The sequence below is a fragment of the Trachurus trachurus genome (genome assembly GCF_905171665.1).
Source record: "Trachurus trachurus genome assembly, chromosome: 9".
Taxonomy (NCBI): domain Eukaryota; kingdom Metazoa; phylum Chordata; class Actinopteri; order Carangiformes; family Carangidae; genus Trachurus; species Trachurus trachurus.
The window spans coordinates 3,475,902-3,547,990 of NC_139895.1; the positions used below are offsets into that span (position 1 = coordinate 3,475,902).

General features: G+C 41.4%; 4 protein-coding genes across 4 annotated transcripts; 1 reads left to right on the plus strand and 3 right to left on the minus strand.

Annotated features, from left to right (window-relative positions):
- Nucleotides 1-12,853: 12,853 nt before the first annotated feature.
- LOC310991823 (GTPase IMAP family member 8-like) lies at nt 12,854-16,569 on the minus strand (the record flags this gene model as incomplete). The annotated part of the gene is made up of 2 exons (XM_083979754.1): nt 12,854-14,841; nt 16,563-16,569. 2 exons carry the CDS (start codon nt 16,567-16,569, stop codon nt 12,854-12,856), a joined length of 1,995 nt encoding a protein of 664 aa, XP_083835880.1.
- Nucleotides 16,570-19,373: 2,804 nt separating this feature from the next.
- Nucleotides 19,374-23,169, minus strand: LOC310991824 (GTPase IMAP family member 8-like; the record flags this gene model as incomplete). The annotated part of the gene is made up of 3 exons (XM_083979755.1): nt 19,374-21,487; nt 21,709-21,762; nt 23,088-23,169. 3 exons carry the CDS (start codon nt 23,167-23,169, stop codon nt 19,374-19,376), a joined length of 2,250 nt encoding a protein of 749 aa, XP_083835881.1.
- Nucleotides 23,170-32,887: 9,718 nt separating this feature from the next.
- LOC310991826 (GTPase IMAP family member 8-like) lies at nt 32,888-35,177 on the minus strand (the record flags this gene model as incomplete). The annotated part of the gene is made up of 2 exons (XM_083979757.1): nt 32,888-34,374; nt 35,159-35,177. 2 exons carry the CDS (start codon nt 35,175-35,177, stop codon nt 32,888-32,890), a joined length of 1,506 nt encoding a protein of 501 aa, XP_083835883.1.
- Nucleotides 35,178-42,523: 7,346 nt separating this feature from the next.
- On the plus strand, nt 42,524-45,452 carry LOC310991827 (uncharacterized protein; the record flags this gene model as incomplete). Its single annotated transcript, XM_083979758.1, has 2 exons — nt 42,524-43,239; nt 45,200-45,452. The coding sequence occupies 2 exons, from the start codon at nt 42,524-42,526 to the stop codon at nt 45,450-45,452; spliced, it is 969 nt and encodes a 322-aa protein (XP_083835884.1).
- Between the last annotated feature and the right edge of the window lie 26,637 nt (nt 45,453-72,089).

Genomic DNA, 72,089 nt, shown 5'->3' on the forward strand with positions numbered 1-72,089 from the left:
TGACAGAGGATTCGTTTTGTAACCCAACAACGGTGATATTTTGACAAGAGAGAGAGAGAGAAAGAGAGAGAGAGAGAGAGAGCTGAGCGCTCTGTAAGTAAGGTTGAAAGTGCTGTTAGTGCAAAAAGTACGTTTGGTGGACACGGCCCCTGAATGATGTGATCGCATTATTGCATTTTTCTGGAGGGATTGATTATTTCATCATGTAATTAAATGTCACTGTACCTTTCATGACATACCAGCGTCTTGACAAAAAAACATTATTGCAGCAAAGTGATGGTATGGTAGTACTTATTACCTTGTTCCTTGCTTAGATGACTGCAGCTCACATAATTTCCTTTGTTCTTCTCTGCAATTTGGTGTATGCTTTCCAACAGCTGAGAATATTTCAGGTATTTCAGTCTCCGTGAGTTGAATCTACATCTTTTAATTATGTCTTGTAAATGTGGATAGCACATGTGGTGTATGGCCCCTAATACTTGCAGCTTCTTTCTTGGTGCTGCAACCAGAACCAGTGAATGATCAAATGATTCTTCACTAAAAAGTCTCAGGACTCTGCAGAGCCTCAGTTTGTGTTCCTCAGTGAAGTCTTCAGGCTGTAGAACCAGCAGGAACACATGAGGTCCAGGATCAGAGAGACTCACACATTTTTTCAAATGTTCTGTCAGGTTGTGTTCAGAAATGTTGGGATGCAGCAGATCTGGAGTGTTGATGACAACTATAGATTTCTCAACCCAATATCCTTTGATTCTCAAACAACAGTCTGGTTCTTCCTCAGTGTAGAACCTGGTCTTTCCCAGTATGAAGTTCCCCACTGAACTCCTCTCAGACCAGCTGTTCCCCAGCAGAACAACCCTCAGCTCAGACACTAAAAACAGGGAGGAAAAAGTAAACAACCAACTGTTCAAAAGGGCAAGTCAGTCCAAGGAGGAACACATGAACATATATTTCTTAAAATTAAGATTTATTCATAAATCATGACTTTAGTCACTGTCATTATTTGAAATAAATCATTAATCAATCTTTACCATTTTTCCCCTCTATATTAAGCTATGTCTTATGAAACTTACTGTGAGGTGGAAGGAATTCATAGCTGCTTCTGCGTGTTGTTACATCATCTGTGATTGTGAGGATTAAAACAAACAAAAATAATTAATGTCTTTTATCATTTGTGTGTTATTAGTTGTACAACAGGACATGTGACAGGCATCAAACACCCTTCTTCACATAAGTGAGGCTCATTAACAACTGCCGCCATGCTAATAGAGCTAATAATGAAGCATTTCTTCTATAGCTGGTACAGCAGCTAGCAATTAGTTAACATTATCTAAAAAATTATGAGGAAAATAATTTACTGGGAATGTCTGTGATGTAAAGGCTGAATGGACTCACCAGATGCAGATGCCATTCCGTAATCCTGCTGAAAACCCACAAAAGAAGCTCAACTGCAGGAACTGCTGCTGACTGTAAAACATAAAAAAAAACATGTTCTCTTAAATTCTTTTAGAGTAAAACTAAAATATGCTGATAAAAACACACCTGAATAGAAAAGATATAGGCAAGTTATTTGGGGGATAAATACATTTCATATAATGTCTCGTTAATTTTCATGTAATTTAATGTTGCTCTCCTAATTAAACTTAAAAACCCATATTGAGGGAACAACTGTCCTATTTGGATGTGTCTAGTAAATTGACATTATTGAATTTGCCTGGCGCGTGTTCATGCGCGTGAACGTCAGAGCACAACACAGGACTGTTTAGGCTGTAAAAATGACCTAAATTACGTTGTTTCAAGTAAACTCTGGACTTTTTGTCTCAGGCGCTATTGACTCTCATATAAAGATTTCGTTGGACTACGAAACCCCCTCCTGGGTCTCCAGATGCACTTTGAGGAATAAAAAACTATTGAATTTCATTTTTTGGTGAACTATTCCTTTAAGTGCAGCCACAGTGGGTGTTTTCACACGTACTGGTGTACACAGTAGGGATGGCTCGATACAACTTTTTCATGTCCGGTACCGCCGCTCAAGGGCCTTGAGAGCTCGGGCGCTGGAGCGCACTGTCGTCACTCGGCGGCATCAGAGCGCCTTGTAACTGCACGGATACTCAGACCCCCCCCCCCCCCCCCCCCCCCCCCACCCACACACACACACCGCTCGCACCTCGGGCTGACTGCGCACGTGTCTTCAGATGGAGCGATGACGTTGCGCGCTGCTTTTGGGCTATAATTGCACTGTTGCTGACAACCACCTCGTTCTGTGTTAAAAAATGTATCCACCAATATTTTATTGTTTATTTACTGTAGACTGAAATGTTAATGGTTCCTTTATTGAAGTGTGCGCTGCCGTTATAAGACATATGTTTAGCCTATTAACGGGACAATTTAATTCCGTGGCATTCCTTTTTTTTTTTTTGCTCTTTTAATTGCGAGTGATTTGAGGACGGATCTGTGAGGAAAAATATCACACATGGACAACTGTTTCAGCTGTCTTATTAAAATAAAAAGTGTGTTATTATGAAAAATTTGTGTTACTTCACTGTCCGATTGACGTGGCTCTCTTCGGCTGCCCCGCTCTCCTCCCACATGCTCCGTGCTCCGCTCTCCCTCCGCTGCTCTGCGCTGCTAGTGTATATTTTCTTTACCTTATTCCTCTCTATTCAAATTGTATGTCCGTGATGCCACTAGATGCTTAAACTTCCCTTGGGATCAATAAAGTCTAAGTCTAAGAGTATGTAATCCAATGACTGACACATTGAAACTGTGCTATATAAAAAAGTTATATGATGAGGAAAACATTTGGAGTTGTTGTGTATAAAGTCTGACTCAGCGGCAGCATTGAAAAATAACCACTTAGATTAGTTTGTATGCACAGCAGACTGAGTTTAGTGTTACTTATCAAACTGTAATTATTATACTTTACTTAGGCCTACGTATTTCCTCAATTCTACAGCGCTTAGAGACAAAGATTCTCTCTCTTAGATTTTCTTTAAATTTCTCTCTGAACCTTTGTCTTGGACTCTGTACTATGGAATAAAGAGTGTTTTATAAGCCAAACGATAAACGATAGAGGCATCTCTAGTCATAGAGACTATCACATTCATAAAAGATACAGCAATACTTGTGTGAATTGATTTTATTTCCACCTGGAAAGTATATTGAACAATAAACTGATAGGAGGCATGACTATATTTGATGTCCAATCACCAACAGACCTCAAACTCACTATTTTAGAATCACATTTCTTCACTGTATGATAAATTGATACCAAATACCAACACAAATAAAACTTTTATATTCTCTAAAACACCTGGATGTACCTACCTGACTTTGTTGCTGTTACCATGACTTATAGTTACTTTTATAACAGATTACTGTCAGTATAGAGTTGTCGTCTGTCTGACCTCACATCAAAGTGAACAGAATAGAAAGAGTAATCACTGTATGTAACATTTTATGCACACAATACTAATTACTTAATCAAATATATCACTAAATCAAAAGCACAAACATGTTATCTGAGGTAGAAAATATCATACATCCCTCTTCTTGTTAAACAAGCCAATAGAAATTTGGCACCACCTGGTGGATGATCTAGTAAACTAAGTTTGAGGTTTGAAATATTGTCAGATTTGCATTAAGCAGATGGAAAAACTTTGTGAAACCATAGTTTCTTTATGTAAAAATCTTGCTAATTACTGTTGAGTATGTGGTCACCTTTAGTCTGACAGAGTCATTGACATGAACAACACATAAAACATAGTTTTAAACAGTATGTTTGAACCGTTTTGGTACAATTGATGAGGAAAACAAAAAATAATAAACTGAACTTAAATAATTACATGTATATGCATCCTGAATCTTGTACATGTAGGTGAAACACAGGGAAAGAAGTGACTTCTTAAAATTTTCTAGGGGGGCGCTCTACAACTATTTTGTCACAACCAATCAGGAAGGTTTTATTACCTCAAGGTGCAAAGGTACTTAGATGAATGTTTTTTTATTTCTTTGTGCATCTTCGTCTTGGACTATGGAATGAGGAGTGTTTTATATACCGACCAATAAACTAATAGAGGCACCAAATCTTAGATCTCTGATCACCAAAGGCTATAAAACTAACCATTTTATAACCACATTTCTATCCTAGTGAACTGAATAAATCTCTGCACTTCATGCAAAACAAACAAAACATATATATATTCTTTTAGTATTATATTCTCTGTAACACCTGGATGTACCTACCTGACATTGTTGCTGTTGCTGTGACTTGTAGGTCAGTTACAGTTGTCGTCTGTGTCTCTGGTTCTTCTGACCACACACCATCACACAGACAGCACTAAAAATAAGAGACAGTTCTCAGTTAACATTTTTTACCCACAAAGTACCAGTTAATCTATCGTATAATATCATATCATTTTAAAAATGTACCAAGCTGTAGTTATCTCAACAGAACAGTGAGGTGCAGGACTTAAATATTGTTACTTCAGCTCCTTTTTTTTATCCTGTTACCAAATGTATATTGTTATTTGTTCTCATGTCTCTGGTTGAGGCCACTCACCTGGATTTGTTCCTGCGTCAGTTCACCTCCGAGCTCATGAAGTGAAGTACAGACTGCACATCGGAAACTGAACAGTTAGAGCTGAAAGCCGACAGGTGGAAGGTGTGTCAGGACAAAACCAGAAACCTGATTGGACAGAATTACAGACTTTGAACCTGAGACACATGCCACCTTTTGAAAATGGCCGTCACTAAAATGCTTCCTTCCAAAATGGCCGTCAATTTAAAAAAACAAATCTTCCTTTTAAAGTGTGTCATTGGTGTGACAAAGTGTGATACACTATACAGCTACTCGAGGCAGCAGTAAATTAGATTTAAATTATTTTGCAGGGACTGAACCCAAATGAAAAGAGACTGGAGCACTCGATAAAATGCAGTAATATTTAATAAAGGTGCACGTTTCGACGCCAGTGTGCGTCTTCATCAGAGTAAGCAGGATCACAGGTTGCTACTATTTAACCAGAAGATGACAGTTAAAGCAGAAGTAAGTGATATATTTGTGTTAATATAAGTCTTAAATAGTTCTATCTTCCGACAGCAATCACTTACATAGAGTGTTTGGACTGAAACACGGGTCTGTCAGTCACTCTGCTCTGCTCTGAGCCGAGGAGAAAACATTTATCGTATCCTACAGTTTTTATCCAATGAGGAGAGAGAACGGCATGCAGGGCTGTGTGTGCAGCCAAGGAACGCCGTGAATGTGGCGACGTAGGGACGAGGACTGTTATGGTGCGTTCAAGGAAACCCGTAACTCGTGTTTTTCCGACCTGTGAAGTTGTATCAGTTCGATCTGGTACGAGTTCACGGGTCGGAAGTTACGAGTGGCCGTTATAGTGACTTTCACAGGTAAAACAGGTCGGAAAAACACGAGTGGGTTGCCTGAAACGCTACAAAGTCGTAAGTTGTGACTTGAAGCTGTAATTTACGATTTCAAAAGCCTGCCTGGAATGCAGCATTAGCGAAAACGACCGGATCGCTTACTTCTGCTTTAAATATTAGCAAGGTTGCTACTATTTAACCAGCACTGTTATCTTCAGTCCTGCTTGCTCTGATGAAGAAGCACATTGGCGTCAAAACTTTAGTTGTTGTGCATCTTTATTAAATATTTCTGCATTTTATCAAGTGCTCCAGTCTCTTTTCATACGGGTTCAGTCCCTGCGAAGTGACCCACTGGACTCCCACACCTCAATAATCTGTCCTGGTCTGAGAGCACCGATTTACTGGTTTGGCTGAAGCAGAAGAGCACCCCTCCCTTTAGATTCAAATTATTATTTAAAAAAATATTTATATTCATTAAAAATAATTTCAATAACCAATGTGCTTCAATTAACAGCGGTGCTGCAGCAGCTGCAGCCTCCTACAGCTTTCAAAAAACATGATGATGTCAATCAATGTAAGTGTGGTGAACTTTGAGGGGGCAATAGTGAGATTCTGGAATGTGACTACAGTGATTCAGCAAGGAATATATCAGCCTGTCACGAGCACCAAACACGTTTGTTTCGCTAGGGACTGTGCAGCAAAGACTGATCATTTCCTGGGGACAGCTGCATGTAAACAGACTGTCGTGGCAACATGTGGGGTGGTGTGGGACAACAACATGGACATCTACAGAGGTGACTCGCCACACGTTGCACCTTTAAATCTCATAGACTCTGTGGCAACAGGATTGGGCTCACTCTACCAGCAGTAGCCTACAAGGCCTCAGAAATGTGGCTCTGCCAAAGGAGGTTTGTCACGTTGTGGGTACTGATTTATGTCACATTCCTGATGTGATGGGGAAACCAGAGTTGCAATCATTAGGTTGTTAGTTCTCGAACACACTCTTGTGTTCAGGCCAACCCCTCTCTACTGCTTCCTGATTAGACTGAGGGCATTTACTGTAAGTCACCTGTGACCTCTTGGCTGTCTCTTTGTCTCCCTCTGGCTGTCGTGTGGGCTTCCTCTGACTCTGAGGTAGGAAATAGAGCCACTAGTTTAAATATCTACTTTAAATCAACTATATGTAGTGACCAGGTTGCAATTGTTTGCCACAGCTCTAGCTCCTTTCCCTCTCTTCCCCGGTCTTACTGGTGTCTGCATCTACTAATGAATGAAGGTATGTTGTGAACTGTGGATGCCTGATCTGATGTGTAGTGGTACTAACAAACATGAAATTCTTGTCCTTTTTATAGTTCTCCAATGTTCTACTCATTAGCTGGTACCTGGGTTAGCCGGTGCACCTTTCTATTAAGGTATGTGATTTTTGATCTGTAAGATAAATTGAAATGCATGTTTGGTTTGTATCATCATAATAATAATTAACTGACCTTTCTTGAATTTATAGGTCATTGTCAGCTGCTGTTTTGCCTTGCTTTTAGTGTTTCCGGCTTATAGCGGAGGCTAGTCACGGTAGAGTGGTTCCCTTCACTGATTGTAGTGTTAAAGTTCACCAGGACACAGTTGCAGTGTGCACCATTTGCAGTGATTGCCATGAGCAAAGTTGTTGCACCCCTGGAACACATCCTTAGAGGATTTTAGATTTTAGAGCCCTTACAGGGCTGCCTCCCTGTAGTTGGCTTCTGTCCACTCCTTCTTGTTAATTTCAGAATAAGTGTTACCAAAAATAGTCATTTTAGTGTTAAAATATTATTATAGCTTTATTTCACAGACTCCAAGTCCATCAAGACACAAACAAGGAAACATAGACAAACAATATAGACAGTACACAGTCTGTCCACACACAAACTAAAAACAGTACAGTTGTTTAGACCAGCATTTCCAAAACATGGAGGTGTATTTCGTATCACTCTGAGTTGGATCAATTAGAGACATTATAATTCCATTTTTTGAACGATAAAGTGTGCAGGTAAATTTATAAATAAAATTTCTTAACAAAGCATTGAATGTGGGGACATTACTGGACACAAACAAATGGCTTGCACTTTCCCACCGTGGGTACTTCAGCAAGATACGAAGGGCGTCATTATACGCAACCTTGATCTTGTTCATCTTACCTTTACTATAACTGCACCAGAGGTGTGCTGTATACAACGGTGTACAGTAGGCTCTAAAGAGAGCAATTTTAACATCCTTTGAGCACATGTGAAACTTACGAGCGATCATATTTGCTTGCGCATACAGTTTACAGCATTGCCGTTGCACATCATCATCATCACAGAGATCATCTCGAATAATATGTCCCAGGTATTTAATCTTGGTGACAACATTGAGTGATTGCTCAGACAGACAAAAGGAGGGAAACTTTCGCTTTTGGTCCTCCTTAGTTCTAGCTATCATAACCACACTCTTTTTGGGATTAAATTTGATATCGTATTGCACACCATATTCAGTACACACTCTCAATAGTTTCTGTAAACCAGCACTATAGGGTGACAGAACGACTAAGTCGTCCGCATACATCAAATGATTCATGAGCCGATTCCCCACCATACATCCAGTCTTGCATTTTTGTAGTCTCTGTGACAGACCATCCATATACAGATTAAAAAGGAAAAAATAATAATCCCCTATTAATAAAATTTGTTATACTTTCATAATTTGATTCACCTTTCTTGTGTCACTAATCCCCTTCTTTACAGATATTTCCAGTTATTAATGAATTCAATTGAAATAAATAAATTTGGCTTTATTTTGAAACCACGTCTCTGTCTTAGTATACAAACTTGTGTTGTCTGTGAAAGTATTGAGGTCTTAGTCAGATATTTCCTGGGGTGAAACTCCCCAGGTGGCGTTGTTTGGTCAGGTTCTGGTGGCCTCCACCCACACATTCACCTCGCCACACTGACATAACTTATAACATTTGAATGACCTGTTGCATCTGGAGAAGAACCGTGATGCTGAGATGGGAGCAGGTTTTAGCTTATGGTCCTGGTTTTCTTTGAGCGGATGGCAAGCGTCGCTGATGCATCTGTTTAAGATAAGATAAACTTTATTCGTCCTTGACAGGAAACTTGTCTTGGGCACGGGTGCTGACACAGCTGCCTCCTAAAACCCTATCATACAACATACATATTCACATCATGCATTTAGGGTGCACATAGTATACACATACACATGGAATAAACATACACATCTACATACACACTAGTGCCCATGGTGGTGACTAGAAAAGCGCTATATATACACACCTAATTAGAATCATTACTGAATTCATGATACTGGTGTATGTATTTAAAAAAAATTTTTTAGTGTGTTCACAACTCTTTTTTGAGTGGTCTTCAATACTTTTTTGTTTTTGTCAAGGGCAAGGGGGTAATGTGCACATGAGCTGCAGACCATGGAAGGTCTTCACCACTACCTGGTCCACCTCACACTTGGTCACACTCACCAAGGACGTTTATAAAATCAGATTATCTCATGTAACAGATCTATCTCCATATGTTAAAGATTCAAAATATTTTCTTAGTGAAACAAAATTTATCTGTAGGTTATTGTTGATATGTTTTCAGATTAATTTGTTTCTGTGTAAACTGTGTAAAAGTAGACCAAGACTATTGACTCTTTGTTTCTGATGTGAACCATTAAATGTACTGAGATGTTTGTTAGACTTTTATCCTGAAAACATCTTAAAGAACTGATTTTCTAAGGCAGGTTGTGAACGGTGGTCCACTTCCTGTCCTGTGAGTCTCCGGATTACAACACTAGATGGCGCCAATTCTTTTTCTATTTTTTAACTGTCTGGACACAACCATAAACTCATCAATCAATCATAATTTTATTCATACTCACAATAAAATTATGAGTGAGCATGAGCTTGAGAAATCTGACTTCAGCGGGGAATACCAGGATACTTAATACCAGGTCACACTCAATGAGGAACAGTATCATCAGATGTGTAACAGCTATTATCTCATTTGAATAAAAGATCTTTCTCATCATCATGTTAAAGGCTCAGCCTCAGTTAGCGACGCTTCTCTGGTGGAAAATTGTCTATAAAACACATTTTAAAATACATGCACACACATTCTGTTCATGCCTCGGCAGCTCACTATTCACTCTCCAAAGATGACCAGTACAACAACAGGTTTAAGTCAATTATTTATTCATCAATCAGAAATCAAGACACAATACTCAGGTTGTGATTTTATGCAAATCAACTCCTCATGACGAGGCCCTGAATAACTCTGAAGCTGGTTCCACCATCAGGGAATCACAGACTAGACTAGGGATGGGAAATCGTCCCTATATTCAGATCATTCGATCGTGGACACTGTCGATCAAATCGCCGGGGGGGGTTTGCAATTAGCAAGCTTTAAAAAAAAAAAAACTTGCTATATAGTTCCGTTCATTCATCTCCGCATAGCGCTCACTCTCCGTTATTGTCGTCCACACACAGACAAGCGCGCATGCATGACGCGCGCATCTATATAGTATTTTGACCCGCCCCACACCACCGCATCTATTTTCACAACCATCCCCGCCGCTATTAAACGTCAGACAGCGGGCTTTTTTTTTTACTTTGAAAGGGCAGACAGAGGCGCTGTGTTGCCGGTAGCTTGTCAGTGTGGAGCTCGTGAGGAGTGGGAGAGTCACAGTGCAGCGCGTGCAGCACCCGCCGCCGCCGCCGCCGCCTCTCCCTCTCCCCGCTCTGCTCTCTGCTTCAACCCCGCTCTGATGATGCGCCCAGCCGCCGTCTCACCGGTTCCCTCACACCTCCGCCGGCTTTCTCGTCAACATCAGCGCGCCCCTGATAACACACTCTGGACTTCTTCATCAGTTTTTTTAATGACCCGCCCCACCCCGCACAGCCTGCGTCCGCGGCATGCACCTCCGAAAAAAAGTGAGAAGGAAAAAAAAAAGATCAGGAATTAAGAGTTTAATATTCACTCCTCTGTTGCACAGATCCAAGGGCTCTGTATGCAGACATGTTGCTCCACGCAGTGGCGTAGATGACATAGGGTTGGTGGGTTTTGTAAACCCATGGGCCCTCTTGTGGTGAAATCCTGAGGCCCCCCCCCCACACTGCCGAGGATTTTTTTTTTTTTTAAATCGGGGCGGGCTGGTCATAGGAAGGTTCGGGACGCGGTTGACCGCGGCTGCCTTCCGTCGCAGCGGCAGGTAGCACAGAGTAACGTCAGACTGGGTCACTGCATTATGTTGCATATTAAGGGGGGATACGAGCGGGCGCGGCCCCTCCCAATTTGAGCTGATCCATGCGTCTATTACAGTACATCAAATTAAACAACAGAAGCTGGTCTACAACGTGTAAAAAACATGTTTTTATGACCCAAACACAGCCCAAACACTACTCAAATAGACAACTAAACTAATCAAACTTCATGAAGTACCTCTGTGTGGACCCAGTCGCCACATTTCTGGCTCGTATACTACTGTGCATTATGCAAAACAGTAGGCTACACAGACAGCTACCGCTCATATGAAAGGGCTACAAAGATTGGAACGTTACATAGCAGCCGCGGCTGCACAGCAGCTACACAGCAGCAGGCAGAGAGAGAAGACAACAACCAGCAAAGTCCAGCACACACAGACACTGCTTGACCAAAACATGGTTGTAAATTTCCTCTTACCTTTGCTGTTTTGCCGTGAAAAGTTTGTTTTATGGGTAAATCCCATAGACTGTAAGGTAAATCCACAATATTTCCAGTTTGAACAGAACTTTGACCGGTGTTACATCTAAGTCGGTCCGGACGGGCTTTAGGAGCGGCCGAACCTTTGTTGTTTTTTTTGTTTTTTTTTTCAACTTTATTTAAAGTTGTAGCAACAACAACATTTCAGTCTTTCCAGCTCACATTCCTTAAAACAGTAACAGCACACTTTATCAGAATCAACCACTGCAGAGATAATGTTCATACATTGTACAATCATTTGATAGAGGTTTTGAGCTTTAGCAGCATCATTCTGAAGGACACTCATCTAAAATATGATTTTTTTTTTTTTTTTTTTTTTTGGGGGGGGGGGGCGAATATTATTATTTATTTTTCCCGTGTGCCATCTTCATTTACTCTTCACCAGTAGGCTAACATATACTGAAATTTATACATCTCAGCAATTTCAGATGTTTTTCTAATCACTGTCATGGTTCATTCTTGATGCACTTTTTTGGCTTTTTTTCTGTCCTCTATTTGTGTGTGCAATGTGGCCCGCTGCGCACGCGGGCCCCTTGGACCTCAAAACCCATGTGGAATACAGCCCAGCTACGCCACTGGCTCCACGAAACATTTTTCAAGTACACAGTAGAGCGCAGGTTCTAGAGATTATTTCTTTAACATCTTATGGCAGTAAATTAATTAAAGATCGCCTTAAAGATCGCCATTTGAAAAAAAAATCACGATCGTCCCCTTCGATCGCTGATAGACGATCCGATCGAAAATCACTCCATCCCTAGACTAGACTGAGACTTTGTGCAGGGACGGTGATGTCCAACAACCACACAGTGGTCAGGACAAGAACACAAGGCTGAAGAAAGCAGCATGACTGACTTAGAGTTGGAGAAACTGGTTTGCCCTGACTGGGATTTGAGGGTAGCAACATCAGCATCATGCAATACTGTATAACATATAAACAACTAATTTAACCATCAACAACAAAAGACCAAAATACAGGCAGGGGGAGGGGGCGCTGCAGACACAGCCACCACACAGGACTGCCCATAAGTGATGATTAAGACGATTTCATTCGTATAAGTCTACAGTTTATTTTTGGGCAAAACTTCAGACTCAACCTTTAAAATCCCCCAGGATGATTTTCACTGCGTCTGGTGCTTCTACCTCCGCCTGTGTCACAAGTTCATGAATTAGGGCAGCAGCAGCTTGTGTGTCGGTGGAGGGAGCGATATAGACAATAAAGAGTCTGATTTTATGTAGTATCTCCCGGGGCAGATAGTATGGCCTTAGACAAAGTTATAAAAGTTCAATATCTTTTGTGCAGACCTGATGCTTATTTGTGATGTGCGAGGAATAGCAGTATTTATTGTTTGTAAATGCACATACACCGCTGCCCTTACTTTTCCCGGAGTTCTGGTTGCAGTCCATTCTTATCAAGGTGACAGCTGCTGAGTTAGGATCTGTTACAATGAACCAGGTCTCGGCAGATGAGGCAGGAGTGTCGGCAGTCAGAGAGGTATTGAGTGCAAGCTCATCAACTTTATTCTTTATGCTGTGGACATTGCCGAGCATAATCAATGGTAGTGGTTGTCTGTATGGTTGTCTTTTAATCCTCTCCCGGTGCCCACCTATCCTGCCACGTTTCTGTTCCTTGGTTGTGTTGTCTCAAATTTTGGCACAGTCCTGTGACAGCAGCGCTGTGTCAACATTGCGGGCAAACTTGGCAAAAGTCTTCAGACTTCAGACTCCTGCACTTTAGGTTGTTGTTCTCTGTGTTGTTGGGCTCTCTGTTCCAATTCAAATATTTCTGCTTCTAATTTTGTAATTTCTGCGTCTTTTCCTTTGATGATCTTTTGAAACACCTCCAATCTGAACATCTCAGCTGTGTAGCAGGTTCCTCCATTTTTCTGCACTATGTTCTGGATCATGGTCAGAAGCTCATGAACTTGTTTGTGGTTTGTTTTATCTTTGTTATCAAAGACCTGATATCTTCCTCCACAGTCGTTTATGAGTTTACTGACAAATGGTGGACAATCTTTAATGTAGCTCTCAAACGGCCGATCATCCAGTGCATCTCCTCTGGTGAATATGATGATGGTGAAATCTTCTGACTTTGGTCCAAAAACCTTCTTGATCAGTTCCACAGAGTCTTTCTCCTCTGGTGCAAAGCCCCCAATCTGCAGAACCAGTAAGAACACATGAGGTCCAGGAGACAACATGCTGATGCATTTCTGAAGCTCTTGAATTATTTGATCCTCAGAGAGATTTTTATCAAACAGGCCAGGGGTGTTGACCACAACAACAGGTCGTCCATCAATCTCTCCTCTTGCTGATTCACAAGACTCAGTTGGTGGTTTTGGCGCAATTCTGGGTGTGAAACACTTCTTGCTCAGAATGGTGTTCGCTGTTGCACCCTTCCCACTGCCAGTCCGTCCAATCAGCACCATCCTGAGAGGCTCTCTGTTCTGATTTTCATCATCACCTCTGATCTGACTCTTCTGTCTGATGTCCTGAAGCTCAGCCATGAGTCTTGTAACCCTCTCCATCTGAGCCCTGGTGAACATGTCCTTTGTGAAGCATCTGGATCCTTCAACACTCATCTTGTTCACGGTGTCCAACAGCTCAGGGATCTGCTGTTTGTCCTTGATGTTCACAACAACAGATCTTCCTCCACAGCTCTGACAAAGCTGCTGGATGTCTTTGTTCTTTGTGACAGAGTGAACAACATCTGGAGCTGTAGGATCTGACTCCACAGTGAACAGGATCATGGTGAAGTCATTGACTCTACAGCTGAAAGTGTTCTGGATGGTTTCTAACTCTCTATTGTCTTCATCAGTGAGGGGACCCACAGGTAGGACCAGGATGAAGCCATGGACGCCCTCAGGATCACAGAGGGAGATACACCTGAGTGATTCCTCCATCACTTCCTCCTGAGGTTTTCCATACAAGGCAGGAAGCTCCACCAGGGAAACCTGACGTCCACACACCTCTCCCTGATGTTTAACACACTCTGATGAGTTGGAGGCTGAATGAAGCTCTGTCTGACCTAAAATGGCCTCAGCTGCTGAAGTCTTCACTGCTCCTCTCCTCCCACACAGAACCAGGTTTAAAGCTGCTTTCATGGGTTCAGACTTTGGTGTCTTTGTTAAACCTGAATCCTGATCATCAAAAACATCACAGCTCAGATGATCTCCATGGTTTTCTTTTACAATTTGACTGAAGCGTGTTAAGAGCTCTTCAAGTTCAAGGTTCTTTTGCTCCAAAAACCTGTATTTACATTTTTTGATCATGTCTCCAAATAAGGGATGATTATTATATTTTTCTATGAAGCCTTGCTGCTTCTGTCTGGGAGTTGATATCAGAACCAGTGAATGATCAAACGATTGGTCACTGAAGAGGCTCAGGACTCTGCAGAGCTTCTGTTTCTGTTCCTCAGTGAAGTCTTCAGGCTGTAGAACCAGCAGCAACACATGAGGTCCAGGTTCAGAGAGACTCACACATTTTTCTAAGTGTTCTGTCAGTTTGTGTTCAGAGATATTGTATCGAAGAAGATCTGGAGTGTTGATGAGAACTATTTCTTTCTCCTTCCATAGTCCACTTTCTCTCTGACAACAGTCTGGTTCTTCTGTGGTGCTAAACTTGGTCTTTCCCAGTATGAAGTTCCCCACTGAACTCCTCTCAGACCAGCTGTTCCCCAGCAGAACAACCCTCAGCTCAGATACTGAAAAGAAAAACAATGAATTACATAAGTACACGTACGCATAATCTAATAGCAGTCGTCAATAAAATCAATCGGAATGAGAATGAGAGAGTTTAATGATTTGGAAAAATAATGTCTGCAAATAGGTAGGGTTTTTATGTTATCTTGTGACACTGTCAGTTGTTCAAGACCAGACTATTTCTGACTCAGTTCAGTTTGACTTACATGAAGGTGGCACGATAAGAAAGTTTGTCCTATGCTTCTGATGTGGCTGAATGTCTAAAGTGAGCACAGAAATTTAAAACTGAGTTTATTTATCAGCTCCCTTGCATTCTGTAATACACCTGCTGATGTCTATCAGTGGGGGTGTTAATATAACAGCCCACTAGTGCTGTTTCCCTCTATCCTGCCGCTTTATCAATTATTTCTCAGTAAACACAGACTTCCCATCCAACTTAATTTAAACATTCATAGAACATTACAGTACACAATACCTCAATCTTCTTGTGAACAGTGTTGAGAAGGTTCCTTTAAAATGTATTTTATTTCAGTTTACAAAACAGATCTACTGTATTCAAATTCCTCTAAATGAGCAGGTTTGTGTTATTTAGAGCTGTTATTCGGATGAACATGTACTTTGACCTGCTCATTTCCTCACCTCTAAAGTGCTTAGAGAAAAAGAGTCTCACTCTTAGATTGTCTCCAATATGCCAGCATTACTTAAAGATGAATTTGTTGAATGGGTGAATTCATCATTGGCTACACTACAATATATTAGAAAACCACAGTTAAACCATCAGACTTTTTCTTACATAATGGTGCTACAATGCTTGTATGAATGTTTTTTATTTCTCTAAAAAACTTTGTCTTGAACTCAAGTCATTCTGATGAAGGGCTGAGGAGCCCTTCCCGATCATGATTATCATCATGATAATGACCTGATGAAGGGCTGAGGAGCCCGAAACATTGTCAGTAAAAATATTTGGAGCATAACGAGGTTGTGCGGGCTGTTTCTTTTTTCATATTCATACTGAACAATAACCTAATAGAGGCATGACAATCTCAGATGTTCACTCACCAAAAGACCACAAATTCACCATTTTAGAACCACATTTCTTCACTGCACCAAATACCAACACACAACTTTTACATTCTCCATAACACCTTGATGTACCTATCTGACATTGGTGCTGTTGCCATGGCTTGTAGGTTTCAAATGTCTATTCTCACAGATTATTGTCAGTCTCTAGAGTTGACATCCATCTGACATCATCACAAGTAAACCGACGGTAAAAATAAGAGACGGTTCTCAGTTAACAGTTTAAGTAATGTATGGAACATGGTTATCTCAGGGAGAAAGAAAATATCCCACATCGCCCTTCAAATCTAGCACCACCTCTTTTATCTTGTAGGTGAAACACAGGACAAGAGGTGACTTACTTTGCTATTTTGTCACAGTCAATTTTGCAAGGTTTTATTACCTGAAGGTGCAAAGGCAGTTGTGCACCTTTGTCTTGGACTCTGTACTATGGAATAAGGAGTGTTTGTGTTTTATATGACAACCAATAAACTAATAGAGGCATCAATATCTCAGATCTCTGATCACTAAAGGTTATAAAACTCAAAATGTTATAACCACATTTCTATCATACTGCAACAAATGAATCTCTCTACTTCATGCAAAAACATTACAAAAGTATTCTTTTACTTTTATATTCTCTCTAACACATGGATGTACCTACCTGACATTGTTGCTGTTGCTATGACATGTAGGTCACAGTTGTTGTCTGTCTCTGATTCTTCTGATCACACATCGCTACAAGTGAACAGATGGCACTAAAAATAAGAGACAGTTCTCAGTTAACAGTTTAAGTACTGTATGTAACATTTTATACACAAAATACTAGTTAATCCATCATATAATATTGTATAATTCCAAAAAATTACTAACATGTAGTTATCTCAACAGAACATTTTTTTTTGCATGACTCTTTTATCGTTACTGCAACTGCTTGTGTATTCTGTTACCAAATGTATGTTGTTGTTTGTTCTCATCTCTCTGGTTGAGGCCACTCACCTGGATTTGTTACTGCATCAGTTCACCTCCGTGCTCATGAAGTAAATTACATCGGAAACTGACTCACCAAGAGCTGAGCTACAGCAGCTGAGAGGCAGAAGGTGTGTCAGGACAAAATCAGAAACGTGATTCGACAGAATAACAGACTTTGAACCTGAGAAACATGCCACCTCTTTTTTTTTTTTTTTTTTAAATGGCAGTCACAAAAACGCCTCCTTTCAACATGGCCATCAATTTAAAAAAAGAAAGAAAAAGCCTTTTAAGGTGTGTCATTAAAAAGCATGTTGACACTTACATTATACATCTACCTGAAAGAGCAGTAAATTTGATTATTACAATTATCATAAATCATAGATTATTAAAAATAATTCCAAAGGCCAGTGTGCTTCAACTAACAACAAGCTTTTAAAAAACGTTATGTAAGCCCATGTAACATATTATACAATGATGATAATGTCATGGTAAATATAAAAAAAAACATGTAAAGATGCTGTGGTAATTAAAGGTCAGTTTACATTGTGACTGCTTTTTTTTTTTTTTATATAACACTATCATTTCAAATATTAAATTAACCCTGAACTACATTAGAGTATTTCACACAGTTTTGAATAACAGCAACACATGAGCTGAAGATCAACTGTCTTCACCTCTCTACTTGGTGTTAGAGCTCCACCTGCTGGACAAACTGTAGAACATCTTTAACCATGATGTGGTTTGAGTTCAGCGTCTCAATCTGGAAGCGACACAGAGAAATCTGACTTCTGCATCATGAGTGGGTGGAACAGAGATGAAACTTCTAAAGAGTCAATACACACAATAAATACAAATCTGGTGAGGAGAACCAGGATACTTATCACCAGGTCACACTTGGTCATAGTCACTGAGGACCTTTAGAGGAGATCAGTGTCATCTGTAACAGCTATTATCTAATTTGACATAACATATCCTTTGCTCGTCATCGCCTATTGAAGGCTGCCAGTTTGAAGTATACGAGTCTAACGTGCCAGCATATGCCTGGTGAGATAAGTAATTTGACAAACAGACATCACAGCCTGCAAATCTTTCATCTGGCTGTCTTGGGTGTTACACCTGTCACAACTTACTGTCAATTCCCAAAAGTTGGCTGTCAGGAAAAATAAATTCATCCGGACTAAAAATACTGATAATTTGATCTTGGCTGTTTTAAAAATTAATTTGCAAATTAATAACCAAAAAAAAAAAAATTCCTTTTTCCGCATCAGGTTGTTTATTAGAGAAATTAGATGAACTCCTTATGCTGCTGAGTAAAGCCTGATTTAAAGCAGGAGTCATTGAAAGCAACACAACAGATGTGATCAGCAGACAGCAAAGCCTCCCCTGCTGTTATTCCTCTCCCTGAATAAGATACAGGCTGAGCTAATACCAAGACACAAACACAGTATAGCCTATCACTATGCCCCAAATAAAGACACTATTCTGTGTGTACTTATGTATTTCTTACCCATGCACATTCACATACACACCAGCTGGGAGGTCAGACCTATAAACGAAATCACTGACATTTTGACACTTCTTTGGCAGCGTTGTGTAAGTGTCGCCCGCAAACAGGCTTCTGAATGAATGGATCTGAAATGATTTACTTACTAGGGCATCTGCCTAGTGAAAACTCCTCTCGTTGAAAAATGTCCTGTTTATTGGGTCACAATTCAGTCTGTCGACTGGTCCTGGTGAAGATCAATAGACTGATACAACACAAAGTGCTTTTCATAACAAAAAACTGTATCCCACCCACTCCAAACACCCCAACACAACATGAAAGTAAAGGTAAGGCAAGGCAATTTTATTTGTATAGCCCATTTTTACAGTTTGTCTCAGAGGGCTGAGGAAAAACTCCAGGAAAACCCTTTTGAAGAGCTGCACTGTGCCGTTTACTATTTTTTGTTTGTTAGAATATTTAAGTCCTTTACATTCCAATTACAATGATAAAAAATACTGATGAGTAATACAAGTTTATTGCATTTGAAAGGGTCTACTTGCATTATTATGAAATATTATTATTATTATATTGTTTATCGGCAATAATTTGTGGGAAAATATATCATTCAGCAAAATTTGTTATCGTCACAGGCCTACATAAAACACATACTACATACATACCAACTTAACCATCAACAACAAAAAGAAAACAATTTACAGGGATATGAAATATCAAAACTTTGTTTTGACTGCCAAGTCAAAATATATTACCAACAGAGCATTTACAACGAAATACAGAGATCACTCTGATGACACATACTGCTTACAAAACGGCACAGTCTGATTGGAGAATCAATAAATTGGAGATGTAGCGTCACAAACAGTTGGTGACACTTGAAAATAAGTCAATCCCATCCAGTCATTAGCTGCAAGGTAATGAGGGAGAGAAATACAAACACTTAAAGAGTCAGACAAGTGTGCCACTCCAAGAGTGCAAATGCAATAACTTCTCTGAGTCCAGTCATTGGATGTGACAGTGACCATGCTTCACACCTTTGAGTTCTTCTTTCAGGGTTTTTATTTCTTCCTCCAGATGAAGTTGTTTTTCTCCTACATGTTGTTTGGCTCTCTGTTCCAATTCAGATATTTGTGCTTCTAATTTTATTTTCATCTCTTGCATTTCCTGATCTTTCCCTTTGACGATCTTCTGTAACTCTTCCTTTTGAACTTCTTCCTTTGCCAATCTGAACATCTCAGCTGTGTAGCAAGTTCCTCCATTTTTCTGCACCATGTTCTGGATCATGGTCAGCAGCTCAGGGACTTGTGTGTGGTTTGTTTTATCTTTGTTATCAAAGACCTGATATCTCCCTCCACAGTCTTCTATGAGTTTACTGACAAATGGTGGACACTCTTTAATGTAACTGTCAAATGATTGATCATCCAGTGCATCTCCTCTGGTGAATATGATGATGGTGAAATCTTCTGACTTTGGTCCAAAAACCCTCTTGATCAGTTTCAAAGAGTCTTTCTCCTCTGCTGCAAAGCCCCCGATCTGTAGAACCAGTAAGAACACATGAGGTCCAGGAGACAACTTTCTGATGCATTTCTGAAGCTCTTTAATTATTTTATCCTCAGAGAGATTTTTATCAAACAAGCCGGGGGTGTTGACCACAACAACACGTCGTCCATCAATTTCCCCTTCTGCTGTCTCACAAGACTCAGTTGGTGGTTTTGGTGCAATTCTGGGTGTGAAACACTTCGTGCCCAGAATGGTGTTTGCTGTTGCACCCTTCCCAGTGCCAGTCCGTCCAATCAGCACCATCCTGAGAGGCTCTCTGTTCTGATTTTCATCATCACCTCTGATCTGACTCTTCTGTCTGACGTCCTGAAGCTCAGCCCTGAGTTTTGAAACCATCTCCATCTGAGCCCTGGTGTCAGCCCTGAGTTTTGAAACCATCTCCATCTGAGCCCTGGTGAACATGTCCTTTGTGAAGCATCTGGATCCTACAACGCTCATCTTGTTCACAGTGTCCAAAAGCTCAGGGATCTGCTGTTTGTCCTTGATGTTGACAACAACATATCTCCCTCCACAGCTTTGACAGAGTTCCTGGATGTCTTTGTTCTTCGTAACAAATTCAACAACAGCTGGAGCTTTAGGATCTGACTCCACAGTGAACATGATCACGGTGAAGACATTGACTCTGCAGCTGAATGTGTTCTGGATGGTTTCTAACTCTTTCTTGTCTTCATCAGTGAGGGGACCCACAGGTAGGACCAGGATGAAGCCATGGACACCCTCAGGATCACAGAGGGAGATACACCTGAGTGATTCCTCCATTACTTCCTCCTGAGGTTTTCCATACAAGGCAGGAAGCTCCAACAGGGAAACCTGACGTCCACACACCTCTCCCTGATGTTTAACACACTCTGATGAGCTGGAGACTGAATGAGGGTCTGTCTGACCTAAAATGGCCTCAGCTGCTGAAGTCTTCCCTGCTCCTCTCCTCTCACACAGAACCAGGTTTAAAGCTGGTTTCATGTGTTCAGACTTCGGTGTCTTAGTTAAACCTGAACACTGATCATCAAAATCATCACAGCTCAGATGATCTCCATTGTTTTCTTTTACAATTTGACTGAAGCGTGTTAAGAGCTCTTCAAGTTCAAGGTTATTTTGCTCCAAAAACCTGTATTTACATTTTTTGATCATGTCTCCAAATATCGGATGACTCTTGTAGTTTTCTCTGAAGCCTTGCTGCTTCTGTCTAGGGGTTGATATCAGAATCAGTGAATGATCAAATGACTGGTCACTGAAAAGTCTCAGCACTCTACAGAGCCTCAGTCTCTGTTCCTCAGTGAAGTTTTCAGGCTGTAGAACCAGCAGGAACACATGAGGTCCAGGATCAGAGAGACTCACACAGTTCTTTAAATGTTCTGTCAGTTTGTAATCAACATTGTATTGAAGAAGATCTGGAGTGTTGATGAGAACTATATCTTTCTCCTTCGATTGTCCACTTTCTTTCTGACAACAGTCTGGTTCTTCTTTAGTGTTGAACACTTTCTCTCCCAGTATGAAGTTCCCCACTGAACTCCTCTCAGACCAGCTGTTCCCCAGCAGAACAACCCTCAGTGCAGATACTGAAAAGAAAAACAATGAATTACACAAGTACATGTATACATACGTATTGCACATCTTAATCTAATAGCAGTTGTCAAAGACATCAACCGGAATGAGAATCAGGGAGATTAAATATCTGGAAAGATAATGTCTGAAAATAGGGAAGCATTTTTCTGTTATCTTGTGACACTGCCAGTTATCCAACATCACAATATTTCTGACTGAGTTCAGTTTGACTTACGTGAGGGTCGTGCGTAAGGAAAGCTGTTCCTACGCTTCTGATGCAGGTCGAAGCCTGAAGTGAGCACAAAAATTCAAAAGTTTATTAGTTCCTTTGCATTCTGTAATACACCTGCTTATGTCTATCAATGGGGTGTTAATGCAATAGCCCATTATTGCTGTTTCCCTCTGTCCTGCTGCTTTATCAATTATTTTCCCATTTCTAACAGTTAACGCAGACTCTCCATCCAACTTTCCATCAAACTCAATTTAAAGATTCATATAACATTACAGTAAACAAAACCTCCATCTTCTTGTGTACAGTGTTCAGAAGGTCACTTTTAAAAATGTATTCCACTTCAGTTTACACAGATGGATTCAAATTTCTCAAAATGAGCAATGCACTTTTCCAGTGTTAACCTCTCTATATATACATAAGAATTAAAGCTGCAGTGTTTACAAAAGTCTTGATGATTTTAATATGATTTGATTATTTCCTAGAAGAACTTTGTGATAGGCAACATTGCAGAGTATATTGCTTGCAATATACCCACGCTTTACATAATCTTTTTACTTTAAAGGGACTTCTCCTTCGTACTCACAAACGAAACGGCAGGAAAACTTTTGAGGAACACGTTGGAAAGTCACTCATCAACCACGTGAAAACCTTTCGTTTCTCGGTAATGTACAGAGTTTGCTTCAACGTGAGAAAAAAGGTAAACAAATAGCCAAAAACATGCGGTCCGGAGGGAGATGTGATGAGCAATTAGTGAGTTTGTGAAAGAATTAACAAGAGTGGGTAATGTAGATGACGTTTAATGTAATGTTTGTGCTATGAACATGTGGTGTGCTAGCTGCCAATTGGAATTGCCCTTTAAGGGATTAAAGTTGTCTTGAGTCGTGTTAGACGAGAGGAAAACGTAGTTGCTGGACTACACTGTGCTGGCTATGCTGACCTCTCCCTTGTCCTCTGCTTGTTCTCTCTCTCCCTCTTCCGCTCCCCATTACATTCACATCTTCAGGTGATCTCTGACTCTGTAGATGCAGAAACCGATCTCAGTTGTTGTGCTACATTGTTTGTTTAGTTTGAGGTTCTTCATAGTGACATGTTATGTTACTGTTCACATGCAGCATCTAATGTAATGGCGGTGCTGTTGTCATAAAGAGGTTGTGCGACTGTCACATCTTCTGTTACTAAGCAACCAAACCGACCATCACATGTCACTCAGTAATACAGCAGAGGACTCAGCTGTGTGGAGAGTAGGGAGGCAGGAGTTGCTACATTATGTGTGATAAAAAATAAAAATACGGAAAAACGTAGTGCAAATGTAATTATGTCCGGCCATCCTGAGGGTCGAGTCGAGAACCGGGTCTGGAATGGGTGATTAAATGGCTGCTTGCCGACAGAGAGCTTCTGCAAGTTGGCCAGCACCAGCACTGGCAGCCGGGCAGCATGTTGCTTTACGTTGTAGCGCAGCTGCATTTAAGGTTATGGATAAGTTCACAGCATTTCTAATTATTGTTCTATTCAGACCTCATCATTCGAGGGAACACTATTCAAGTTGTGTGGGATGTCGTAATATAATAAAAGGAGTGGTTCATATTCATACTGAGCAATAAACCAAGAGGCAGGAATATCTCACATATCTAATCACCAAAGACTATCAAATTCATAAAAGATGCAGCAATACTTGTGTGGATGGATTTTGTTTCTTTGTCCAGTTGGTCTTGGTTTTATGGGAAAAGGTGGTTCATATTCATTCTGAGCAATAAACTAATAGAGGCTTGAATTTCTCAGATGTTCAATCACCAATAGACTATAAACTCACCATTTTATAACCATATTTCCACCATTTAATAGATACATTGACTTGGATAAATCTTTGCACCTGAATGTACCTACCTGACATTGTTGTTGTTTCCATGACTTGTAGGTCAGTTAGAGTGACTTTTACAACAGATTATTGTTAGTCACTGGAGTTGTTGTCTGAGTCTGTGGTTCCTCTGACTTCACATCGTCACAAACGCACTGATGATATACTAAAAATATAAAGACAGTTCTTAGTAAGTAATGCATGTAACATTTCATACACAAAATGCTGTATTATATTATATGTGTAATTGAATCAAAGCAGAAACAAGCTGTTATCTCAGTTAAAAAACCTATTACCTCCTCCTTTTTGTGAACCAAGCCAATACAAATTCAGTTGACATTGAAATATTGAACAATGAAGGTGTGCACGCAACAGATTCAATTCCAAATCTGTGTTTTATGAAAAAAAAATCTCGCACACAGTCATGCATTTATGTGAATGCATTATCTTTGCATTGACAGAGTAAGTAATGACATCACATGAACAAAACTAAATTGGAGGGGACGGATTAACATTCCTGACTTTATTGGCAAGCGATGAGATGAAAACTACAGTCTCTGATATCACTCAAATCGTTACAATTATTTTCCAAGCAATGATGTTCCTCACATTTGTTTAAATCATCCCACTTTGCATAAAGATTAAGCATGGCAGATGTAGTATAACCTGAAAAAAGACTGTGAGATTATGAATCTGCATCAAGTCTTGAATCTCCTCATTGATTATCAAGAAAAGGAGTAAAGGTTGTCTGGGAGGCAGGGGTACGTTTAAAGTTTACCTTGGTGCAATTTCTAAATATCACTGTATATTTTAAATAAACAACAAACAGCTATATCAATAGAATACAATCAATATCAGTAATATAGTCATGACATTGAGGACTCAAACATAGTTAAGAGTTCCATGGTTTGGATGTTTTTCTTTTGTGTTCAATTGACAAAGGGAGGAGCAAAAAAGAGTAAATTGAACATACATAATTACCTGTTGGATTTGGGGTATGAGTACATGCATGTGCAAACACACACGTAATCTGTATGTACTGCCTAGAGCTAAACTTCAGCTCTGTATACTACCTACTGCTAACATGTTATGTCAAAATGTCATAAGTAAAAGAATGTTATATCAAAATGTAAAAAAGCAAAAAGAAAAGATTATGATATGATCTGTATACTACCTACTACTGTAACATGTGATGTCAAAATGTCATAAGTAAAAGAATGTTATATCAAAATGTAAAAAAAAAAGCAAAAAGAAAAGATTATGATAAAGATTTTTTATTCTGTGGGTAATGGGGGCGGGACTAGATAAGCTTTTGCTTCTCCCGCTTTCCCTTTCGGCCATGTGTATGTATTATTTGAACTAAGATGAAGTGTGATGATGATGATTTAAATTGACATGCCCGAAATAAACAAATTGATTGATTGATTGATTGATTGATTGATTGATTGATTGAAGTGCATCCTGAATCTCGTAGGTGAAACACAGGGCAATAAGTGACATGAGATTTTCTAGGGGGCGCTCACAACTATTTTGTCACACCCAATCAGAATGGTTTTATTACCTGATGGTGCAAAGGTACTTAGATTAATATTTCTTATGTATTTGTGCACCTTTGTCTTGGACTCTGTACTATGGTATAAGGATTGTTTTATATACCGACCAATAAACAAATAGAAGCACCAATATCTCAGATCCCTAATCACCAAAGGCTATAAAACTCTCCATTTTATAACCACATTTCTATCATACTAAACAAAATGAATTACAAAAGTATATTATTTTACTTTTATATTCTGTCTAACACCTGGATGTACCTACCTGACTTTGTTGTTGGTGCTATGACATGTAGGTCATAGTTGTCGTCTGTGTCTCTGGTTCTTCTGACCACACATCGCCACAAGTGAACAGAGGGCACTAAAAATAAGAGACAGTTCTCAGTTAACAGATTATGTACTGTATGTAACATTTTATACACAAAATACTAGCTAATCTATCATATAATATTATACAATTTTAAAAATGTACCAACATGTAGTTACAATAGAGCAGTGAGGTGCAGGACTTTTATATTGTTACTGCAGCTGCTTCCTGTTACCAAATGTATATTGTTATTTGTTCTCATGTCTATGGTTGCGGCCACTCACCTGGATTTGTAACTGCACCAGTTCACCTCCGAGCTCATGAAGAAAATTACATTAGAAAATGACTCGCGTAGAGCTGAGCTACAGCAGCCGAGAGGCAGAAGGTGCGTCAGGACAAAACCAGAAACCTGATTGGACAGAATTAGAGACTTTGAACCTGAGACACATGCCACCTTAGCCGTCACTAAGACGCCTCCTTCAAAAATTCTGTTTTAATGATCATCTTCACCTGAGAAAGCAGTTGGTTTAATATCTACTTCATCAGAAAGGCTGGTCTGTGACATACAGATGTACATCAGGCTAGTGAAATTCTAGAATTCTCAACAGGTTTTATTATGTACAGTTTTTTGCTTGTATGTAAGTTTAATTCATAAAATAGTCCTAGATCATATAGGACAAAGAGTGGACAGATTAGGTATTCTGGTTTTGATATTACAAATTGTGGTTTTCATCCTGTCTCTTTTGAATTGGAGAGGTTAATATATCTCTAAATATGTTGGCAGCAAGATAAAAATAAAAAAAGTCGCTCTCTAAGAGCACCAAATAAACAATACACAGCTTTAATACAAAATAAATACAACACAACAAATATCAATAATACATGTATGATATTGATGACTCAAACACAATTTAGAAATCCATAGTTCTGAATCTAGTACATTTTACCTGGTTACCTTTTTGGTTAAAATGACAAAGGCAGCAAAAGAGAGTAAATTATAGATGTCTCATTGGGTTTTGGCTATTCGTACATGCACATTTATCTACACAGTAAATTTGCCAGTGTCAAAGTATTTTAATTCTTTCAGAGTTATTCCAACAATGGACAGAGTAAAATTGAACAAGAAAACCTCCAGTGTTGGTGAAAATAACTGGAGTACACAAAGCGTTTACACTGTCAGTGTCACATATTGAGTGAGAGTTAAAGCAGAAGTAAGTGATATATTTGTGTTAATATAAGTCTTAAATAGTTATATCTTCCGACAGCAATCACTTCTATAGAGTGTTTGGACCGAAACACGGGTCTGTCAGTCACTCTGCTCTGCTCTGAGCCGAGGAGAAAACATTTATCGTATCCTACAGTTTTTATCCAATGAGGAGAGAGAACGGCATGCAGGGCTGTGTGTGCAGCCAAGGGACGCCGTGAATGTGGTGACGTAGGGACGAGGATTGTTATGGTGCGTTCAAGGAAACTCGTAACTCGTGTTTTTCCGACCTGTGAAGTCATACCAGTTCAATCTGGTACGAGTTCACGGGTCGGAAGTTACGAGTGGCCGTTATAGTGACTTTCACAGGTAAAACAGGTCGGAGAAACACGAGTGGGTTGCCTGGAACGCTACAAAGTCGTAAGTTGTGACTTGAAGCTGTAATTTACGGTTTCAAAAGCCTACCTGGAACGCAGCATTAGCCAAAACGACCGGATCGCTTACTTCTGCTTTAATTTTACCTTCCAGTGTAAAAAAAAAAAAAGACTCTGAAAAGCCCCGCCCACCAACCTCCCCGGTCAAACTGAGAACGTTGACTCTGGCACCGCCATCTTCCTCGCATCGCAAGACTGTGGTAAGTTTTTACAAATAACGTTAAACTATTAGTTGTTGTTTACGTATCTGTCCGTATGTGTCTTCAAATATCGCATTTCAAATGGCTAACGTGATATCGGGTCGACAGCTAGCTTAAATGTAGCAGCCACATGGAGAAAATTAAGGCTGACCACGTAACTTAACGCCAAACTGAACATGAACGGGACGAGGTAACATGTCAGCGAGGACGGGCTGTTTTGTTTGGTTATGCGTCATGCTTGGACATTTATTCCAGTAAGACAGCCGACACTGCAGTGCCTTGAGTCGGACTCGGTGTCTGTGTGGTTACCGTGGCAACGCCGCGGGGCTGGGCGGGGGGGTAATTTGTTACGGTGACTGTCGGTGCAGTCGGTGCGAGTAGGGTGAAGCTGCAGTACCGGAGTAACCGCAGTTCTAGACCGCAGATTCAGGACCGCAGTTCTAGGACCGTTCGATTTACGTCACAGCGCTTCCTACCAAGTGGAGACTGCCGTTACCTGCTGATAATTTTTTATCTCGTCTGAAGTTACTGCCGTCAGATTTATCGACTACAAATCACCTGAAACGTGCTCCTAACTACTTTCTGGACATTGGACTCTCTCTATTCTACACTCTACTGGTCTTTTTACTAAAATTAAAGCTTGAATAATGTAGAATATTTATTAAAAGCTATATTTTTTCAAAAATAATATATTACACCCACGGGGCGTTTAGTGGGGTACAGAATGGAAGTATTGCCTTGTGGCTCAATTCTCCGCTGTTTTTTATTATCATATACATATTAGGATGGGTATATTTGTGTAGTCTTATCTGTCATAAACACGTTTACTGTCGCGGACTGACACCGAGCTCCTTTTTTTTTTTTTCACCGAGACAAGCAGTGACACCAGAGGCTCTGAGCGCAGGTTTGGTTTTCAGCAGCGGTGTGGAAGGCAGAGAGCCTCCACTCTCCGCTGCAGCTAAAATTTCACACGCCGATCAATATAAGTGATTTTTATAATGTTTTACTTACTAAGTTACAGGATGTCTGTCGTCAACTGTGGGGGCTGGAGAGGTGTTGGTGCGTGCTGAGTGTGTGTGTGTGTGTGTGTGTGTGTGTGTGTGTGTGTGTGTGTGTGTGTGTGTGTGTGTGCCTGTGTGTGTGTGTGTGTTGGACTTTGAACATTTTTAATATGCATATTTTCTTTTCTTTTTTCTTTCAGATTGTTTTGTAATGTACCGTGGTCCTCTGGTTAGTAATAACTTGATATTTGAATTGTGTCTGATTTTTAAAGCTGAAATAGTCTATTTCAGTTTGCCTATTGTGCCAGCAGGGTCTTTTACTGCTGTGTTGTGGATCATAATGTTAATTTCAGTTTGCTGTCTTTGCAGGTGCCATCATGTTGATCAAAACCAGAATCTACAACACACAGAAATATGTCAAGATAAACGAGCCAAGCTTTGAGGAATTCTTAAATTTTGGTAAGCCACAGTCAGTATGACACTGTCAGTTACACACCATTTGTTAAAATTGTAGAAAGTGAGAGTGCTGGGGCTCTTTTAAATTGAAAATAAATGTTGTGTCTATTTTTCTGAAAACTTCACTGTGGGCATGTAGTATATGGGTTAGCAATTAGGGTCTGAATTTTGTGGTTGCTTTAGTTGAGTTGTATTTACAGTTGACCATTGATTCAATGCCAGCATCAGTGCATTAATAGCATGTTCGCACCTCAGACCATGCTACTAATGCACTGATTCTTTATTTTGGAGAATGGCCTTGGTTAATCATTTTTATTAAGCATTTTGTGTGGATTGAAATATTGTTGTTTTTTGTTGTTGTTTTTGGTTATAGCTTTCTTGAAGTTCTCAGTTCCATCAGTCAGTGAATGTTTTTGATGAAACAGGAACTGAAGTGGATGCAGAAGTCTTCTCCTTCATAGTGCAGCAGCCCAACACCGGCATACTTACCATCAAATTTGATGACGGTAAATAATTGCTCTTAATTGATTCTATTTATTTCACCATAGTCCATGGAATGTAGTGATGAATTGCACTTTTTTATTGTTAATAAAACAAATTGGTAATATTTTCTGCTCTCTCTCTCTCTCTCCCTCTCTACACTTAGGTTTCAAGGAAACTTCATCCAGCAGTTCCCACAAAACAACTTCCAGTGCACTGTCTGCTGGTAGGAGAGATGACACAGTCATCCTTGACTTCGTATCCTGCAACTCAGATGACGCAATCATACTGGAGAGTGACAGCCCATCCAGAAAGCGACAGAGGGCAGATGAAGAGGCCAAACATCTTGTGTTCAAGGTTTGTTTTATTGCTTATGAAAGTGCTGTGTGCAAAACTGTTTTACTGCAAACATTTTTTTTGATTGTTACATAGATTAATTCTTATAAACAAAAGCCGCTACCTTTGCGATTAACAATAAGAGACTGTTTTTAATCTGTGATTTTCAACTTTTAACTTTGACCTATTCTTTATCCTCAGGGTGGACAAGGACATGTTGATGCCACCAAATGCACCACTCCATTCAACGCATCTTCTTGCTGTTGGGATGAAGAGGAGCACCAACTCCATGAGTTCTTCATTATTCTGGATAAACAGGTCGTACTGTGCAAGTTGAACATTTGACGAACTCTTTAAGACACACTTTGTATTTGGTACCATCTACAACCAGATGCTCCAGGCTGCTGCACTAGTTTATTTGTCACTTTCCTCTCAAAGTTGGTGCATCTGTGTGATTTTCCCATGTCAGTCATGGGCCTGATTTGTTTTCCACTATCATTTTGTGAGAACCAATTAACTTGTGAGGCGTATACGGTTGATTCATGGTTTATATGCAGATATTAATCACTTTGCCTAAAATGTGCTCAGGCAGGATATTGTCCTGTTCTAGTTCATTGTTTCCTGATGATGGCAAAGTTTGTTCTAGGTTGAAAGTTGCTGAAATTAATCGGTGTAGCTTTTTAAATGCACTTTAAACACATTTTCATGAGAAATGTCAAGATTATGCAATTTAACATGTACCAAGAGATTTTCTTGATCATTCAAACTGAAAATATAATTTTCTAACAGAGACTTTGATAATGTACATGCTGTTTTATGTTTACATTTAATGCTGATATTTTAATTTGAATAAATATTGGTATTGAGGTATGGATATAATTGTGTTCTCGTCAGTTAAAAATCAACACTCTTTGGAGTTTATCAACATGTAGTGTTAAGTAGGTTTAACACTGGGAAATTATTATTAACACTTAACTCTTCAGTGTTGAATGTGAATAACACTATTTGTGTTACTTCTTACATAGTGTAAAACTTGATTAACACTTCTCAGTGTAGTGTAGTGTAAAATATGAACTCTTACCAGAGTAAAATTAACTCTGGAAATTTAACTCTATGTTCAGTGTACATTTAACACTCTGTAGATAGGGACCATATGTTCACTGAGGTAGTGTTAAAATTAAGTCTTTAAGTGTTATATTGACACTGGTGATTTCACTGTGTATGTCTTCTGTGCTTCCTGAATTTTGTACATGGTTGAAAACCTGGCAAAAGGTGACTTGTTGAAATTGTCTAGGGAACGCTACAATGCTATTTTGCCACAAAATTTAACTGTTGTGGTGAATAATCAGCAGAGGCAACTATTGTGGAGAAAATATGTTCTCTAGTTTCTCAGTGTACTTAGCCACTAGCATAATCAAAATATGGCTGGATTAAAGCACCTGCCAGAGTTAGCATGATTTTTTCATCCAGGAATACTAATACTCTGGCCAAAAAACAGGCTCTTTGATTTACTTTCATAAGAACCTTTTGAGCCTGACCAACCCCTGACAAATGGTGGTCTAACACACAGCCCAAATAACTGGGCCGTTGGCACTGATTTCAGTGTCTCCAACTAAGACCTTAAAACTAGATGTCTTTTTTAATTCCATCTTTGATCCAAACAAAATTGTTTCAGTTTTCCCTAAATGAAGTCATAACCTCTTGTTAGACGCCTGCTAACATTTGTGAGTTCAGCACTAAGTGTGCTTTCGACTATGTTTTTATCTTTGTGAGAAACTGCTAGTGCTGAATCATCTTCATTATTCATTATATTTGTATATATGTCCTCCTTTAATATATACAATAATATCTGTAAATTGTATATTAAGTCAAATAAACCCAACACAAGATTAAAGATTTAATCTAACTTTTAATGGTGATTCTTTTTAGTAAGATTTTTTTTCAAGTACATATTTTACAGCTGCAATGCATTATATTATATACAGTACAGTTACAAATGTAAAAGTTATTAGTTAAACACAACAGATGTTATTGTACAGTGTACAGAGTTATCGGTGTATTATAACCATCATTACAAAATATCAAATTCATCCAAACTACCATTAGTATTTTACACAAGGTTTCAAATGATATCAGCATTAAAGCAGATATCAGCTTCACGGCCGTTTCGGCTAATGCTGCGTTCAAGGCAGGCTTTTGAAACCGTAAGTTACAGCTTCAAGTCACAACTACGACTTGGTAGCGTTCCAGGCAACCCGTAGCTCGTGTTTTTACCATCCTGTTGTCTGTGAAAGTTCCCTATAACGGCCACTCGTAACTTCCGACCCGTGAACTCGTACCAGATCGAACTGGTATGACTTCACAGGAAGGAAAAACACAAAGTACGAGTTTCTTTGAACGCACCATGAGTTAGCAGCCCCCGCCCTTGTCAGGCATCAATTGGTCCTCGTGCTACGTCACCACATTCACGCGCATCCCTTGGCTGCACACACAGCCCTTCATGCCGTTCTCTCTCCTCATTGGATAACACTTGTATCCCACAAGGAAAATTTTCCCCTCTGGTTACAGCAGAGCAGAGTGACGGAGAGACTCGTGTTTAGGCTGAAATACTTCATGTAAGTGATTGCTGACGGAAAATAGGACTATTTAGGACTTATATTAACAAAAACATTCCACTGATATCTGCTTTAACATGAGAGAAAATGTCTGTAGAAACTCAACAGACTCCATTTCACCAGCTTGTGTTAGAGCTCCACCTACTGGTGATACTAGGCATGAACACAAAAGAAAGGTTAAGATTGAAATATTAAGAGCACTTGTAAAATATGACAGACCAACAATTTGCAACATGTTTTGGAGATTTGTGAAAGAATACATAAGTATTTATTGAAGTTAATGTGTGATACTGCTGAAGGTTATGCATCAAGCTGGAGACTGGCATTTGTAGTCTAAAATTTGTCAGTGTCGGTTAGCACCTGCTGTGATCTTTGATGATGATTTCCTGTGTTTGGACACGTGACTGAGGCTCTTCCACTGCAATGTTTTGTGGAATAAGTTGTGCATCACCCCCTGGTGCCTTTAAGAATGATAAATGTTGAAAAAAAAAACACTCACTTCATAATCTAGACAGAAAAGTACTTTTCATAAGAGTTATCATTTGGAGTTTTACAAGTTTGTCCATCCCTAATTAAGTCCAAGAGTCTTTTCTGATATGGCAGTCTGGCAGTTAATTTCAAATGCCATTTATACAGCAAAAATGCTTACACTCACCGAGTCACGTAAGAGTACAGCACCGACAGTGCAAATACAAGACCTTTTTGTTTGAGTGAATTTCTTGTATATGTTCTGTCTTCTAGTCATAAGATGCTACATTTCTTTCTTCTAATGTTGTTCAGTTCTGCTCTCAGATTTCTTATTTCTTCCTCCAGTTTAGGTTGGTGTTGTTCTCCATGTTGTTGTTTGGCTCTCTGTTCCAATTCAGATATTTGTGCTTCTAATTTTGTTTTCATCTCTTGCATTTCCTGTTCCTTCTCTTTTATGATCTTCTGTAATTCTTCCTTTTGAAATTCTTCTTTCTCTAATTTGAACATCTCAGTTGTGTAGCTTCCTCCATTTTTCTCCACCATGTTCTGGATCATGGTCAGCAGCTCAGGGACTTGTGTGGTGTTTGTTTCATCTTTGTTTTGAAAGACCTGATATCTTCCTCCACAGTCTTCTATGAGTTGTCTGACAAATGGATCACAGCCTTCTGTGTACCTCTCAAATGGTTGATCTTCGAGTTCCTCTCCTCTGGTGAATATGATGATGGTGAAATCTTCTGACTTTGGTCCAAAAACCCTCTTGATCAGTTTCAAAGAGTCTTTCTCCTCTCGTCTGAAGTTCCCGATCTGCAGAACCAGTAGGAACACATGAGGTCCAGGAGACAACATGCTGATGCAGCTTTGAAGCTCCCGTTTCATTTGATCATCAGAGAGAGTTGTATCAAACAAGCCGGGGGTGTTGACCACGACAACAGGTCGTCCATCAATCTCTCCTCTCACTGTCTCACAAGTCTTTGTCGGTGGTTTTGGAGCAATTCTGGGAGTGAAACACTTTTTGCCCAGAATAGTGTTTGCTGTTGCACCCTTCCCACTGCCAGTCCGTCCAATCAGCACCATCCTGAGAGGCTCTCTACTCTGACTTTCATCATCACTTCTGATCTGACTTTTCTGTCTGACATCATGAAGTTCAGTATTGAGTTTTGAAACCCTCTCAACCTGAGCCCTGGTGAACATGTCCTTTGTGAAGCATTTGGATCCTTCAACACTCATCTTGTTCACAGCATCCAACAGCTCAGGGATCTGCTGTTTGTCCTTGATGTTGACAACAACAGATCTTCCTCCACAGCTCTGACAGAGCTCTTGGATGTCTCTGTTATCTCTGACAAAGTTAACAACACCTGGAGCTGTAGGATCTGACTCCACAGTGAACATGATCATGGTGAAGTCATTGACTCTACAGCTGAATGTCTTCTGAATGGTCTCTAACTCTTTCTTGTCTTCATCAGTGAGGGGACCCACAGGTAGGACCAGGATGAAGCCATGGACGCCCTCAGGATCACAGAGGGAGATACACCTGAGTGATTCCTCCATCACTTCCTCCTGAGGTTTTCCATACAAGGCAGGAAGCTCCACCAGGGAAACCTGACGTCCACACACCTCTCCCTGATGTTTAACACACTCTGATGAGTTGGGGACTGAATGAAGCTCTGTCTGACCTAAAATGGCCTCAGCTGCTGAAGTCTTCACCGCTCCTCTCCTCCCACACAGAACCAGGTTTAAATCTGGTTTGGTGTTTTCAGACACTAGAACATATTACAATGAATTAGAAAAGGCCATAAACACCCCAAATCCAAACAGCATTACAAAAAAAATGCTTTTAGTATCACAATTTCACATTAGTTCTTGCAAATAAATAAATAAAATTTGAGTTTATCCTGCGACATTAATTCCCAACCGTTTCATACAATTGCATTAATTCACTACATAGAGGCTACTGTAGACTATACTGTATGTTCCTTCTAAAAGGTACTAGTACAAGATATTAGTTAAAGCAGAAGTGAGTGATATATTTGTGTTAATATAAGTCTTAAATAGTTATCTTCCGACAGCAATCACTTACATAGAGTGTTTGGACTGAAACACGGGTCTGTCAGTCACTCTGCTCTGCTCTGAGCCGAGGAGAAAACATTTATCGTATCCTACAGTTTTTATCCAATGAGGAGAGAGAACGGCATGCAGGGCTGTGTGTGCAGCCAAGGAACGCCGTGAATGTGGTGACGTAGGGACGAGGACTGTTATGGTGCGTTCAAGGAAACTCGTATTTTTCCGACCGTGAAGTGGTACCAGTTCGATCTGGTACGAGTTCACCGGTCGGACGTTACGAGTGGCCGTTATAGTGACTTTCACCGGTAAAACAGGTCGGAAAAACACGAGTGGGTTGCCTGAAACGCTACAAAGTCGTAAGTTGTGACTTGAAGCTGTAATTTACGATTTCAAAAGCCTGCCTGGAACGCAGCATTAGCGAAAACGACCGGACCACTCACTTCTGCTTTAAAGCATTAGAATAGTGCAATTTAATGTACTTACTTTCAGGAGGTAATTCCATACTCTCCTTGAACACAGTGTTGTTCACACCTTTATCTGTAAGAGTGAAGATGCAATTTTTCTCAATACTCCCAAATTTACATTGTTATTGAATTACATATATAATATTACTTTTTTTTAAAATGCAGTTTCACATGAATTGAGCTAGCTACATTTTGATTTAGACGGTTTTAATTCAAATATGGTACACCTTTATTCATATGGTAAATGGTAGCTCCTAAAATGTAATAACATAACATGATTGTGTAACCAGTCAACAAAGCATTACAACAGCAGCACAAAAATGTAATTCCCATTTCACGGTAATGGATTTCACAAGTTATCGGATTCACCACAATCACCACAATTAAAAATTCTTACTACAAAAATTATTAGTAGGCCTACATTCTAAATGATGGTGGTGATAACAGGAATTTGCAAATTGTTACAGTTTTATTTTTAATATGATCATTTAACTTCCTTGATTACTTATGTCTCAACTCCATATTCTAGTCAAGTCTTTGATCCTTAAAAGACAGACAAAAGATATTGTGAAGGTGTGCTCCAAGATTATTGGCATCCGCCAGAGAGACCTGAGTTCCCTGTGGGAGAGGCAGGTGATCAAAAGAGCGCGGGGAATAATTTCCCAGCCCGACCATGTTTTGTCTTCTGACTTTGTTTTAATGCCATCTGGCCGTCGTTTTGTTGCACCTCTTGTCAAGACAAACCGTCGGGCAAAATCCTTTCTTCCCTCTGCCATCAGGTTGTTAAACCTGGAGGGCATGTGACAGCACTTCATATTGTTGTATTTACTGTTGCTATTTATTTATGGTGCCATGTATGTATTATTTTTTATCTTTATTATTACCAACGTGCGGTGAGAGTCTGTGCCACATACTGTTTACCTGATATGAACTTGTTTTTGTCTCCCTTCTCTTTCTTTTATTTGTCTTTTAATGAAACTGAGTCTGCTAAACCGAATTGCCCCTTGGGGATAAATAAAGTTGTCTGAACTGAAAAAGACATCAATTCACCGTATACGGCAGCAAACTATCAGGTTTGAGTGAAAAATTTATTTATTCAAATTACTTAATACCCTGTCATTAGATACATTAAATTGCTACTCTTAATTGTCTATGTATGCCGGAGGATTTGTAACAAATACTTTTTGTTTATTAATCAGAGATCTTTGTATTGCCTACAATCATAATTATTTCTTCATTTCATTCTATATTCTAGTTTCATCTACTCACCAGGTGAGAACAGCTTCGTTGCCTTTGTTGAAATTACAAGCTCTGTGCTAATGCCAAGCTCACTCAAGATAACATTTTCTTCAGCAGAGTGGGGAGGGCACTGGACACTACAGATATGACATCAGTTAATATTTAACAATTAACAACGACAGATTGTCAGACACCAAAGCAGAACACTTTTAACTTAGAGGACCTGGATTAAAATACACAAAATTCATTGAAGAAGCCATAACAAGTGAGTTTAGACCTGAACAGCAATAATTTAATCTGAAAAACTAGCCACTGAAGCTAAGGGCCTGGCTGTCACAGAGAGGGGTGAAAACTGATAATGATCTACATCGTCACACTCAATAACTCATCATGTTAAGGGAAAGGGAAAATATGTTTTTGGAATTAGCTTTAAAATGTACAACAGAATCAAAATATATAGCATTCTAAATTGTGACATATGGCCTAATGCAGCAAAATACGGACGTCTTATCCAGAGATTTTGATTGCAATGACCTTGCAATCACAATGACCCAGAGCAATAAGTGATGATAGAGTGGCTTTGTGACAAGTCTCTGTCCTAAAATGACCCAGCCAAAGTCTACACTGCACAATTTTCATTCAGTGTGACAGACATTGCAGATCTAATCAATAAATAGGCTAAATGAGACAAATTGTATAAATATCGGTATGCAATATGGAGGAGAGCACTCGAAACTGTAACTGCTGCCAAAGAGGCTTCTTCAAAATACTGATAATACTAATAATGAATTAAAGCAGAAGTAAGTGATACATTTGTGTTAATATAAGTCTTAAATAGTTATATCTTCCGACGGCAATCACTTACATAGAGTGTTTGGTCTGAAACACGGGTCTCTCAGTCACTCTGCTCTGCTCTGAGCCCAGGAGAAAACATTTATCGTATCCTACAGTTTTTATCCAATGAGGAGAGAGAACGGCATGCAGGGCTGTGTGTGCAGCCAAGGGATGCGCCTGAATGTGGTGACGTAGGGACGAGGACTGTTATGGTGCGTTCAAGGAAACTCGTACCAGTTCGATCTGGTACGAGTTCACCGGTCAGAAGTTACGAGTGGCCGTTATAGTGACTTTCACCGGTAAAACAGGTAAAAAAACACGAGTGGGTTGCCTGGAACGCTACAAAGTCGTAAGTTGTGACTTGAAGCTGTAATTTACGATTTCAAAAGCCTGCCTGGAACGCAGCATTAGCGAAAACGACCGGACCACTTACTTTGCTTTAAAGCACAAAACATTTTTAAGAGATTTCAGTTTTGATTTTTAATAAATGTAAGTTTTAATTTAATAAAAAGGTCAGCGATAGTGCATTTTGAAGAACTTGAAAAACTGAAACAACATGAGATCAATAAACTGGAACTTACCCTTATCCTCATGCAATCACATGCTGGGTTCTTCAGTCAGATTTTTGATGTTAATCCCATGTTGAAGCTTTGTCTCTTTTCAGCATCACACATATGGTTCAATTGTGCTCCATAGCAATTTAAAGGTTCTCTCATAGCAGTGGTACTCACATCACATAAAGGATGACACAGTTACGGACTCATGTTTCAAAAGAGCAACACACAAAGGCTCCCAAAGGCAAATGAATGACATTGTTTCGTTGCTGTTTTTGTTTTGTTTGTTACGGGGTGTTCCCACCAAACGCGATGAACGCGATTGAATCGCGCGTCAAGTCAAATCGCGTCGCGCTAGACGCTCCAGTTTTGACGCTGGTCCAATATGCAAAAAACGCCTCGTCGCGGCATCGCGTCGCGCGACGAGCCCGCCCAAACAACAACATTTCTCCCACTATTTCATTCTCTGGCTGAGATAACCACCGTCGCTGCACTGTTCCTGTCCCTGTAGATGGGAGAGGAACAGCGGTGCGAGTCACTGGCTGCAGGAGGAGGAGGAGACAGCTCCGTGACATTACTGTGTGACTGACCGCCTGTTGAGTGCTTTGGGACGGGGCGGCCGGCTCGCAGCGCCCGCTGGTTGAAAACAGCAGTGATAACGGGCTTTCAGGTCCGAATCTCCAAACCATAAACGTTTGTAACAGCACCGGGAAAGCAACAGTGAAGAGCTGTGGCTTTGCTGCAGCTAATGGGGATCTGAATAATAAACTAAACTAAACCAGAAAACTTCTAATATTGTCAATAGACTCGCTCTGACTAAACTGCCAAGGGAACACCAGTACGTCCGTACGTCAGCACGTCGGTGACGATCTCAAAGCTGATTGGCTGTCGCGGCGCGTCTTCACGCGAATTCGCCGCAAAAGTTCAATTATTTCAACTCGAGCGATGAAGCGTCATCGCGCCGGGCGACGCGATGGAGGCGATTTTTCGCGGCCAACGCGTCCATCGCGCCGCGCTATCGCGTCCATCGCATCGCCCGGCGCGATGACGCGACTAATCGCGTGTTTGCATTGACTTTACATGTAATCTCGACGCGCGATGAAGCGTCATCGCGTTTGGTGGGAACACCCCGTTATGGTTAAATATCCGCTATAGAAAGGTTGCCAAGATATACAGCTGATCTGTAACATTTAACTTTGACTTCAATTCTGTAAAATATCGTTCATTTCTAACATGATGCCTTTTTGCCTAATTGCTAGCTCTCAGCCACAAAGTGTTTAGCTAACAATAGGCTATTGTTAGCTTCACACACTGTCCAGAATGAATTATTTCTGTGCTAATTCTAATGTAGGACTGATAGCTGAATGCCCCTGCTAGACAACATTTAGCCTAGGTTTATTAGGCCTCACCGCTATTCAGCTAACTGAGGTAGATATACTAGCTTACTGTCGAGACCTAAATTAGCATAACCTTTATTTCTGGACATGTATTGGCCTTCAAATGTGGTTGGAAAAAACGAGTACTTAGCATAATACAAAAAAACATGTTAAATTGAAATACTGTAAACGGAATCAACGGAACTATCAAGCTAATTAGCATGTGAAGGCCTTGGACTAGCCAGTCTCTCAAGGGGGGTAAAATGGAGGCCGTCCCCCTCCGTACTAATCAGCATCACTTACCTCAGGTGTGTTCATCCTCACACAGCCAGGGCAGCAGGAGGCCAGCAGGTGATTTGACTAACCCGTTTCCTCGTTTTTACTCTGCAGCTATTCAAATACCGAGCGGCTGCGGCAGAGCTCAGCCAAACCAGAGGAGCCGAGCCGAGCCGAGCTGAGCTGCGGAGACAACGGTGAAACTCTGGCCGTTAGATGTGAACTCTCTCCGGGTCAACACCGTCTGGAAGCGACCTGACGATGCTGGAGGGTGGAGACAGAGGAGGTCAGTCGGCGGTTCTAGATGGTAGGAGCAGTGTTTTCTGTTTCAGCGCCAAACTTCAGTCATAAACCGAACAATTTCACATTTCCCGCTTAAATGTAGAAGTCGCTCGTTACGTAACTTTTTTACGTGTGACGTTTTTCCAAATAAGAGGGAATTACTGTAGGTCAAATCCATCCAGCGTTGATAATTTCTCTTAAAGTGGGAGGCAACAGCTGAAAAGGCCATTTTATTGTAGCAATGCAGTGCACCTGGTTCAGCTTGTTTGACCAAAAATAACTTGTGTACAGTTTGACTATTATGAAAGCAGACCCCACGAGGAGTTTAGAAATGTCAAATTTCCATATTTTTACATGGAGTTTTGTTTGGTGGCTCTCAGTGCTTTTCATGGTTCACCAGTTGAATACAGGCAGGGTGGTAGGAGGAGGAACTGACTGCAGATCAGCTGTTCTGTCAGCGATGGCTTAGCTACTCAATTGTTAAATTTGACAGTAAGTTATAATTTACATGAGGATGCAGGACTTGTATTCTTAATCTAGTGTTTCAGGTGTTATCTGACTGTCCAACTAAGTGTGCTGCTTCAGTGTTTTTAGAAACCTACACAGCTCCTCTGGTCTCACCTCAGGGTGTAGGAAACCCTGAAGCAAATAAGAGCCATTGTTCTCTACTGTGGTACAATGGACTTAATTAGTCTTTTTTTAAATATCTACGGCACAATGGATCAATTCCAGGTAGTTCAAGCTGTTGAATTAAATAGACTTACCGGTACTATGTGTCTTTATTTACTGGGATATTTGCATGTCTAAGTAAATAATGTTGGTGTGGAACCAGCATTCAGTTTTTTGACGGTGTCTGCACGGCCATCACATCAACAGCAGATGACATGGCTTTTGTGCACAGTTGTACATTTTCTTACCAAAACCTTGGACATTTATTGGTGTGAAATCTTAAAACAATGAAATGTCCCATGTTAAAACTATATAGCCTAACCTGTAATGTAAGATGAGTAAACGGCACAGTTGTACCCTAGCTTTGTCCATAAATTAAGACATTTGTCCTTCTGTTGTTGTTGCTGAATGGTTGTTGCTGCTGTTTCACTCTTTAAATCAGAGATGGCACCAGTGACGAGGTGAACAGTGCAAACAAAACGTCTCTCATCCGATGAGGAAATGTCACAGTCTGACGGTCAAACACGTAAACGGACTCTGGTAAAGGTTTCGGTGTAGACGGTCCAAGTCTTTGGTTTATAGGTTGATTCCTGCTCAGCGTGTCCTAATATCAAAACAGGTGGCCATCTTGTTTTGCATGTTATTTCCCTTTGTAAATAAGACGACAATGCAAATGTCTGTCCTGTTGACAGCCGCTAAACTGGAATATGAATCCGGCAGCGTGGCACAGTGTTGCTCATTCAGACACAGGCCTGCTCACAGTTTTTTAAACTTATGCAAACTAGAGGAAAAGTGATCTGGAGCAGTTTAGTATCTGTTGTGTTAGAAGTGACGGAGCATCTCCATGACTGCAGAGGTAGAGGTAGGACCTGTCTGTTTCTTCAGTGTTGATTTCTGTTGTGTTTTGGGCAGCTAAATGTCTTAAATGTCTCAGCTGGCTTAGTTTGGTGCGTTCAGGAGCTGTGGGTTTTCTGAAGTTAAAGGTCTGAAGTTGTAAAAGGTTTATGTATGTGGAACTTATGTGAGATAATACACATTGACTTCAGTGTTTCTTGTTGTGAGAGGATCTGAGCTGCTGGAATATGGCAAGAGAATTTACCCTTTTGAGTTTATTTGTCATATTACCGGTAGTTTATTTTTCTAATTTTGCATAATAATAGAAAGATGCAGGCCTTTTTATGCACTGCCCGTCCCCCCAAAAAAAGGCACCACCTTGATTTAACTAAGCTACTGTAATAGGTAAGAGCCTTTCATTGGATAATTACTGCATGGATGATTATGTTACAGCTGGCAACAACTTATTTAACCCTGATGCAGTCTCATTTCTTAAACACCATGTCAGAAGACACATCCTGTGGTTGTGGAAAAGATGAGGGGTCCAATTATTGCCATGCATTAAGCAAATAAAACATCTAAGGAGATTGCTAAAATTGGGTTAAGAACTGTCCAATGCAATATCAAAAAGTGGAAGGATAGTGGACTTTGTACAGAGGTCTGACTCTCTCATCATCAATATCAGAGCTTGGCGAAAAATTAATGCAACTCTGATCGAAAATAAATGTTGTGACGTTGCAGAAGCTTATCGAAATGATGCCACAGCGAATGCGTGCCGTAATCAAAGCTAGAGGAGGTCCAATGGAATATTAGAGTGTGTGTGACTTTTTTTTTTGGATGGGCAGTGTATAGGCCTAAACACCACACACAGTGTACCATGGCTGTAATGGTGAAAGGTGCGTATGATAAATGTTGTTCAGATTTCCAATGGACATTAAAATGTGCTGTTTGACAAACTGTTGTATATTCAACTTTATTGGCACAAAGTAAAGAGTGTGATGCTGCAGCAGCACCAGGACAGAGTTTCATTAAACACTGTGACTGGGTTTGGCCACACTCATTTTACTAGTAAATGTTGGTTTAGTTTTTATAAACATGGAAGTAGATGGATCCTGTTGGTTTGCAGTGAGTTTACAATGTCTTTCCTTTTCCAGAGTGAGTTTTGATGAGTGTGTCTGAAGCATCTTCATCACGTCCTCCTCACCCACCGAGTGTCTGTGACCTCATCGCTGAAGCTCATTGTCCCTGCTGAAGGTCCAACATCCATCCTCCATCCTTTTGAGCTTCACTCCTCCCTCCATCCCTCCATCTCCCACCATCATGAATCCGTATGGAGATCCAAACCTGAACTCTGGCTTCCTGAGTCCTCCTCCATCCTTGGCCTTTGGCCCCAGCGATGGTTCCCATAATCCACCTGCACTCATCCAGACTGGCCAGAGCTCTCTGATGGTTTTCAGCTCTAACCCTCCTCAGATCTCATCAGACCACATTGGAGGAGGGCAAAACCTGGTCCAGTCACCCAACCCGGATCCCTCCGCCCCGCCGTTCCTGGCCTCGGACCTCAGTCTGTCCGGCCTGGCTCCGTTCTCACCTCAGACACAGACTCTGTCACTGGGGTCCAATCCCACGCCGAACCCGTACCTCCCCCCCGTCACGCCCCCGTCCGGCCAGGTCTCCGTCATCATCCCGTCCCCGGACCTGCGCCCGTCTCCGCTGCAGTCCCAGTGCTCCGAGGAAAGCTCCCCAGACCTGGAGTGCTCCATCTGCTTCAGCCAGTTCAACAACGTCTTCCGCTGTCCCAAGATGCTTCACTGCAAGCACACCTTCTGCCTGGAGTGCCTGGCCCGCATGAACGTCAAGGCGGCCGAGCCCAGCGCTATCCAGTGCCCGCTGTGCCGCAGCCTCACGCCGCTGCCCGCCCTCGGCCTGCCTAAGCTCACCACCGACTCGGACGTGCTGTCCTACCTGCCGGCCGCCATGCAGAGGGTCTACAGCATCCGCTTCCAGCGCAACAAAGGGAAGCTGGAGGTCAAAAGGTCAGGCATGATTTCAAAAGTTTATGTCTGTTATCATCTACTTCATCAATTGTGTTACAGGGATAGTTCAACATTTTGGCAAATTGTCCCATTGCCATAATCCCTATAGTCAAAGCAGTAGGTTCGTTACCTTTAATTGTCGGTGCAAGCTATTTTTAGAACGGCGGAGCAGAGCGGCGAGCTGCTCAGAGCTACGCTACAGAGGCTCATGGGATTTCTTGGTTTCCCTCATGAAACTCATCAAATACACAATCCAACAACTCCACAACGCTCTAGTGGACAAATTGTGAGCTGCACATTCACCACGCTATGAGATAATAACAGAACGTTACCAGACAGAGTTGTTTTAGAGGGAAATTCATGCAAAACTGCTGATGCACGTTGCCTTCAGGAACAGTTTTTCAGTAAGCAGTCTCTGAATTTGCCTCTAAAACAACTCTGTCTGGTATCTCTGAGCCGCTCGTGGCTGAGCTCCGCCGCAGACTATAGGGATTATGGCAATGGGCCAATTTACCAAAATGTTGAACTATCCCTTTAACAAGTATTATCCTCTTACCCAACTTGACATATATTAGCTATAGCAACAAAATGTAGATGCCATGAATCATTGATTTATTCTCCCTGGTTCTGGTGTTGAGTTTTATTTCTTGTCTTTCACACTCAAGGGAAAATATCACCATAAAACAACATCATGAGTAATACTGGTGTTGACTTGTAAAGACTTGACATCAATAACAGCAATAAACAATCATCTGGAAGGAGAAAGAAATAAAAGATGTATCTGATTTATAGTTTCATGCTTGTCAGCAGGTGAAAGTCCAGTTTTTATTGAGTGTTATTGTTGTGCCAAATTTGATATCATTGATGATGATTTAATGATGATCGAGGTCCGTAGGTGTATCATCAGCACTCATTAACCTGAATTAACTGGAAAGCATCAATGTTTTTCATGATGTTTGTTTCTCTGGCAGTGAAGGAGTTGTTTTCTCAGATTCTGCAGTGGCCCAGAGAATTCAACTCAACACAACTTTAAGGGATATTTCAACATTTTGGCAAATTGGCCCATTGCCATAATCCCTATAGTCATAGCAGTAGGTTCGTTACCTTTAATTGTCAGTGCAAGCTATTGTTAGAACGGCGGAGCAGAGCCGTGAGCTGCTCAGAGCTACGCTACGAGGCTATTGGGATTTCTTGGTTTCCCTCATCGAACTCATCAAATACAAAACGCTCTGGTGGACAAGTTGTGACCTGCACATTCACCACGCTATGAGATAATAACAGAACGTTACCAGACAGAGTTGTTTTAGAGGGAAATTCATGCAAAACCGCTGATGCGCGTTGCCTTCAGGGACAGTTTTTCATCAAGCAGTCTCTGTATTTCCCTCTACAACAACTCTGTCTGGTAACGTTGTGTTATTATCTCATAGTGTGGTGAATGTGCAGGTCACAACTTGTCCACCAGAGCGTTGTGGAGTTGTTGGATTGTGTATTTGATGAGTTTGATGAGGGAAACCAAGAAATCCCATGAGCCTCCGTAGCGTAGCTCTGAGCAGCTCACGGCTCTGCTCCGCCGTTCTAAAAGTAGCTTGCACCGACAAATAAAGCTAACGACCCTACTGCTATGACTATAGGGATTATGGCAAACAAGAAAACGCACAAAAAAATATTTTTGTTTGACGACACATGAGCAACGGATTCTCACAACAGAAGAAAGCCCACAAATAGCACTGATGACAGGAGGTGTTTCTAGGGGACACAAAACAGTGATGCAACAGCCTCAGGTGTTGTGCAGTGATTTGTGACTGTTCTGTGTCCACTTTGTCCTCTGTGCTGCTTGCTGAATGTGTTGTCTGTATTGCAGTGCCTTGACCTCTCTGGGCCACCGTACCATTCACACAGATTGAAGAGAATTTTTTAAAAACAGACAAAATGAGTGAACGCTTCCCGTCTCTCCCTCCAGCTCATCCAACAACCACCGGCGCTGGGGTCAGAGGTCGCTGACGTCGCTGCGGTCCATGAACCGCTCTCTGGATGTGGGGCTCCCCAGCCCGCCGGTGGGGGGCCGCGGGGAGCCGGGCAGCATGGGAGACACTCTGTTCAGACTGACGGGCCGGCCGCTGTGCCGAGCCTTCCTCCTCACGTCGGTGGTGATGATGATGATGCTGTTGACCGGCATCATCATCTACCTCCTCACCTTCAGTAAGGACGCGTAGTAACTGTTAGTGACATCACGTGACATCATCTGTTTTTTTTATTTTTTTATTATTATCATGATTATTTTCCCATCAAACGGTAAAATTCCAGTTCCTAAATGAACTCATCCAGATGTGCAGGAACTGGATCTGCTGTGGGAACCTGAGGGGATGTGGACCAGAACCGTTCTGGACTTTTAATCTGCGTCACAACTGTGAACTTGTCTGAACATGCAGATGTCCCCTCCGTTTTTGTCCCTCAGTCCCACTCCGTCACCGTGAGCAGGAAACAAGACTTTTATCTGCTTTATCATGACTCTCGTGCCAAAACCCTGTAAATAATCACAGCGATAGTGAAAAGGAGATGGAGGTCAGCTCAGGTAATCCATGCGTGGTGGTGTGAAGGTCTCTCGATAAGTTTATGAGAGGATAAAATAACTGCTAGCAGCTTTATTATATTAACAACAGGTCAAAGTCTCTGGCTGTTTATTAAGAGTCAAACATTAAACTTTAGATAACCGTTAATGTCTCTGTGGGACGTGAAGCTTCACAGAAACTCTGTGTGTCAGCAGGTGGCGCCTCCTCCACCGTTTCAACTCGTCCCTGCAGCTTCAAAGAGGCTGAATGTTACATTAGTGTGTGTGTGTGTGTGTGTGTGTGTGTGTTTGAACCTGTTTACATTAGATCCTGTTTCCTGTTGTCGTTGTTGTAGCCGCAGCTCCAACTCGCTCTGAGACTAAAGCTGGAAACGGGGACTCATCATGCAAATGATCAGAGCCACAGAGCAGAGTCCAAAACAGTTGAACACACGGCAACACTTTTAAAGATCATGACGATGTACGAACAGTTTCATGTGTTTCTCACATTTGTGCAGGATTTTCAAAACGGTGGATGTGAGTGGATGTGAATAGAAAACATCAGAGTGTCTCTAAGACCATGAGCTCAAATCTGACAGATGTGTAACTATACTATGCATGCAATGAGGTGACTTGACCTTTGTGTTTTTAAAACTGACAAAATTTGGTTTGTGAATGAACTTGTGAGAAGCTCTGGGTCGGTACGAGTCAGTTTTACATGATTTAAAACGCCACACACACACGTTGACCTGCATCAAATATAACCTCAAACCTTCTTCAGACTTGATCCGTCAGCTTTTATCAGATTCTTACCCTGATGTTACAAACGCCAAATATTTTATTTCCTGTTATTTGTTTTATGTTTGTGTGTTTTAAGGCCCAGACCTGTTTTAAAGTGCAATGTAAAATAAATTATTTTATATATTTTTATGTAACTGTTTTAGCAAAACTCTGTCAACATGTTAAAGTTAAATAAATTCCTCTTTTTGAGTTAAGCAGTTTGTCTTTTTATTTGAGACTTTTTTTGATCATCTTTTCAGTTTTGAAGCAGTTGGACAAATATAACACTGGATATTAAAGTATATAGTTTGAAAACATAAACGCTAACTGTTGGCTTTGTACTTAGTGTCTTCAGCCCCTTATGCACTGTCCTGTTAGACAAACAAACATATTTTTCATAAACCTACAGACTCTAAAATTCAATGATCTTGTGGACTATAAAACTGCTCAGATTATGTATAAAGTAAGTAATAATCTGCTTCCAGACGGTGTCCAGAGGATGTTTCAGCCTCGAACCAGTAGATATGGACTAAGAGGGACTCATGTTTACAAAGGCAAAGGTCCGAACAAATGTGAAACAAAGATGTATTTATCAATTAAAGGAGTCGATTAATGAAATAATCTAGAATTAGAAATCAAACTAACACACTTAGATTCAAAAACCTATTTAAAAATAATATTAATATACTTAAAATATAAAACTGAAATTATGAATACCAGTGTGCTCACAAACTGTTGTATATAGAATATGCAGGTTTTTTGTTCTGGGCGGGAAATATTAATTTAAGAAGGGTAGACAAAATAAGATGATGCTTCAGCCTACACCTTTTTGGTCAAAGTGCATTGTATTACTGTTTTGCTTTGTTTTGTATCTATACTTTTTTATTAAATTTGTCTATCGTACTTGTTTTTACAAGGCCATATAAACCTACTAAACTAAACATTTAGCCTGAGTTCCCCTTAAAAAATATAAACCGACTAAACTAAATATTTAAGTTTCCTTAAACTTGTAAGAAAATATAAAACTCCACAACTTGTTTCAATTCTTTAATCTTTATTTTTATAGCGCTTTTTCGCAGATAAAATCACAGTGCTTTACAATAAAGTGCAAAGTGGCATAATAGAGCAATTCAAATAACACATAAATACATCACATCAAAAATATGAAAGAATACCAATAAAATAGCATTTAAGGCATCCGATCAACTAAAAGTTTGTCAAAGGCAGATTCTGGTACATGTTTATCTTTCCAAAACAGTTTCTGCAGTTTTTCTTTAGACAGGAGAGAAAAAAAACACAGATAAACAAACAGATATTTACTATAATTGTTCTGAAACATCTTAAAAACATCGGTCATGTTCAAGATTTAAAGTTGAAGCAGCATTAAGTTAAAACTCATTTTCTATTCAACAATGTATTAATGTTTCAACACCAACAGTTCTGTAAAGTCTGAAGTGTGAAGTAAAGTCGCCCTCTGCAGGTTGAACAACAGACCATGTGACGTTCACTGTCACTGACACGTGACACCTTTACAGCCCGTAGAGCACAGGCCGCGTCCTCAGAGATGGGGTCAAAGGTCACAGGTTTAGAGAACACTGTAAAATAAAATAGTGTAAATCAGTGTGATATGAGGGAGATGAACTTGTAATGACGTTAATCTGCAGAGACGATGAGGACGAGGACATGTGATGTGTGTGTGGACTGTAGGAACTCTCCATTGTTGTGCTGTTTGTTGTTGAAGCAGCAGCAGGTGGCGCTGCAGCATCAAGTAAAACTGTCAGAGAGCTGCACGGTGATGGATCGGCCACCTGTCAATCATAAGGAATGTTTCTATGGAGACAAGATCTGGGGAAGTTTGCTGTCTTTCAGATAATTCACACGAGCACGAACAGTTTGTTAATGATCTTGAACGTTAACTGTAGATGATTGATGGATGGATGGACACAGGTGCTCACTACAGAGACACATTTGGTAGTTACTATGTGTTAATTTGTTATTTTTATATGATTGTGTTTATTATTATTATTGTATTGGTTTATACAGATTACATATGTAGCCAATCAGAGATGTGATGGAGAAAGAAAAACGTCAGGAGCTTCATCTGAGTAAAGACCATGTTCATCTGCTAAAAAAGAAAAAAAAAGACTATTTAAAACTGAGAAGAGAAGACCAAAAAAGAGATGAGAGCATGAACGTAGTTTAGCTTATACAAGTAAATGATAGTTAATATTGATTAGTGACTGTTTGTTTATGAAGATAATCCATGAAAACACTTGTTACAAAGTGATGATTTCATTTCATATTGATTTTTTTCATTCATGTTTTACAACTGCACATATTTCCATGATGTACACATGATCACCATAAATGAAAAGGAGCACGATGAAGAAATACTTACAATACCTGCCCCTTTCTATAGCTATAATCGCATTAGCTTAATATCAACACCAATATTATACACTATTTTAAAAAATTAAAGATGATGAAACATATAATAATAATAAGAAAACTGAGATGACAAAGCTTCACTGAGCCTGTAACTCAGACACTTGACAGATTTTATAGTTATTAACAACCACTGAATTAAAATACAGTAAGAAACCAGACACGATGTCGTATGAAGCTCAGATGTGAATCATTTCAACATTTGTCTCTGAGTCGAGTTCAAACGTTCACTGAGTGTGTTCACACGTTATATGATGGTTTTCCAGTTCCGTGTTGGTGCTGCAGCAACAAAACAACGAGCAGATGAACACACTGAGCATGACATGTTTTTATTTATCACCCAACCGAAGTGAAACTTGTGTTTCTTGTGATCACAGGGATGGTTTTCATTTTCCTCAATTTAAACCAGTTTGATTCTGGGCCGAGTAAAGTACATTTTCCCACTGAACATTTTGGTTTTTTTGAGTTTCCACCTTTGAACCAGATCAGAAACAACATGGAAACTGATTGTTTGGACATGGTGTGTGTGTGTGTGTGAGTGTGTGCTGTGTGTTCCTGTGCATCCTTTATGACACAGTGTGGGTGTGTTAACGGGAGCCTTTGTGTGAGATAGCGGTGGACACACCCTGACAACACACTGGGCTGATTAAACAAGCCTGTTTCCACAGAGACCTGTGAACCACGGCTTGAATCACACTCGTCCTCTGCAGCCACGTGGACCTGAAGCTCTCGCCTCTCAGTTAGACAAACAAAACAACTCCCATGTCTGAAAATATATATAACGCATCAATACAAAATGCTAAAAGCGCCATAAATGTCTCTGTGGGCGTGAGGCAGCTGGTCCATCATTTGTTTTTCGGAAAAACGGGTCAGAATATTTTCATATCTGAATATTCTCGTCTCATTACACACTTTCTTACTTCAGCGTTTCCTCAGATGGAGCTGTGACTCTTCTTTGCTTCTTATTTCAGTCCAAACTCTGCAACACATGGATCAGAATGAGGCGAAGAAGCTGTTGTTTTAGCTGCAAGTTAAACTCAGTTACACAGTCTCTTAAAAAATGTATCTTAGTAACTCTTAATGCACTCAATCTATGGAATTATTTAAAATCTTTTGAAACAGGAATTTGGGAATTTTAAAATGTTTTATCGTATTTTGTATCATGTATGACTTAGCTTTTCTTTCCATTGATCTTATAGGATAGGGTACACCTTTCTCAAATGTATTGCACTTGGTCTTTTTAGATGTGTAAACTGTGTTTTTGTATTGTCTCTGTGTTGTCTATAGTCTATTTGTTAGTAGTGTGTGTTTTCTGTGTATTTTAATATGTTATATGTTCTGCAGATGGAAATTAGGTGTGAGCTAAATCTGGTGCAACCATCTCTTCATTTTCTGCCAATGATTAATGTCATTGCACATTGTCCCTTAATAAACTAAATAAACAAAGAGAGAAACTGATGAAAAGTATCTCATGATTAGTCATATTACAATAGTGTACCATAATTTTCGGACTATTGAGCGCACCTGAATATAAGCCGCACCAACTAAATTTGAAAAGAAAATACATTTTGTACATATATATAGGCCGCACTTGAATATAAGCCTCAAGTTTTCATGTTGCAACATGAGATATTTACACAGAAAGACATATTAGGAACTGTGCAAGTCCGCTCGCTTTTCCGCTGTTTTGGTTACACTCCTCTCGCCCATGTGCATTTGTTTCCAACGAAGCCGGCGAAAAATCAGTAAATGGAGCGGTGGATAACATTACATAATATATACGATGTTACGGTGTGTGTGTTTGTGTAGTCTTAACCGTCATAAACAAAAGATTACGGGTTACGGAGCGCGTTTGTGTTGCGGTGTGCAGAGACGAGAGCTGGGACACCGGGGCGGGGAAAAAATTAGCGGCTTATAGTCCGAAAAGTACGGTATATCGATTTGATGCAAAGTCTGAACACAGCTACCGATACAGATAATTGTTGGATTAGATAATGGCCTCTCCCCATCCTCTGGTCTCAAGATCTGGTCTGGTCCCTAAAAGGACAGAAAACAAAGACCTGTGACACACGTCATCATTGGAGGGGTGGGGTGGGGGGCTTTGTTTGGACTCTGTTGTGTAATGATGTGGGAGGAGGGACGAGACCCAACCAACCAAACCAGGTAATACATACTGTGTGTGCGTATGTGTGTGTGTGTCTGGCAGACTCTCCGTTTGTTCACCAGACCACATAATGACCTACAGGGTCATGGTTCTTGGCCTGCCCTCTGGACTTATGCTCTGGAACCAGTCCGTAAAATTTGTGCTGGTATTCCTGTCGGCTCTCTGATTGGCTGTTCAACCGACAGCTTACCTGCTGTGCAATTCCACCGGGCCTCTAACCCCCCAACCCCAACCCGACCCCCCGCCTTAACCTGCTGACCTGCCTCCAACCAGTCCTCCCCCAGGTTCCCTGATGCCTGGGTCCAAAAGAACAAGTTTGTGCATTAAAGCAGAAGTAAGCGGAATATTTGTGTTAATATAAGTCTTAAATAGTTATATCTTCCGACAGCAATCACTTACAGTATATAGAGTGTTTGGTCTGAAACACAGGTCTGTCAGTCACTCTGCTCTGCTGTAAGCCGAGGAGAAAACTTCTTGTATACTTCCTTGTATCCTACAACCTTTATCCAATGAGGAGAGAGAACGGCATGAAGGGCTGTGTGTGCAGCCAAGGGATGCGCGTGAATGTGGTGACGTAGGGACGAGGGCGGGGGCTGCTAACTCCATCGGCTGACAAGAAGTTAGCCATAACCACCGGATCGCTTACTTCTGCTTTAAAGAGGAACTATGCAAGTCCGGTCGCTTTTCCTCTGTGTTGCTAACCCTCCTCTCGGCCGTGTGCATGTGTTGACAACGAAGGTGAGAAATCAATCAATAGAGTAGTAGATAACGTTAAGTATCACATATGATTTCACAATGCAAATATTTATGTAGTCTTATCTGTCATACGGGACGGGTCAGAGTCATGCGCGCTGACCATTCAACCAAAGGTGCTGTATATCTCGGTCCCGGTCCCGGTCCTGGTTCTGGTTCAGATCCCAGCCCCGTTTCCGATCCTGGTACCTGTGCCAGTAATTGTCCCGGTTCTGGTCATGGTATTGGTTCTGGTTCTGCTGCCGCTCCTGGTTCTGGTTCTGGTTCAGGTCCCGATTCCAGTCCTGGTACCTGCGCCGGTTCCTTTCCCAGTTATGGTTCCAGTCCCGTTTCTCTCCCCGGTCCTGGTTCTGGTCCTGCCGCCGCTCCCTGTTGTGGTTCCGGTCCTGGTTCTGGTCAGGTTCAGATCCTGGTCCTGGTACCTCCGCCGGTTCCTTTCCTGGTTCTGGTTCTGGTCGCGGTTCTGGTTCTGGTTTTGACCCCCCGGTTGTGGTACCGGTTCTGGTCTCAGTCTCGGTTCCGGTAGTGATGCCTATCCTGGTTCTGGTCCCAGTCCCGGTTCAGTCTCCGGTTCCAGTCCTAGTACCTGGGCTAGCACTTGTCCCGGTACTGATGCCAATCCCACTTCTGGTCCCGGTCCTGGTTCAGGTCCCGGTCATGGTGGAGTGTTCAAAAGAGAGAAAGAGAAAAAAACGGTAAACAAACAAACGTTGACAGAGAACTCCCAGTTTCTTTATGGAGCAAAAAGGAAGGAAAAAAAGACGCTAACTGTTACTATTAACGTTGCTCGTCACAACTGTGTGTACTGTAATTTGTGATTATTGTTTGATTATTTGATCAGATCTGATCCAGGAACATTTGTTTTCAGTCCGTCCCAGACAGAGTCAACAACATTTTGCTGTTAAGGTAACGTGAAAGTGGGTAAGTGCTGTTTCATTCCTGTTTATAACATCTGGACCCACACAGACTCTCACACTCACTCACTTATAGCTGACGTCAGTGACGGTTCAGGGTCTGAGTCTTTAGGGGGCGGATTGGAACTGGGCCAGAGTGTCCCTGGCCTGGTCCCTCGCTTTATTGTGTCCCCCAGAAACACTAGCTACTGTTAATGTCCACAGCCAATCAGGACAGACCTCTGTGTCAGACGTTCTGATTGGCTTTGCCCGACCCCTTTTGGATCCAATAGACATGTGACACTGGACGTCACTTCCAAAGGTGATGGATCAGACTATAGGTCAGGGATAATGAACCTTTTGAGAGTAAATCTGGAACTAAATTGGTTAGAAAGTTGGATGCTTGTCAGATAGAAGCAGGAATTAGCACAAAAATGGGGGGAAAAAATCCCCAAAATTGTTCTGATTGGTTAAGGAAACACACACACGGACCAAAAAGATCTGATAAAACTGTGCTGATGGTCTGAGAGCACTCAGTTTCTGACCCGATCAGCGATATTCAGCCGTAAAGAGGTTCTGTACGATCGGCGGTGCCGCTGGATGTCGCCCTCGTTCACCGGGATCTCACAAAAGCAATCAGCTTGTTGGACGAAGCCTCAGACTCAACTAGACGAGGGATTCCTGAGTTCATTGACCTCATTCAGAACAATTTCATTCATCTGCCCGCCCACACACACACACCCGAACACACAAACACACACACACAGGTCCTGTTTGTGTGATAGAGGCCTTGTTGTTGAAGCAGCAGAGAACATCCACAGTGTCTCATGGTGCTTTGCCAGTTTCCCAGGATTCCATGCTCTGTGTGGGCCGTGAGCGTCCGGAACATAAACACAGTGTTAGTGGACGGTCAGTGAAGCTGCTTTTATACGCAGCTCCTCTCTCACTGACATTTAAAGACCCTCATTGTGCTGCTGTCACTGAAACAGACAGACAGACAGACAGACGTTGGCACCAAGTCGTCGTCCCCGTGTTGGCGTCCGTCTCGACAGGCCCCTCCCACTTTTCCACTGACGTTGATCCGGCTCCAACGAGGCAGAATCAAGCACCAAATACCTCTGAAGCATCAACAGTGAAGAAGCAGCAGCTGCAGTTCCTCTCCTGACCACTAGAGTAAGTCTCCATAGACTCAACTTGTTAAAATGACCTTTGACTTTTCAGCAGAAATACGTGTTTAGAGACTCACTAGGGTTGGGTTTAAAAAATCGATTTTCCAATTCATATCGATCTTTATTTTAAAGATGCAATATCCAATCATAAAATCTTTAGTTCGATCTTTTAATGTATGCCATTTCCTGTTTCCTCTGTTGGATCTGCGCAATAGCAATTATCACCCACAACTGTACTGAAGAATTTGAACTACAGACTGTAGTTAGGGTCATATTAAATAAATGTGCATTAATGCAACTGCTTTTTGGTCCGTTTTTAATGTAAGTATTAATATTTCTTAATAAAACCCCAGGTCAGAGAGTTCTATCTTTGTACAATTTGCCGCATTAGCTCTGTGAAAATCTCTTTCATAACCAAACAAAATTAGTATTAAAACTGAAATATGTCTGAATTAATCAATATCGAATCGAAAAACGAATTGAATCGGAACCTTGTGAATCTAAATCGAATTGATTCAGTAAATCAGTAGTGCTACCCAGCCCAATGACTCACCCAGTGCTGTTGCCCAATAACACGGCGTCCCCACATTTCGCCATCTTTTTACTATGGTGCATGTTCCACTAAAATAACAAGAGCTTGCTCAGTTTTTGGCCAATATTTCAAACAGTTTGGTTTGTTATGAACGTCAGAAATGCAGTTATGATACTTAAAATCACAAATAATTTTGATCATGTACTCTCACATAAAAGTGACACTAAAGTAACATTATGTAAATAGTTAAGTAAATAGTAATAAATAGCTATATACGAACACAATTTCACAGAGTTATGAGTAGTTTTTCAGTGCATTTAATTTCACTGTGGGCAAGAGGGGACTCAAACTCCCAACCTTGTGATTTGTCATGGTGTTGTCCATCAGGTCACAAGGTCATGAAAACAGTGATTTATATGAACCAATCAATGAACTTGAAGATTGACAGAGTAGTGTGTTTTCAGTGTGTGTGTGTGTCGGCTGGATATTCCAGGCTGGCTCCAACTTCCTGTTTCACCAGAATCAAAACTCCTGTGGTCACACTGCTGAGGGCCGCTACTGTTTCATGTTTCATCACACACACATACACGCACACACACATGCACACACACACCAGCTGACCTTCTGCTGCTGTGTTTTCCAGTGTAGTTGCATCACTGCTCTGACCGGAGACCAGAGTCACTTGGAGTTTCTTTGTGTTTGTCAGTGTTGATGCTGCCACATTGTTACTGTCACTGAACCACATGAACGGCCACGGGTTTGATTCCCAGCTACAGCAGCAGCCAGGCGAGGAAGTGAAGAAGCATGGGAAACATGCAAATCTACTTTATATCTGCATGTTGGCTGTAGTTGTTTTGTTTTTCATTCCATCAACAAAAACTATGATGTAGCATAATGTGGGAGGGACGGGTAAGAGACATGCGCGCTGACCATTCGACCAAAAGGTATATCCCGGTGCCGGTCCCTGTCCTGGTTCTGGTTCTGGTTCTGGTAATGTTATTGGTTCTGGTTCCGGTTCAAGATTCAAGATTCTTTATTTGTCACATGCATAGTTAAAGTGAACACTTACAACAAGCAGTGAAATGAAATCCTGACTACACCCCCGAGACTGTGCTGTCCCACAAATAAAAACATGTTAAAAGAAATTGTAAATATAAATAACAAACTTAAAATATAAACAAGGTTAGAAAATGATTTCATTAGTGCAGCAAGTAGGCATTTCAGTATAAAAACATCCACGTTTAAAATGCAAATCTCAGTATAAAAACATCCATGTTCTGCTGCTTCTCCCTGTTCTGGTTCTGGTTCTGGTTCTGGTTCTGGTCATGGTTCTGGTTTTGGTTTCGGTCCGGCTCGGTCCAGCAGCCAGGCGAGGAAGTGAGAAGCATGGGAAACATGCAAATCTACTTTATATCTGCAGGTTGGCTGTAGGTCTTTTGTTTTTCATTCCATCAACAAAAACTATGATGAAAAAACATTCACTGAGGAAAAAAATACACAAAAGATAAAGATAAAAATAAACAACGAACCATACAGCCATACTGCAAAACAAAAATACACTAATATACATCCATGAATTGCACATCATATAAAACATACAAAAATAGTTTACATTGGGACGAAAAGAAAAAGAGAGAGAAAATACAAGAGTGTTGTATGGCTTGGTGTAGGAAAAATGTGGTTGCTCTTTCTGCAGCAAGTCAACACGATCACCAGGAAGGTAATTCAGGAAAGGTTGCCAGAGACTATAAAACAAATCGCCATTGCCCTTTACGTAATGTAGCACTGAGGTGTTCCATAGGAAAAACTTTTGACTATTTCCCTCTACCACTGTGTGACTGAGGGATGACATGATTAACATAATATAGTTTTGCAATAAAACACGGAAACAAATTTACTACTGTTTAAGGAAGCTATCAATTGGGCTTACTATTGGTTGGTCTGTTGGAAATATAAGACAAGTTTTTACAAAGTGTCTCAGCTGGAGAAAACCAAAAATGATTGTATGGTATTCTGTATTTAGTCTGAAGCTGTGTGGAAGACATAAAAGCAGATGGGGGAGAAAAAAGCTATAAAAAATGTGAATGATGGACAAAGGGACAAATTGATTGATGGTTAAAAACAAGTATTACGTAGAGCTGTGGATCTCATGAGATTGTGAATGTTTATTGTCCATAAATAAGAATGTGCAGAGCAGCCTGCTAGAATGGGAGGGTTTTATTTTGAAAAGATATGGTGGGATGGAAACTGTCAGGGTTTGGTTCAATGGTCTGCAGAGGCTCCGTCCTCTGGATCAGTCAGCTATGTGTCTGGCCGAGTCTCCTGAGGGACAGAGATACAAAACATTTACAGTGAGAAACGTATTTGTTGATTGATTGATTGATTGATTGATTGATTGATTGATTGATTGATTGATTGATTGATTGATTGATTGATTGATTGATTGATTGATTGATTGTTTTTTCTACTCCGGGTCAATGCAAACCTTCTACTTTTGGTCTAAGCTGTTGTGTGTTTCCACGTGGGTCGAGGTACGAAGCCGAGGTCGCCCGGCCTGTAGCGAACCAAGAGGAACCGTGGGTCTGTGGCCAGGTCCAGGGTCTGTGGCCTGTGTGGAGGACAGAGAGGATGATGGGAGATGGAGTCCTTTCATTGACTGACTGCAGCTCTGAACTCATATACGGGATTATGAGGGATTCGGGTACCTGGCTGGTTCGGGGCTGGAGGTTTGAAGTTTCTCTCCTCGGCTGCCCTCCTCGGTGGGGTCGTCGGGGGGGCTGTCTGTGGGGCCTGTTCCCGGGGAGGCGGGGCTCTCCAGGACCTCCAGTAGCCTCCGTACCTTTTCCTGGGTCTCAGTCATCTCCTCCGGTCCCTGCGCAGAAGAAGAAGAGAACAGAGGATGTTTGAACTGAAAACCAGACAGAACTAACCCACCAATCGGCTTCCTGCAGAGGTTGTGATGTCACAGGCTGCTCTCACCCTCAGCAGGTGACCGAGGATGGCGGCCGCCTCCTCCATGTCGGCCTCCAGCTGCCACTTCCTGCTCCTCTCCTGCTGGATGTCGACCTGCAGCTGCTCCACCTCGGCTTCTTTCTGACTGTACTCCTCCAACACCGAGGCCATGGCCTGTCTGAGGACACAACACACACACCTGAACAACTGAAACCATGTTTCCATCCACAGGTTTGTATTCACACAAATGTCCTTATATTGAAAGCCTCTTCAGAATGGTGGGATGTCTAAATGGTGGTATGTCTAAATGGTGATATGTCGGAGTGGTGGTATGTCGGAGTGGTGGGATGTCTGAATGGTGGGATGTCGGAATGGTGGTATGTCTAAATGGTGGTAAGTCGGAGTGGTGGGATGTCTAAATGGTGATATGTCGGAGTGGTGGGATGTCTGAATGGTGGGATGTCGGAATGGTGGTATGTCTAAGTGATATGTCGGAGTGGTGGGATGTCGGAATGGTGGGATGTCTAAATGGTGGTATGTTGGAGTGGTGGGATGTCTAAATGGTGGTATGTTGGAGTGGTGGGATGTCGGAATGGTGGTATGTTGGAGTGGTGGGATGTCCAAATGGTGGTATGTCGGAGTGGTGGGATGTCGGAATGGTGGGATGTCTAAATGATGGTATGTCGGAATGGTGGGATGTCTAAATGGTGGTAGGTCGGAGTGGTGGGATGTCGGAATGGTGGTATGTTGGAGTGGTGGGATGTCCAAATGGTGGTATGTCGGAGTGGTGGGATGTCGGAATGGTGGGATGTCTAAATGATGGTATGTCGGAATGGTGGGATGTCTAAATGGTGGTAGGTCGGAGTGGTGGGATGTCTAAATGGTGGTATGTCGCAGTGGTGGGATGTCGGAATGGTGGTATGTCGCAGTGGTGGGATGTCGGAATGGTGGGATGTCTAAATGGTGGTAGGTCGGAGTGGTGGGATGTCGGAATGGTGGGATGTCTAAATGGTGGTATGTCGGAATGGTGGGATGTATACATGGTGGTATGTCGGAGTGGTGGGATGTCGGAATGGTGGGATGTCTAAATGGTGGTATGTCGGAGTGGTGAGCTGTAGGAATGACAGCATGTAACCGGTTTGATGGAGGAGGTGAAGCTCGGAGGTAAAGCGTCGGTAGACCAAGAGGTCCCTGGTTCAAGGCCAGGTTCCTCCTGGACCACAGGAACTGTCTGTTTGTGTGGGCGTCGATACTTCGGATCTTCTGCACCTTTCACATCGTGGTGAACGTCTTACCTGAGCTCCTCCTCCTCGCCCAGCAAGCAAGTCGATCTGATGCTCCACTGTTCCTTCATCGCCTCCAGTTGCTGTTTCGCTGCCGTCAGCTCCTCGGCCTCCTGGAGAAAACAGGATGTTGGATGAGTTTTGGGGGGTGTAGCTCAGTGGTGGAGCATTTGACTGCAGATCAAGAGGTCTCTGGTTCAAGTCTGTGTCACACACATGTTAGTTACCTGCTTGCTCGTGGAGATGTTGCGGGCGATGTCATTGATATTCTTCCTCAGTGAGTCAATTTCGGAGTTCAACGAGCTCTTGGAGTTTTCTAGCTTGTCTTTCTTCTTGCACAGCGCCATGTCGTCCTCCAGCAGCTTCTCGACCTTCCGCAGCAGCTTCATGTGCTCGGCCCGCTCTGCTTCCAGGTGCCCCGGGATCTTCATCTGAAGGCACCTTCTCGTTTCGTTCCATCTGTCGTCACGTATCCTGTTTGTTGGAGAACATGGGTGAAGCTGGACGTGAAGTCGCCATCTGCTGGTGAACAGTCACTGTTGTGAACAGTCAGTGTTTACCTCTTCCTCTCCCGCTCTATGTCCTTCTCCAGGTGGAAGAGGGAGGTGGTTTGCTCCACCTTTTCGTCGTCCAGCTCCTTCTTCAGAGACTCCATGATGGGCAGAGAATCCAGCACCTGCACCTGCTCCTCCAGCTGCTCCTGCAGCTCCTGCAGCGTCACCGCTGAGGGGGAGGAGAGGCTGCTTAGTTACACCCATTTCCTGACTACTTTGTTGTGACATCACAAAGTGACAGGAAGTCCAGACGGCTGGTTTTAAGGCTCAGTTTCTGAATTTCACAGTATTAATATAGAACCTAGAGCTGCTTTATATCACACTACACATGGACATCTACCTTTATACTGTATGGAGCTTTAACACAAACATCTACCTTTATACTGTATGGAGCTTTAACACAAACATCTACCTTTATACTGTATGGAGCTTTAACACAAACATCTACCTTCAGCTTTCATACAAACATCTACTTTTATTTTGAAGGAGCAAAAACATCTACCTTTATACTGTATGGAACTTTACAGTAATAGAAACATGTCTCACCCTGTGTACTGCTCTTTGACTTCAGTTTGTCTACCTCCTCCTGAAGCGTTTCCATCTTCTCTCTGTGCTGCAGCTTCAGACCTTCTCTGTCCTCCTCAGCCTCATGTTGCTGCTTCTCCAGCCGCTCCATCAGCTCCTCCACCTTCTTGTCTTCTGCAGCCGCCGAGTGCTTCAGGTACTCGACGATGTCGTCCTTGTCCTCCCTCAGCGCTGTGCACTGAGACGTCAGGTGCTTGATCTGTTTCTGCAGCTCGTCACACCTGAGCTGACACCTGACACACAAACAAACAGCTGCTGTGATTTCATGTCAAACATCATCATCATGAACACCAGGAACCAACACACTCACAGAGAGTTCAGTGCAAACAAGCTGCAAGTAAAGAGTCTCAAATGTCTTCATCAAATATATTGATACCTATGTGTGCAGAGATTTTACATTAGAGTGAAGCCGATTAAACCAAGAGAGTGCGAAAACAATGATTTAAAAACAACATTTACAGACAACTAGAGGAGACAAGTATATATGATAATAGTAATAATGCAAAAAGAAAATAAATAAATAAATAAATAAATAAATATATATACATATATATATATATATATATATATATATATATATATATATATATATATATATATATATATATATATATATATATATATATATATATAATGAAGAAATAAATACAAATAGAATACAAAAAATAAAGAATAAAAGGTAGGTAAAGGTTGGTGGTGCATGTGCGTGTATGTGTATGTGTGTGCGTGCACATGTGTGAATGTCTTCTTGTGTGAGGTTACAGAGAAAGTGCAGAGGGAATGAGAGAATGTGATGGAAGTATGAGAAGGAAGTGGGGACAAGGGGAAAGAGACAGATGAGAGACAGGAAAAAGTAAAATAGTCTCGTAAGTAAAGATAGGAAGTAATATTGTTTTACCGACAACTACTCTGATCATGTAGATATGATGTAGTTACAGTCATTCACCAGACATTCACAACACAACTCAGTAACTCAGTGATTTCTCTCTCACCTCTCCAGCTGTTCATCCAGATGTCGGATTTGTGTCAAATACAATGATTTCTCTTTGTTGTCGTTGTCGTCATCCATCGTTGTGTTTTTCTCTTTTCCTGCTCCTTTTTTTTCCTCTTTCAGGTGTTTTAATCTCAAACAGGATTGTTGTTGTTGTTGTTTTTTAAATCTGCTGTTGCAAACTGGTGTTGCTAAGGAATGCTGCCTTCAGGGACTGATCGTAACGTTCTACTCTTTTCAAAAATAAACAAAATTGTTTCTATTAGATTTTCCATTGCTGTTTCTTTTCCTTCTGGATATGGATATTCACATTGATTTGTCTAAACTCCCTAGCCAACACGCTTAGCAATATCACACCAGATCTTTAGTGTACTAAGCATGATGGCGTTATCTTTAATCTGAGAAGGAAAGTTTATTCAGTTTAAAATAAAGCAGAGGAGGAACAACCCCAAGCATCCATGTCTATTTCCTGGTGAATGAAATGTTTGAAATGTCTGATATTATCCGTGCATGACAAGGCCAGACGAGGAAAGAAAAAAATAATGCTGCGTTCATAACAACTCGGAGGTCGGGATTCCCAACTCGGAAATTTCCGACTTCCGACATCATTGCGTTCACGCTGCAGGAACTCGGAAGAGAAAAAACATGGATACCTGAAGGAAGTTTGGCATATTGTGGCTTATCACTGAATATGAAAAATATATGCAGCAGTAAATGATGTTTATTTTGGAGGAGAGGAGACGCCGCAGATGAGTGCACATATAATGTTACAGCCTTGATAACAGTTAAATGTTATTTCCATCACATACGAGGAACTGCAATTCCACACCATACAACAATCACACCTTAAAAACGTATTTCATAGGCTAATGCAATAATACACAAAAATATGCATTAAAACCTCAACAAACAACTTAAAATGTCTAAATTCTAACTGTTTAAGACGAGGGCCGCCATGTTTTGATGTTGTCGTGACCTCAAGTCGGAAAGTCGGAGCTCTGATATGATACCCGAGTTTCCGACCTGTCATTTTCGAATTCGACGCCGTTCAATTTGTTTTTGACAAGTCGGAGCTAGTTTTTTTCCGACTTCTGAGTTGTCTTGAACGCACCATAAGAACTTGAAGAGCAGCCGCTTCAATGCAAAGCTTTTATTTTGAAAAGACATGGTGGGATAGAAACCGTCAGGGTTTGGTTCAGTCTGTCTGCAGAGGCTCCGCCCTCTGGATCAGTCAGCTGATGGGGAGCAGATGGATCTAAAGAACCGGACGTCTGGCCGAGTCTCCTGAGGGACAGAGATTCTAAACATTTACACTGAGAAACAATTGATTGATTGATTGATTGATTGATTGATTGATTGATTGATTGATTGATTGATTGATTGATTGATTGATTGAATGAATGTTTTATCTACTCCGGATCAATGCGAACCTTCTACGTTCAATCTGAGCGCTCGACCCTTCTGTGTTTCCATGTGGGAGGAGGGACGAAGCCGAGGTCTTCGCCTGTAGCGAACCATGAGGTCTGTGGGCTATGTGGAGGACAGAGAGGATGATGGGAGATGGAGTCCTTAAGTTTAGTTTTAGTTTATTAGTTTAATAAGGGACAATGTGCAATTACATTAATCATTTGCAGGAAAAAATTAAGAGATGGTTGCACCAGATTTAGCTCACAGCTAATTTCCATCTGTAGTCCCTACACATAACATAAAAATGATAAAATACACATAATTACACAGACCACAAGCTACTATACGAAGGTGAGGCATAAAAAGACACAATTAGACAATAGACAACACATTAGACAATACCAAACATGTACTGTATGAGGTAGGCAAAGTGCTCATAGCAGCAAGATTATTCATAGTAATGATAATAAATAAATATGGTAATAGTGAAAATAAAACATAAGAGTTGCAACAGTGGCAGACGTGATACCAACGATGGTAATTCTCATACATATAAATTGACTGCAGCTCTGACCTCATGTACGCGAGGGATTCGGGTACCTGGCTGGTTCAAGGCCAGGTTCCTCCTGGACCAACTGCCTGTTTGTTTGTGTGGGTGTGGATACTTCAGATCTTCTTCTTACCTGAACTACTTCTCCTCACTCAGCAAGCAACTCAGTCTGATGCTCCACTGTTCCTTCATCGCCTCCAGTTGCTGTATCACTGCCGTCAGCTCCTCGGCCTCCTGGAGAAAACAGGATGTTGGATGATTCTGCTCTTCTCACGTATCAGCGGATCCTGTGGTGATGATGTTTTAGACCTCGTCCTACAGTTGTCCTACATTTACCTGCTCATTTTTGGAGATGTCACAGGCAACCTGGTCAAACTCCTTCCTCAGGGAGTCAATTTCAGAGTTCAACGAGCTCTTGGAGTTCTCTTGCTCGTCTATCTTCTTGCACAGCGCCATGTCCTCCTCCAGCAGCTCCTGCATCTGCTGCTCCAGCTCCTGCAGCGTCACCGCTGAGGGGAAGGAGAAGCCGCTCAGACAAACTCATTTCCTGGCTGCTGAGTTGTGACATCACAAAGTGACAGGAAGTCCTGACGGCTGGTTTTAAGGCTCAGTTTCTGAATGCAGGCTTTAAAGGGATAGTTCACCCAAAATTGAAATTTCACTTTTTTACTCATTATTTACTCACCCTCATGTGGACTAAGGGCTGGGAGAAGTTTCAGAGTCCTCCGTGGCTTCTCTGAGTTACAGGGGGTCTCGGCGTAGCAGTGCATGTCCATATAACGGTTGCAAATGGATACCAACTGTCCGTCTTGTTTTGAAGCCCTGAATTGCGAAATTGTCCCGAAAAAAATTTAATACTTCAATACAAGACGGACATTACATACGAGCAGCATGGAGGTATTTGGATGTTTTTTGGTGTGTCTTTTTGTTACGAAGACAGTTGGTATCCATTTGCAACCGTCATATGGACGTGCACTGCTACGCCGAGACCCCCTGTAACTCTCCCAGCCCTTAGTCCACATGAGGGGGAGGAGATAATGAGAAATTTCAATTTTGGGTGAACTATCCCTTTAACTCAAACATCTACCTGTATGGAGCTTTAACAGAAACACGTCTCACCCTGTCTCCTTCTCTTTGACTTCAGTTTGTCTATCTCCTCCTGAAGCTCCTCTATCTTCTGTCTGTGCTGCAGCTTCAGACCTTCTCTGTCCTCCTCAGCCTCATGTTGCTGCTTCTCCAGCTGTGTGCTCAAATACGACGACTTCTCTTTGTTGTCCTTTTCGTCCTCCATCGTTGTGTTTTTTTCTCTTTTTCCTGCTCCTTTTTTGTTTTAATCTGAGGATTGTTTTTTAAATCGTGTTGCTAAGGAATGCTGCCTTTAGGGACTGGTCGTAAAGTTCTATTCTTTTCAAAAATAAACAAAATGTTTCTATTCATTAGATTCACATGACGTCACTGTGTTTCTGCGCCGCCATATTTGTGTCCGAATCAGGGCAATCTGGACACAGATCACAGCGTCACGTTACCAGAACAAGTGGAGTAGTAGGAGGAAATCAGCAAGAGACCGAAAATTGACGTTATATGAAAGATGCCAGGATTATATTGTGCTGTTGACTGATAGCAGTCACCAAAAAAACACCGGACTGCAGTTTTATTCCATCCCAAAAGACGTAATATAGGCGGAATAAATGGTTGACTGCAGGCATCTATCAGTGGCAGCATGGGCTGTGACAAGTCTCACAAAAAGAGGGGATGCACTTTTTTTTTAATAACATGGATATATTGAATTCTGCATTTTGATTACTTTCTTATAAATTACTCACTGATTCTGCATTTAGGGTCTTTTATTTCTGTATAACAGACCGTTGCTAAGTAAAACGGGCCGTTGCTAGGGACGCCGCTCTGATCAGAAGAACTATCAAGGATTTTTACCTTGTGTTTCATTTTTACCAGCTTCAGACTAATTGTGATGTTAGAAAAATGACTTGTAGCTGGTAAGAGGGAGAGTGGAGGCTCTCTGCCTCCCACACCGCTGCTGGAAACCAAACCTGCGATCAGAGCGGACAGAGCGGACGGGCCAGCGCAGTGTCACAGCTGTGACCAGCTGTGTCTGTGCCACCGCGAGTCCGTGACACAAACGTGTCCCGTGACCGTCATCTCTTATGACAGACAGGACGACATAAATGCCACATCGTAACATTTACATGATAATTCATTAATCTACTGATTGATTATCAAAAGCTCGTTGAAAACAACTACACACTAGTCGACCGAGAGGAGGGTGAGGAGCAAACAGCGGAGAAGTGACCTCGGACTTTGATCAACATTACGTCTCAAATAAATACATTAATTCATAAACTGTGTAATAAGTGGGATAATATAGAGTTTGTCTGTTGTTATAGAGATATAAACCCAGACAGGATGTATGAAACCCTGTCATTTTGTCAAGAAACTGTCATTTCCATCCTGCGGTTTGCATGCTGTCATATGAGGAGAACTGTCAAATCGGACACAAATATGGCGGCGGTCCCTTCGACGTGACGTCACTGCAACCCATGAATTGCACAAAATACAATATAATTCAGTTCAACTTCATGTATAAAAAAACTAAGATATAAAAATATGTTAGAAACAGTTTGTCAATGTCAGTGGAAGAAGAAAACTTAATCATTGGATTGTTGAACTTTTTTCAATCAACATTTTCTTGCAGATTAAACAGTTTTAGAATTTGTCGTTTTATTGTTAATTGAACAACAGGATCTGTTTTGGTTGGAGGTTGGAGAACATGAAATACACAACTTCACTGAACGAGGAGAAGTTTTAATCTGCATCAGTTAGCAGCTGCACACACACACACCACCCAAGTCCTTCAATCCACAGCTGTATTAATACCTACACAAACAGGGCTCTTCCCTGTGTCTGTGGCTGCCAACGTGTTTCTGTAATTACTATGTTTGGCCTCACACACAGACACACAGACACAGACACACATAGACACACACACACACACACACACGGGGAGACAGTGATGCTGGATGTGAATTTGAGGCCACGACTTCACCTTTGAGTTGAATCTGAGTTCACTGAACTCATCGTGTAACACCTGTGTGCGGTGTGTGTGATACCTTCAGGTACAGTAAGTCATTTTCATAGCTGAGGTTTTTCTTCTGCACTGTTACAACTGAACCCGGGGTTGTAACCCTGTGGTGTCCTGCACGCTACCTCCACCTCCCACTGCTGTTCAGCCCGAGGCCGCCCGCTGCACTGCAGCTCAGCTGTCTCTGTTTGTCTTGGCTCCGCCCCCGTCCTCTGCATCAACCCGGCAGAGTTCAGCCCGAGAGGACGACGCCTTTGAAACACAAATAATCTGCTCTTTGCACGAAAAGTGAGATGAAGATGTTTCCTCTGCAGGAAAAGATGAGACAGAGGGAGACACAAAGGAGGAGACACATGTGCACAGGCTGTCACGGCAGGTTCATGCCCCAAAAATGTGTTTTCACTTTGATGAAACTGAAAGTTTAATCCTGAGGTGACTCGTTGTGTTTCCAGTTCGTGTTGCTGTCATATAATTATCTATTATTTATGATTTATCATGAATGAAAAACAGAAGAGTGACTGAAATCTGCAGACAGAGAGAATCGCTGGTGATGAAATACAAACTGTGTTTACGTTAAGAGTCATCTTTCTGCGGTAAAACGATGTTTGATGAGTGTTTGATGAGCGAGAAACTGTTTTCCATGATGGTGGTGATTGTTCCATCCAAATCAGATGTTCAGGTGAAGCCAAAAAGGGTTTTAAGATTCGAACCACAGTCAAGCTTAAAGGGATAGTTCAACATTTTGGCAAATTGGCCCTTTGCCATCATCCCTATAGTCACAGCAGTAGGTTCGTTACCTTTAATTGTCGGTGCAAGCTGTTTCGAACATAATTACAGTATCTATTATGATTTATCATGAATAAAAAACAGCAGAGTGACTGAAATCTGCAGAAAGAGAGAATCCAGGAAAACAACAAAGGTCGAGCTGGATTTATTAAATTAAAAACAGATTTAATCCATTTGGTTCATGAGGTCATGTCCTCGTGTTGTCTGGTGTTTTAACTTGTTCAGATGTTCCTGCTGGGCTCCTGTAGAGCAGATAAGACTGAGACTGTGGCATCGGGACTCATCCTGAAGCGATATAGAAACTGGGGCGCGTGCAGACTGTCGGATGCTGCGTTTGAGTTCTTTGCTTTAAATCAAACAGCATGTGTAGCTGTGTGTTCTGGTGACAGCAGCGGCTCACGCAGGCCTCGGGCTGCAGATCGCAGCGCAGACGCATCCAAACATCTCCCCTGAATTCCTCCACCGACGGGCTTCATGCAAATACATCACCTGTTTGTTTCCCTGTTGTCATGGCAGCTGTAATTAGACATGTGAGGACACTGATTAGCTGCGAACCTCAGCTCCTCCTGCTGCTGCTCTCAGATCAACACACTGCTGCAGTGTTTGTCTGGCTCACAATGAAACACTTTGTGTTTTTCAAATTTTTACTGTCAACAACTCTTATGAAACAGTCACAACTTCAGTTCAGTGTTGGTTCATCCACTGATGGATGGAGCCTCGGTGACTCCGCCCACAGGTTTCTGAAGCTCAGAGTGAGCTGATGAACTGTCACCATCTTGGCAGAGTCCGACTCCGCCCCCTGACTCCAAGATAATCCAAAAATAGGCAAATAGGTGAAACTTAGGTGCATGATTCTGGCATACGCTCACACACCTGTCAATCAAATAGGCCACACTCTCAACTCTACATAACTTAAAGGAGAATTCCGGTCATTTTCTAAGTAACGCTCTACAGCTCTAGGCCCCCGAGTGCGACCATAGGAAAAAATCTGAGAAGAATATGTGCAGACCGGACCTAGCTCTCCTCCTGCTAGCTGCAATACACTGCCATTCTTCTAACTGCGACTTTAGCCTCTATATAACGCTCAAGATATCACTACACATGCTTTGCAACATCCACCAATTCCTTACCACACAACACTGAGTCTGTATGAGAGAACAGTGAAGGTGTGTTTTTATCACAGTTGTACTCTAGCTTCCTGGGTAGATCTTACTAGTCGACTGTCGACCTCAGGACTGTTTCCATCAACAAAGACAAAAATGCGAGGAAAACATGGATGAAAAAAATGATTTTGGAGGGGAAAAAGCAGTTATATTCATATGGATGCTTTTTTTCACATCCAAAATCATTTTTTCCTAGCTGTAAAGTGTTACTTTGAAAGTGATCGTAATTCTCCTTTAATTGTAATGAGGGTGGTAGCCCTCTGTATGTAAATGATTAGTTTTGTGAGGATCACTCTGTAAATCACAACAAGTCAAGTATGGGAGGAACAAACTCTACAGTTTATTAAAATGATGTAAAAGAGTCCAAACATTCCACCAGTTGTGGTGTTATCACGCCGCTCGCTACTGTTGCTATGTCTCGTTGCTTTCTTCACATGTTCTTCTCGCCGTTCATGTCAGCTGGTCAGAGAGTGCCATTACTGGAAGAGTCGTGAAGTCTGATACGAGAATCAGACCTGCTATATTTGAAAACACACGGACAAGCTCCTCTTCACCAGAAGAGGAGCTTCCGCTACAAACAAGCTTGAAATATAGACTTATTTAATTTTTTTCTGAACAATTTCGCATTTCGGGGCTTCAATAAAAGACGGACATTACATACGAGCAGCATGGAGGTATTTGGATGTTTTTTGGTGTGTCTTTTTGTTACGAAGACAGTTGGTGTCCCTTTGCAACCGTTATATGGACATGCACTGCTACGCCGAGACCCCCTGTAACTCAGAGAAGCCACGGAGGACTCTGAAACTTCTCCCAGCCCTTATAGTCGACATGAGGGGGAGTAGATGATGAGTGCAATTTGAATTTTGGGTGAACTATCCCTTTAAACTTTATTATGGTTATTATTCACTTTATTATGGTCACTGGAGTGTGGATATTTAGTTGGGGACTATTTTCAGTGGAGGATTAACCCACATGTGCTACAGTCCTACTTCATCTGTGTGGCAGTAAAACACTTGTGTGTTGTGTCTTTTTCGCTTTTACACTTGTGGTTTCAAACTAATTTATCTGGGTTTGGCTGAAAGTGTCTCACTTCTCCTCTGTGCCTGTGAACACATCACAGGCCACACAACCGTTACTGTAAAATTCCTTTGTGTTGTACAGTAGTCGAAGGGAAATTTCATGGATGAGATGATTATAGTGTTTGGCTTAATTAGAATTCCTCACTCTCTACAATTACTTTCAGCTGTGGTTCAATAAAGTTGGAATTTGGCTGCAGGCTCGACCTGGGAGACTGAAGTAAAGCGATGAGACTCCTTCAGCAGGTGGGTGTTAGCCTCTGTCATCACCGCCGTGGGAAGCGTTTATCTGTGTTATTAAACTATTAAACTGTGTAATTAATTCTGACCTTCAAGCTCAAACGTGCCTCCTATAGCCCAGCGGCCGAGCCTTTTCCTCTCGGCGGCTATGACCCAGCACATTGGTATTCTGTTACCACACCAGAGGGAGAAGAGGCAGCAGCAGTAGCAGCATCAAACACATATGAGACAACAATAGCAGAGTGACAAAGACAATGAAGCTGTCAGACATATGGATCGCACTGAAACTTTCTTTCTCGCCTCAAGAATCCATGGCTGTGTCCGAAATCACCCCCTACTCACTATATAGTGACCAGGCCATTTTGTAGTGGTGTCCGAATGTTTAGTGATTATTAATGTTCACTATATAGTGACTGAATCTATCCCACAATTCACCGCGAAATGTAGTGAGCATCCGATGATCACTAACCGGAGCCAGATATCCCATCATGCATTGCGGTCACGGATCGACGCCGTTAACACACCGGCCCAGAACGACCGGTGTAGCTCATGGATGTATTAGGTGTAGCTACCAAATAAATGCAGTAGTGCAGCAGCCTCAATAAATGTGTCCAGCTGCCAGAGTTGTCCGGTCGCGGCTTCCACAGACTCCCAAAACAAACATCAGAGCAAATTTCCTAACAAGCGTTATAAACTGACCACAGGCTCTGGATAGCGAGGCTAATTTCTGTTAGCCCGTCTATGGTGTTTTACATTAACGTTAGCATTAAGCTAGCGGACGTTATGCTTAGTTGTGACACTGGCTGTGTGTGTTTTGAATGTTGTTTCAAACTATGTGGGTTTGATTGAACATGCTTAAATATATATATTACTGCTTATTGCTTTACTCCTCTACACCGGCCGTTACCATGGTTGTATCCATGATACCTACACCGGCCGTTACAATCGCGGTCGGAACGTTTTAATTACGCGACGTAATACGTCATTAACTGTGCGGCGGAGTAGTGTCCGAAAGTGTTTTTTTATTTGACCAGTGAGTCCACTATATAGTCCACTATATTGAATTCACTATATAGTGAGTAGGGAAGAGGGAATGAGTGAGTGATTTCGGACACAACCCTTGTGAATCAGCTTGAGAAAAGGTTGTTACTTTCTCTGTGTTTCATCTGAGGCGCCGTTCACACCTGCTCACAGCTGACGCACTGACTTCCTCTTTGCTGCTGGACTTGAATTCAAAGAATTTCTAATCAGGTATTTGGACTTCCTCCAAAAAAATCCACGCACCTTTTCTTGGGAAAAGTGTGTGTGGGGGCATGTCTTGGTTTGGTGGGAGTTTTACAAGAGCGCACCTGCAGACCATCGCTGGTGATGAAATACAAATGGTGTTTACATGCACTTAAGCACTCCAGAGTTAAGAGTCATCTTTCTGCGGTAAAACGAATTTTGGTGAGTGTTGTGAGCGAGAAACTGTTTTCCATGATGGTGGTGATAGTTTCATCCAAATCAGATCCAAAAAGGGTTTTAAGATTCCAACCACAGTCAAGCATAAAGGGATAGTTCAACATTTTGGCAATTTGGCCCTTTGCCATCATCCCTATAGTCTTAGCAGTAGGTTCGTTACCTTTAATTGTTGGTGCAAGCTATTTTTAGAACGGCGGGGCAGAGCCGTGAGCTGCTCAGAGCTACGCTACGGAGGCTCATGGGATTTCTTGGTTTCCCTCATCAAACTCATCAAATACACAATCCAGGACCAGTCTCAGCCTGGTCAGATGCTACATGAACTGATGAAGCCTCTTGAATGAGAGGTGAAACGTCTTCCTAGGCAAATAACCAAGTCCAGTTGCGTTCGATTTGAATTTCCTTGAGATAACTACGACGTGGACAAATGAGAATATTCACAGGCTTATCACACAACCCAACCACTCCACAACGCTCTGGTGGACAAGTTGTGACCTGCACATTCACCACGCTATGAGATAATAACACAACGTTACCAGACAGAGTTGTTGTAGAGGGAAATTCATGCAAAACCGCTGATGTGCGTTCCCGTCGGGGGCAGTTGTTCAGCAAGCAGTCTCTGAATTTACCTCTAAAACAACTCTGTCTGGTAACGTTCTGTTATTATCTCATAGCGTGGTGAATGTGCAGGTCACAACTTGTCCACCAGAGCGTTTTGGAGTTGTTGGATTGTGTATTTGATGAGTTTGATGAGGGAAACCAAGAAATCCCATGAGCCTCCGTAGCGTAGCTCTGACCAGCTCACGGCTCTGCTCCGCCGTTCTAAAAATAGCTTGCACCGACAAAGGTAACGAACCTACTGCTATGACTATAGGGATTATGGCAATGGGCCAATTTGCCAAAATGTTGAACTGTCCCTTTAACCAAACTGAACATTTAGTTTAAACAAGTCTTCCTCTCTAAAGTCTAAACAGGAAGCAGCGGCTTCTCTAACTACCACAGGCCAAACAGGAAACCCACACCTTCAGAAGTTAGTGTTGATTAGAGACAGTTAATCATTGACCTGGTTGTATACTCAGACCTACAGTCACCAGGTTACTGCAGTTTATGTAAACTAATTACCGGCAGGACCTGATTTCCCTGAGTGACGCCTTCTCCAAACCTCATTGATAATAATAATCGTGATCCAACCCACATCAACTTTTCTGCTTCTGTTACTTTTTGTAATAAAACTACAGAATGAGTTTATTCAGAGCATGAAGCTCGTAGTGCCTCTGTGTCAATTGATCAAATAAATCCAACTTAAGAACCAGAATAACCTCCTGACCTTTACTTTGCCCTCAAGTCCAGGTTAATGTTTTTTTTTCTTTTAAGAAATCTGAGGCATCTGTAGTATGAATGTGTTTTATTAAGTTGTAATAGCT